The 65,980-nt window shown below is 40.9% G+C and overlaps 2 protein-coding genes across 2 annotated transcripts; both read right to left on the reverse strand.

Moving 5' to 3' along the window:
• Positions 1-1,825: 1,825 nt before the first annotated feature.
• PIWIL4 (piwi like RNA-mediated gene silencing 4) lies at positions 1,826-41,768 on the reverse strand. Its single transcript, XM_045557100.1, has 20 exons — positions 41,682-41,768; positions 40,444-40,522; positions 38,385-38,516; positions 36,011-36,225; positions 33,465-33,586; positions 31,668-31,748; positions 29,913-30,110; positions 27,957-28,068; positions 23,338-23,461; positions 22,156-22,273; positions 19,913-20,024; positions 17,916-18,100; positions 15,763-15,835; positions 14,434-14,634; positions 13,339-13,439; positions 6,751-6,821; positions 5,209-5,362; positions 3,414-3,539; positions 3,155-3,302; positions 1,826-2,424 (listed from the first exon to the last, which is right to left on the reverse strand). The coding sequence occupies exons 1-20, from the start codon at positions 41,766-41,768 to the stop codon at positions 2,308-2,310; spliced, it is 2,556 nt and encodes an 851-aa protein (XP_045413056.1). The 3' UTR covers positions 1,826-2,307.
• Positions 41,769-54,946: 13,178 nt separating this feature from the next.
• Positions 54,947-58,997, reverse strand: FUT4 (fucosyltransferase 4). The gene is given in 3 exon segments (XM_045556931.1): positions 54,947-58,795; positions 58,798-58,907; positions 58,909-58,997. Coding segments are annotated over 3 exon segments (1,575 nt in total). The 3' UTR covers positions 54,947-57,419.
• Positions 58,998-65,980: the final 6,983 nt, after the last annotated feature.

The following is a 65,980-nucleotide window of genomic DNA, read 5'->3' on the forward strand; positions in this document are numbered from 1 at the left end:
TGGTGTCCTCTGGGAGTTATTCTTAAATTGACTCTTTTACCACTATTTGTTGCTCATGGCCAAGGCGAAGGAGTCTGCTCATACAACAGTCCGTCAGTGCCCCCTTGTGGGTTAAAATGGTAAAGAGTCATTCGGTACCTCGGGCTGTACTGGGTAAATAAAAGGGTGGGCAGCTCTACAGACCTTCCCATTGCCTAATCAAAATGCAGCATGTAGGTTTATACAAGCTGTTTGGTTAGGTAGGTACATCACCCTTGTACACTGCTGGAAGAAATCAACAGCAACACAGAAACAAAAACCGCCACCCTGAACTGGAGCCATGCCTTGCCTCCAAAGACTTGCTATATAATGCCGACTGTAAATCATATAAGGCATTTCCTCATATTAGAACTCTGAGAGAAATTTTTAAATCTGAAGAGTCTCTTTCATTAAGGCAGCAAAGTCTTACAGTTCATCTCACAGGTTTTGCAAGTCAAACAAACTCCAGGACAAATTCTAGCTCCAAAATGTATTAATCCTGTAAACTTCGGTGAATCACATGGCATCTTTAATCCTCAGTTTTACCATCTGTGAAAGGGTCATTAAAGCCAAATGCATACAGTTGTTATGGAGATTAAGTGTGGAGTGCTTGCCTGGAGCTTATAAACACCCCTCTCCCCTCATGCCCCATAAATGGCTCTCCTGTTACTGGACAGTACCCATGTTGGCTGCATTCCTACCAGGCCTGGACAAAACTCTCAAATAGGAAAATAATGTTTTCTGTGCACTGTGATGTGACCTCTGCGTTGGCATCCCCCCTGTGGCCTGCTCCCCTCGTCCCCAGAGAGGACCCGCTGCTGTCCCCACCACCCTTTGCCGCAGCCTTCCACATCACCTTTCCTCGGCAAGCAGAATCTGGAGCTCGGATGGTTCCATCATCAAAATGTCTTTTGCATGTTGCCATATTCTCATTCCTGGGGCATTCCAATGTGAGAAGGGAGAGAAGACGAGGAGCCAGAAAAGGAGACTGAGCATGAGTGATCAATGCAGGAGACAAACCAGGAGAATGCGTTATCCTACAGGCCAAGAAAAGAGTGTCTCTGAGGGGGACATGATCGACTGGGTGGGGTAAGACAAGGACTGAGAGCTGACTCCCGGATTTAGCAAAGTGGAGGTCATTGGTGGCCTGGACTAAGGCAGTTTTGATGTAGTGGTTGTGGTGAAATTCAAACTGGAGTAAAGAATTGTATACTTCAAGCATAGACTCTTCTTTTGAGATGTTTTTCTGTAAAGAGGAGCAAAGAAATGGGGTGGTAGCTGGAGGGGGAAATGGTTTCCTTTTTAAGGTGGGAGAAACAACAGCATATTTATAGTGCCAATGGGAGTGATCCCGTGGTGAGAGAAAAACTGGTGATGCAGAAAGGAGGGGGGAGGATTGCTAGAGCAGCATCCTTCATAGGTCAGAGGGAACGGGCTTTAGTGCCGACCCTTACAGGAGCACAGATGTGGTGTATTTACAGTAACGAGGGGAGGGCGGGCAGGGTCTGTGGGCAAGGATGCCCTTAGGGGAAGGAAAATGTAGAGCCTGTGAAAGTTCTCTTTTGACAGCTTCTGTTTTCTCGTGAGTAGAAAACAAGATCATCACTAAGAGTAGTTCCTATGACGTGAAATAAAGTCCCATCAAGAGAGCAAGTGCTAAGTTCAGATTCAGAACAGAACTCAAAGATTGGTGGTGATATGGTCTAACGGGTAAGAGTCTTTGCTGAAAATACTTAAATAATGAAGTTCACATGTAATGTTAACTTAAAATTCAAATAACAACAAACACGTCTGAGATGCTCTGAACTTTTATTTTCTAAGAACTCTTTAAATGACTCTATAAAATGCTCTATAACATTATTTAAGAAAACCTCTGCAAAATTTAGGGTGGGAATTAAGCTCTGTTTATCTAACATCAAAATACCACACGCTTTTCTTTTTTTTTTTTTCCTTTTTTTTTTTTTAGTAGAACCCAACTTACAACATGGTATAAACAATTATTTTCTTAGAAGATATTTAACTCTGCGTAATTCTTTACAGGTGATGGAATGTTTTAATTCCATACACCACAATGAGAATTTACCTCCAGCACGTAACTCTTTAAAATAAAATAACATACAATTCTTTTGAACAGTTTCAGATTAACTTGTTTTGCTTTTTCTCCCCAGAAGTTGAGACTAAGCCCAATCTCCTTTGCCCAGTCACAGCCTTGAGCTCGTGGTACATTTGCCCAAAGTATACCAACTATTCCTTGGATTCTTCATTCATAGATGCCAGTGGTTCACGTCATCACAGGTAGAAGAGAGAATTGGCTAATTGCAAACTTGGTTCTTTATGAATGCTTTGTGACACCAGAAAGGTCAGCTTACGTGCATACAGACATGGTGCTGGGATGCTGACTATGCCCTGAGGAGGAAAAAGTATTGATAATAAGCAAGAGGATAACTTGTTCTTCAAAGTGATACTTTTTCCTGGTTTTTTTGTTTGTTTGTTTTTTTGTTTTGTTTTTATCTGCTGGTTATGTAGACAATAGAATGGGTTTCTGGGTAAACAGTAACTCAGCCAACGAAGGGCAACCTCACTCATTGGGAACTTAAGCTCACTGGGGAAGAGGGAATGGAAGGTCACTCTGGATTTGTGCTGCTGGGACCTGGGAGCCATCCAACTTAGGGCTAATCTGTTTCCCAAGACCCCATGCTCCGAGGGGCTCAGAACCAACCTTGGCCTTAGACTCTGAGAGCAGCTCTTGGCCTAACTCACAGGAACACAGGACAGACCCATGCCTGCTAGCACTTTCCCACCAGGCACAACAGGTGAGTTGGCTTCAACTTCCTCATCTTTAACATGTAAATAACAATACCCTGATTTCCTCTCAGGCTTGCATAAGATAATGTAGATAATAAAGTCCTCTAGAAACTATAAATATTCATCTATTATAATTGTTGCTGCTATTTTATTTCTATGACAAACTGGGTTCCTCCCACTGTGCACGTTAAGTAGCCATTCATTCATTCATTCATGCCTCCTTTGAGAAAGTCAGGTGCTAGTACCCAGGGATACACAGGTGAATTGTATGACAATTCCTAGGTGGGAATCCTGAGTATCACATTTATGTAAGTAAACAGCTTTCACTCACCGGCCAGTTGTAGTACAGGTGGCACAGTTTGAATGTAAGTCTCTGCATGTGGTCGGGTTTCAAGCCATTGTCATCATAGATAACGTTATAGTAGGTGGGATTAACAGTTCCCCGAGAGGCTGCCTGGCTGATCAAGTAAAAGTCATACCTGAGGGGGGAGATGGAATGAATGTGGGAAAGGTGGCAAACAGAGCAAGGACAAACCTAAGCAACACACAATGAATGTTTTGTTAAAAATGGATTTTCCAGTGGCACTTGCCATTCCGGACGTGTTGCTTCTGAATCCACGACAGTGCCAAGCGGGGGGTTCTGTACACTGCGGTTCATTTCTGTAAAGAATCGTGGCATGCACTTCTTCCTGATCACAATCACTGACAGCCTGGAGCTTAGAATCAGAGAGGCAAAAAATAAAAACAAGAGAACAGAAACCAATCCACGCAGCTTTCTATTTTTTTTTTTTAATTTTAAAAATGAAATAGAAAATCATTAGAAAAACACTGCAAAACAAATAAAATAAAAATCATCCACAATCCCTCCTTCCCTGCAGACACATACAATTTTTAAAATTAGGGATGGTCCTCCTTTGTTGCAAAAGTGTGCTATGCCAAGTCATTTGCCTACTTTATATCATCTAAAGGGGGCGGGAAGGAATGGTTAATAGGACTATGAGCTTCAATTAGCAAATTTGCAGAAAGATTTTCTAGAATTATCCATGGAGACCAGATTTATTGTTTTCATTAGCAACAGTCACCCTATTTTCACCTTCACTCTTTCTCTCAATTTTATTTCTGAGTAGCAAAGGGAGAAGCACAAGTTCCTTTTACTCCTAAAATCATCCTTTCTGCATCATGCAAAATTCATGTCTGGGTGGACAAATGGATCAACCAAATATCCATTCTGGCCAAATGCTGAATGGCCAAGTGTTAAGTATTCCATAAAGCCAAGGCCGAATCCAAATATTCGCCACCATGGAAAGAACCTCTGGGATGTAAGGACCACTGTGAAGTTTCATTTTAAGCATTATAATTATTTTTTTGAATTTTATGAATGTTTTCAATATTGAAGCTGATGTTACAGTGCAAGAAAAGTAACTCCTTAGCACTGCCAGCTGTTAAATCCGCTCCTGCATCCCTCAGTTGCATACTTGGGATTCTTAATAAACACATTCCCCTGCGGTCAGTGAGGAGCGAGGAATTTTGGCTCCAACAGTGTGGATGAAGCTGCAGGTGCTACTGCCATGAAGCTAGTAGGCTCCTCCCTCTCTAGCAGTAAATGACTGAGGTCAAGACTCAGCTCCTTTGTGACTTGTGGCCACGACGCTTTGGATGATGGAGGTTACAATGGTGTCACCCTATAGATGGAGCCCTGTGCACAGCTTAGAATAAGATACTTTCCAGATATTTTTAGGAGCCAATTTAGGCTTAGTGTCCTTCCCCATTTACCATTTTTAATATTTTTTTGCACTTGCCACTTCACATAATCACTGAGGCAAATTTTGTACTGACACACCCCAATTTTAAAATGTAACAACAGAGCAAGGTGCTTGGTGTTTAAGATGATCTGATTTCCATCTGCAGCTTAGCTTTCATGGCACTCAGACCCTTTTGAGAACCTTCCATAGACCTTAAGTGCCTATCAGTAACTGCAATTCAGAGGCTTCGGTTCTGTATGTCAACTGGGGCCTCAAATTTGAAACCACAGCTTGTTTTCTTCCATGGCCTGTTAGTATGTAAGAAGCATCTGCACTTGCCAGCAGCCCTGCAGGTCTCCTGCAGAATTTCAGTGTCAGAAGCTCTGACGCATACCTTCCTTCCTCCCTCCAGGTGCCCCCAACAGGGCTCCCAAAGCTTTCACCACCCAGGCTATTTATGTTAGACCATCCCAACTGCCCTCCAATTTAAGGGAAATTTATATAGCTCTACTGGCATAATGCAGAGACAGAGAAAAACTTAATTGCATTAAAAAGAAAAGTTATGCTCCCATACCTCATGTATAATTGTTACACTGAATGTGCTATAATTGGGAGTGTGGAGGAAAGAACAATAATTGAATACCTGGTATTTGAGCTGGCTTCTGTCACACTGCTCAGCAGCTGTGGGACTTCGTATTCAACAAGTGTTTTCAGCTGGCCATCCCCGACACCATCACGGTACACAATTATCCGTGCTGGCAAATCATGATTGTACTTGTACCATTTGTTGAGTGCTCCTGCAGAATTTGGTGTGAGTAAGGAAAGAATGCCTTAGGCAATGCCAAGAAAAAATAGCATTCCCATACACTGCAATGTTTAAGTAGGTTTGCTATTTCAAACCACTGCAAAATAGGGTAATATCTGATTTTGGTTATATTTGCAATAATATTAAAATGGGTAACTTTAGGGAGTATTCCTTTGTCTCTGCTACTTGGGGAACCATAATGGTTTCTATGGCATAATATATTAAACTTTGCATATCTCTTTAGCAAAACTTTAATATTTAAGCAATAAATGAAAATTTAATTCATGCAATAGACATACAAATGCCTAAGACCAAATTAATACTAATTCAGTGTCTTCAAGTCTTTAAACCCTCTCAATAGTTATGAACTAGATAATTTTATGTCACTTTCTTCCCTAATGAGAATAAATATGAAAACATAAGGGAATGACTTGGCCATTCCTCTGAAAATATCTCTTCACACAGACTCACCCAACTGATTCCTGTTCTCACTGAGGATATGAACTCTGAAAACATTTCCACCCACTCTAACTAGAAAGTCTCTAAAGAGCGGAGGGACCAGACTGTAACTTTCACCCACCAGAAATTTTGAATAACAACTGCTAAAAAAAAAAATTACCAAGTTTGGAGGTGAGGGAAAACTGAAAGGATGGAATAATTCTTCTCATGTATATATTGCACAATTATTTTAGAAGAGTTTATTGTCTATGAAATTCATTTTAATTTGATAGAAGATAATCATATATGTAAATTCATTATCAACATGTATCACCAAATTCACTTTTTTTAAGAAAAAAAAATATTTACAACTCCCCAAAGTTTACAGATGGGAAAAGGCAGATCAGAAAAGGGAGGTACTGGCACAAGTCACACTGCTAGGGAATAGCAAAGCCAGACCTGGGCCAGGGCTGGTGAGGAAGCAGAAACCCCAGATCTGTCTTTCCAGAGCCTCGCACTGTGAGTAGGATGCCCTTCCTCGTCTGCTTTCTTCCCCATCTTCTCCTGCTCTGCCACCTTACCTGTTGGCACTCCCAGCCTAGTGCCAAAGGCTTCTCTCCTATGTCTAGATTTAACACTGCTCTGTCATAATCCTAGTTCCTCCAGGGTAAGTTTCTTTTGACCTTCACACTGCTTGCCGGGGACGCCAGCAGCCATAAATTTTCCTTCCCCCTGGCTTTAAGTTTATCACACACAGACAAATGTAAGTGCTACACAGTCTGTTAGCCTGAGTCAGCACACAGCTTCGGGGATCTGGGTGACAGGAGACACAGACAGGCTTTGGGAGTTTGCTTCCACCTATCTGGTCTGCTATAAGCATGGGGACTTTGGGTCTGAAGCAACAGTCCTTGGAGCCCACCCACACTGCTGTATTTTTAGTACCAGTCATGAAAACTTTTAAGCAATCTGCAACATCCGTTATTGTTCTCTGAACAATGCAGCGGGAAAACCACCTAAAGTAAGCAAAGCACAAAGTAAAGTTCAACTTCAAAATTACTATAAATAGTCATTAGTGTTAAATTCAAAATAGACATTATGATTAAAAAATCAGTGTTCATAATTTTGTATATGTTATGTGGTCACAATTTATTGAAAAGAGAAACTAAAGCACTGTGCTAGCATCAGACATATCTAGGTTCAAATCCTGGCCAGTATACTTACCAGCCATGTCACTTTCCTACGTAAATCTAAGTCTCAGTTTCCTCATCTGTACCAAGGAGATTTATAAGATAGTAAGGCAGTTACTACCTTATAGCATTGTGGTAAAAATTAAGTTAGGAATAGATGTAAAATACTTGGCACAGTACTAATAGTAAACACTAACAAACAGAAGCCACTATAATATTTTTATAAAGGAATTTATTAATTTAGCAGATCTTCTAATTTCAAAATATTCAATGATTTCTCAAGCATAAACTTCCATTTCTATAGGTGAGCCTTCTAAATTTGAAATCTTAATTAAGTTATCTAGATTTCAGAAGAAAGTTCTCTTGCTAAAGCCATTATTAAATTAAAAGCACTTAGAAAATGAAGAATAATGACTTAGTCGTGAGTATATGCCAACATTATTATAGTTGTCTGAACACATGCAACAATAGTAACACAGCCAGGTGCATGCCTGTAGTCTCAGCTACTTGGGAGGCTGAGGCAAGAGGATTGCTTGAGCTCAGGAGTTCAAGGTGCTGTGATCCATCCTTGTGACTAAGCACTGCACTCCAGTCTAAGCAACATAATAAGACATTGTCTCTAAAAAAGTAAAACAAATAAAAAACAAAAAGACAGTAACATAATTAGGAATGCTGCTAACAAACTGGAAGTCCTGAGTGATGTCAGCAAGATGGCAGACTAGGAGCTTTCTACCATCATCTCCTCTTCAAAGAATCAGTTTTGACAGCTACCAAGTGGATAAGAGTACCTCTGTGGGAGTCCAGGAGCCCAATGGAGAAGGTCTAATACACCACTGAAGTAAAATAACCAAGAATAAATGCACTAAAGAGGGTCACACAAACAGATTCACTTTACCTGTGTCACCCCTCCCCCAGGGTGGCACAACTCAGTGCCAAGAGAGACCCCCCATCTCAGCCCATGATTTTTGGGTGAAAGTGAGAATATTGGAAGTGAGCACCAAGCTCTCCCAGCCATACAGGCTGCTACCCAAGATGCCCACTGATTTCTTGCCTCACTCACAACACCAAAGTAATCAGCACAGCTAGAGGTTGGAAGAGTCTGGGAGCAGGGAAGAGAGGCTGCAGACCCTACTAACTGCTCCATAAATGCTATCAAGAAGCTCACCCACAGGTGGCTTAGGATGCCTTGCCTATAAGATCCCTCAGTTGATCCACAGGCACCGCAAATGCTCCATGCATCTCACCACCAACCCTGCCCATGCTGGCTGCCCAAACATGCCCCTGCAGACAGAAAGTGCAAGCATCTCACACAAACAGCTAGCTCGGCTCTGCAGGATTGGGAGAAGGCACACAAATTAGCATTTCAGGGCACCACCCTAGGGAAAAAAATGGAACCTTCTCAGCCTCTGGCCTGGCTTTGTGGGACTGAGAGAATACACACAATTTTAAGAATTCCCCTCAAGAGGGAACAAGTGTGGAATGGGCACATCCTTAGAAAAGGTGTGAGAGAACCTCAGAATTCCTGTCTGGGCTGACTGATGAATGCTCTTCTCTCCCAAAGCTAGCTAGTAAAGACTAGAGGAAGTGACATTTTTCAAATGCAAAGACAGCAATGCAAGACTTCAAGTAATATGAAAAAAATCAAGTAAATATGATGCTACCAAAGGAACACAATAATATTCCTGTAAGCAACCCCAAAGAAATGGAGATACATGAACTGCTTGACAAAAAATTCAAAATACTGTTTTAAGGAAGTTCACCAAGCTATACAGCAACACAGACCAGTCAATGATGTTAGAAAAACAATGCATAAGCAAAACAAGAACTTCAATAAAGAGATAGAAATTATAAAAAAGAACCAAACAGAAATTCTGGAGCTGAAGAATAAAATAAATTATATAAGTGCAATAGACAGCATCAACAGCAGACTTGATCAAGTAAAAGAATCTGTGAACTTGAAGACAGGTTATTTGAAAATACACAGTCATAGAAGAAAAGAATCAAAAGAAATGAAAAGAAATCCTATGGAATTTCCAGGACACCATCAAGAGAGCTAACATTCCCATTATAGGAGTTTCAAAAGGAAAAAAGAGAGAGAAAGGGGCAGAAGTCTTATTTAAATAAATCATGGCTTAAAACTTCTTAAAATCTGGGGAGAGATGGAGACATCCAGGTACCTGAAGCTCAAAAGTTCCCAAACAGGTTCAACCTAAAAAAGAATTCACTAAGACACATTACAATCAAACTGTCAAAAATCAAAGACAGAATATTAAAAGCAGCAAGAAGAGAGGCTTATCATATACAAGGGAAGCCCCACAAGCTCTCAGCAGATTTATCATCAGAAATTTTATGGGCCAGGAGAGTGGAATGATACATTTTTTTTAATGTGCTGAAAGAAAAAACTGCTGAGAATACTTTGCTTGGCAAAGCTGTCCTTTAGAAATAAAAAAGGGATAAAAACTTTCCCAGACAAATACAACTTGAGGAAGTTCATCACCACTGGGCCTGCCTTACAAAAAAGAAAAAAAAAAAAAAGTCCTTTAAGCTGAAATGAAAGGATGCTAATTAGTAACATGAAAACATGAAAGTGTAAAACTCACTAGTAAAAGTAAGTACATAGTTAAATTCAGAATACTCTAATACTATAATGGTGGTGTCTAAATTATTTATAATTCTAGCATAAGGTTAAAAGACAAAAGCATTTAAAATAACTACAGCTACAATAATTTCTTAATGGATATACAATATAAGAAGATGTAAATTGTGACATCAAAACCATAAAATGGGGGGGGCGGAATACAAATGAAGTTTTTGTATGTGATGGAAGTTAAATTATTATCAGCTTAAAATAGACTATGATAACTATAAGCTATTTCGTGTAAGCCATATGGTAATGACAAAGCAAAAACCTATAGCAGATACTCAAAAGATAAAGAGAAAAGAATCAAGCATACCATTACAGAAAACCATCAAATCCTAAAGGAAGACAGCAAGAAAAAAAATAGCCAAAAGAGCCAGAAAGCAATGAACAAAATGGCAACAGTAAGTTGTTACCTGTCAATGATTATTTTATATGTAAATAGATTAAATTCTCCAATCACAGGACACAGAGTGGCTACATGGATTAAAAAACAAAGACCCAACTATATGCTGCCTACAAGAGACTCACTTCAAATTTAAAGACACAGATAGAAAAAGTGAAGGGATGAAAAAAATATTCCATGCAAATAGAAAAACCAAAAGAGAGCAGGGGTAACTAAACTTAGACAAAATAGACTTTTGTCAAAAAATTCACAAAGACAAAGAAAGTTACTGTACAACAATAAAGGGGTCAATTCATCAAGATGATATATCAATTCTAAGTATATTTATGTACCCAACATCAAAGCACCTAAATATATAAATCAAATATTAGCATCTGAAGGGAGAAATAGACAGCAATACAAAAATTACAGAGGAGCTCAATATACTACTTTCAACAATGGATAGATTATCTTGACAGAAAATCAGTAAAGAAACACTAGACTTGAATGACACTTTAGATAAAATGAAGATTTAATCCAACAGCAGCAAAATACATACTCGGCTCAAGCAAACACATAACATCCTCCAGGACAAATAATACCAAGTCTTAACAAATTGAAGATGATTGAAATTATATCAAGCATCTTGTCTGACCACAATAGTATGAAACTAGAAATCAGTAACAGGAAAGCTGGAAATTTTGCAAATATGTGGAAATTAAACAACACACCCATGAATAACCAACAGATCAAAGAAGAAATAAAAAAAGAAAGTAAAAAGTACCTTAAGACAAATAAAAATGGAAACACAACATACCAAAACTTATGGGATGTACAAAAGCAGCTCAAAGATCAAAGTTGGTAGTGATAAATGCCTATACAAAGAAAAAAGAAAGCTCTCAAATAAACGATCTAAATTTATACCTCAAAAAAGGCCAGGTGCGGTGGCTCACACCTGTAATCCTAGCACTCTGGGAGGCCGAAGCGGGAGGATCGCTCGAGGTCAGAAGTTCAAGACCAGCCTGAGCAAGAGTGAGACCCCCATCTCTACTAAAAATAGAAAGAAATGATCTGGACAGCTAAAAATATATATAGAAAAAATTAGCCAGGCATGGTGGCACATGCCTGTAGTCCCAGCTACTCGGGAGGCTGAGGCAGAAGTATCACTTGAACCCAGGAGTTTGAGGTTGCTGTGAGCCAGGCTGACACCATGGCACGCTAGCCCGGGCAACAGAGCGAGACTCTGTCTCAAAAAAATAAAATAAAATAAATTTGTACCTCAAAAAAACAAAAAAAGAATAAGCTCAGAGTTATCAAAAGGAAGAAAAAAATAAGATCAGAGCAGAAATAAATAAAATAGAGGTTAGAAAAACAGTAGGAAAAAAAATCAACAGAACTGAGAGATGGTGTTTGGGAATGATAAGTAAAATTGAGAAACCTTTAGCTAGACTAACTGCAGCTGGCCCTCCTTATCCATGGGTTCTATATCCATGGATTCAAACAACAGTATTTTCAACAGTCTTTTTTGATGCATGGTTGCTTGAATCTCCAGATGTGGAACTCATCTGGAAATATGGAGGAGGACTGACAGAAGAACTTGAGCATCTTCAGATTTTGGTATCTACAGAGGGTTCTAGAACCAATCCCCTGTGGCTACTGAGGGACAATTGTAATTTAAAAAAAAGAGAAAGAGATAAGACTCAAACAAAATCATAAATGAAAAAAATAAGACATTAAAATGGATATTACAAAAATACAAAAATCATAAGGACAACTATGAACAGTTATACAGCAACAAATTAGATACTCTAAAAGAAATGGCTAAATTCCTGGAAACATTCAACCTACCAAGATTGAATCATAAAGAAATAGAAAATCAGGACAGACCAATAATGAGCATGGAGATTGCATAAGTAATCAAAAATCTCCAAATGACTAAAAGCCCAGAACCTGATAGCTTCACTGATGAAGTCTACCAAACATTTAAATAAGAATTAGTATGAATCCTTTCCAAACTCCTCTAAAAAATTTAAGAAAAGGGAACACTTCCAAAGTCATCTTATGAGGCCAACATTACATGATACCAAAGCCAGACAAAGATGCTATATGAATACAAAATTATAATATCTGTGATCAACACAGAAGTAAAAATTCTTGACAAAATACTAGCAAACAAAATTCAACAGCACATTAAAAGGATCATACGGCATAATCAAATAGAATTTATACCTGGGATCAAGGATGGTACAACATGTGTAAATTAATAAATATGAAACACCACATTGACAGAATGAAGGAAAAATCATATGATCATCTCAATAGATGCAGAAAGAGCATCTGACAAAATTCAATATCCTTTCATGACAAAGACTTTCAACAAATTAAGTATGGAAGGAATGTACCTAAACACAATAAAGACTATATATGACAAGCCTGTAGCTAACATCATACTCAACAGTGAAAAGCTTAAGGTTTTTCTTCTAAGATCATTAACAAAACAAGGATGTCCATTTTCCCACCTCTATTCAACAGAGTACTGGAAACTCTAGCCAGAGCAATTAGACAAGAAAAAGAAACAAAAGGTATCCAAATTGAAAAGGAAGAAGTAAAATTGTCTCTGTCTGCAGATAATATGATCTTATATATAGAAAACCCTAAAGACCCTACCAAAAAACTCTTAGAATTAATAAACAAATTAAATAAAGTTACAGGATACAAAATCAACATACAAAAATCAATTGTGTTTATATACACTAACAAAAAACTATATGAAAAGAAATTAAGAAAACAATCTCATTTACAATAGCATCAAAAAGAATAAAACATTTAAAAATAAATGGAACCAGGGTGGTGAAAAATCTGTATACTAAAAACTATAAAACATTGATAAAAGAAATCAAAGATGGCACAAATAAATGGAAAGATATCTCATGTTCACTAATTGGAAGAATTACTGTTGTTAATGTGACCATACTGCACAAAGTAATCTAAAATTTCAATGCAATCCTTATCAAAATTCCAATTGCATGTTTCACAGAAATAGAAAAAACAATCCTAATATGTTTATGATACAAAAAACTCAAATAGCTAAAACTGGAATATGAGCAATAGCTTGCCCTACTGAATGAATAAAAAGTTTTTAAATGAGGCTACATATTACCTCAATATTATCAATCACACTTTAATTTAGGACCATTAAGTGTTGGTGTTTAAAATATGAATGCATAAAACAAAAAAATTCCTTGCTGTTATGTTCTTTAGTGAAACCACAGTTAATTGTCTAACTAACTGAAGAACATGTCAAGTAGTTTTAACAGTACCTGGTGATTCTGGGGTTCACACTGGCCACACATCCAACCACCACTTGCTTGCTGAGTGCATCTTTACAGACATCGATACCGACCACCATCAGGGACTTTAACTATAAAATTGAATTTGTCGTGATTTAATGGGGTGAGGGATAATTTCCCCAATGATTTAATATGAAGTTGTTTTAAAAAACTGTCTCCAGTTACTATTTAAATTAAGCTAAGTGTCAGGGAGATCAAGATCCAGATGAGGCAGATTATTAAACCAGAAACCAGAGAGACTGAAAGAAAGAGGGAAAATATGCCACATATTTTGCTTAAGAGACTCACTGTAGTTCAAAATAGCCATCAGCCTTTGTGGGGGTGGGCAAGGGGCTCGGTGGCTAAAGAGATTCTGGAACCTGGTCAGTCCATTCCTCCCTTGCCTCAGGTCTGAGAAATCTGAAGAGGAATTGCGTCTCCCGTCCTTCAGACCTCTAAGGAAGCCTCGCCTGGCCGTGCACCCCCACCTCTGGGACAGCAGGGCAGAGGGGAGGCTCTGGTGCAGCTGGGGTACCATGTTCATCCTGATTATGGACATATAAGGGAATGGGCAACCCTCCCTCGTTTCTCATTTTCCTCAATTCCTCCCATGGTGGCAACTGTCTATTCAGGAAACAGCAGAGGATTTTCTAAGTTCCCACCCAGTTTGGAGGTTCAGATCACAGGTTAGGCCAGTTCCCCAAGCTCTGGGGAGGTTGCCCACCCAGGGCACAAGGCTGCTCTGAGAATCAGCACTCTGCTGAAAGCAGGCAAAGCTGGAGACCATGAGGCACAGAGTTTAAAATAGCAGCTGCGAAGATACAAACCCAGTCCCTCTAAGTCTGCGGCAAACTCAATTCTCTTCCGTGAAATATTCTAAGTTAACTGAAGTTCCCTAAGAAGGGCTGCGCCCTACCTGCTTCTGGGTGTCCACCGGCTTGTGTGACACCAGAACCCAGGGTAGAGGCTCAACAAACAAACCAGATAATTCTGGGATCATGTGATAATATCTCCTACTTTGCTTTAATTTAAAAAAATGGACTGATGGATTGATTGTGAAAAGGAAAAGTGTGACAGGGTCCTCACAGGTATCTCCACGGCCCACAGCTCGCCTCCGAGTTTACAGGTCATCTGCATGGCGATCTTGGTGGCAATACTCATCATCATGCCCTGCTTATTCAAGGTCCGGGTGAGCACGCACTGGCTCGGGACTGGGCAGTCCGAGCTCAAATATTTTTTAATAGAATCATAATAGTTTTTCTGATTAGAAGGCAGAATGCACATCACCTAAAAAGAAAAAACAGAAGAAGATTTTAGAAATTAATTTACTTGGGCTAGAAGTAGCTTTTTGAAAAAATGAACACATAGATTCTGCCAACATCTTTTGCCCTTAAGTGCCCAAGAAGCAAATACTCATATGGCCATTAAACCACTGACGAATAAATCAACGCCATTTGAAATGCCTTTTCACCAGCCATTCGCTCTGCAGAGCCCCACTCCTCTCCTGTCCACGCCTGTCCCGCTCCCTCCTTTTCCTTCCTCCACGTGTCCCTCTGAGCCCTTTCTCCGGCTGTCTCCACTCCCCCACCTCCGCTCTGCAGTGGCTCCTTCTACGGTTCTGTAGCTCTCATTCCCACTAGTCCCTCCCCCTACCCCACTCAAAAATAAGCAAAGTGGAGAATTAGCTTAAAATATGGTGCTTTTCTCATCAGGTACAAGATAACCAAAACAAAGGAAACAAAAAGCACATTTTTTTTAACTGGAAGTTGAGAGTAGAAATATAGGGGGACGAAAAATAAGAATAAAGAAGCCTTGGGTCCCTGGTATTTTTAATTCCACCCATCTGTGTCACTACCCCTACTCTTATCAGGCACTTCCCACACAGAAGGGCCTCTCCTGGCCTTCCTCCACCTCCTCCCCAGCCTTTACTCTACTTGCAAAAGCTCCCAAATTGTCAAAAAGATAGGCATTGGCATGATTAGGAAAAGAAAATCAATTTTTCAACTCATAGAACTATTTTAAGTCATAATGTCAATGGCTAAAATTATTTACACTCAGTTATATAAAGTGGAGACAAACACTTCTTTATTATCATAAAATTATCTCAAGAGCCTTCCTTCCTTCCATCCTATGAGTTTGGCTCCAAGCAAGGAAGATGGCAGAACAAGGCAGTGGCCAGGTGGGGATAACAAGAAGTACTGTATTTTAAAATTAATGGCATAAAAGAGATATAAAAGAGAAAGGAAATATTGATTACATTACTAATATTAATACTTTGTTGGGTGCTTTGGGGAAATGTATGGCAATTTACAAACATATTATGGGAAAGTATGTTCAAATCCCTTATTTTAAGACTGTAGATATAAAGTAAAAATAAAATTATACATCAAAACCAAAAAAGTATCCTACACTTACCAGCTGAACATCAGGATGAACTTGTTGCTGTATAGCTCTAAGAAATGCAGCTGGATTTTCTTGTACTTTTATGCTACATAAAAAGATTAATTTTGAAGCTATGTAATTTCCTTCTTAGTAGCATATAGTCATATGGCATTAGAAATAGTACAAATAAATTTTCATAACAGACTAGTAATTTTGGGAAAAAAATCATTAGAGAAAAATAAAAACCTTTTGAGTCTAAAGTAGTTTCTCTCACTACAAAATATATGCCAAAACATTTCATAATCATTTTTAAAGCCTAAAAACAATTTGGTGGAAAATGAAATGTTCTCAATTGTACAGAACCCCTACAATTAATAATTCTGTTCAAAATGGGGTTGAAAATGAGCTTTTGAAATCACAAGTCTCATAACATCAAGTGTCTGAAACAGGGGTCAAGCTGACCTCGAATTAAGATTTCTCTAATACTGAATCTCCACGGGAATTTTAAAGGAAATGTTTCAGGAAACATCAGGTTAATGAATCATCAAGATATTCAGCTAATCTGCATGATTCGGACAAAAAAATATATATATTTTTCTTAACAGCAGCTTGTTTGGAACCTGGAATATTAATCAATGAGTCAGCAGCTACTTATTAATTATATATTCTGTGCTTACATTATGTTAGGGGTCAGAGGCTACATAAATAATTCCCACACACAGGAATTTATGAATCTAGTTTCTTTATGTAGAATCACCCTCTTTTATGTATATATGATTGAATTGTCCCAATGCCCAGCAGCCTTTTAAAACTTGCCCAGCAGGTGGCAGGACCACTAACCCCTGGCTGCCGATTCTGACGGAGCTACGTGAAAAGCCGGCAGCACCGTCTGAGCAACTAAACGGTTGACTTTTCCAATTCATCTTGCACTCTGACTTAGCTGCTCTTTCTGTCCATTCCTTGTAAAATCATCAGGCAATTGTTTTAGATGAGAGAAGCTATGCATATAAATCTAACAGGTAAATAGATATTTCATGAGAAAGAAAAAGGATGGAATAAAATACAAGCTTTCAAAGAAAACAGGCCAAAGACAGAACCCAACAGTAGGCTTGTTCACACAATGCATGTGAAAAACAGCCTGTGACGCCCGCCCAGGGTCTGCGCACTGTGGCTTCTTTCATAACCTTTTCCTGCTTTATTAGCTCATGGTTAAGAGAAATTAGAGCAAGTGAAACTCGAACCAGGCAATTTGTCAACAGATTCGATAAGAGGAGAATTCTAAACAACCATGTAAAATGAGACTTACAATGGTTTTCAACAACACTTGTGCTGTTGATGTCTTACAATTAATTATAATATTAACAACGTGTTTAAAGAATAACTTTCCGCCTTGCCAATTAGGACACTTGCACCTCCACCATAACAAAGAAAAACAAGTATCTGTTGCTCTTTTCTAAGCATATCAGGTTAAATAAAGTGAGGCATGACCAACTTTATGGCTTTTCTAAAGCAAAACAATATTCAATTTTGAGTGCGACTGTATACGTATCTCTTACTAAAGTGAAAGCAACTTACTTATCTTTCCCATCTCCAGCAACTGGCATAGTATCTAGCACACAGTAGTACTCAATAAATATTCTACAAATAAATGAATGACCTTGGTTTTATCAGAAAACTGACTAATCTTACGCTACAGTAACAGAATCAGAAAAGCTTATTTTACATCTACTTTTATGTTAAATTTTAAAGCACAAATCTATCAAATAAATCAGGGGATGCAACTTTTATTTCTGATATCCTGTTTGCTGTTAAGTACATAACTGATACGATAAACTGATATGATTCATATCAGTAATAAATACTGATATGAAAGAAAAAAAAGTTGACAAGGTGATATGTAGACTTATTAAGGATTTACACCCCAACTAGTACTGAAAAGATTTTCAGGGAATGAGACTGTCTAAAAACTGTGAAAACAAAGTTGTAGAAAGACCAACATAAAATACATTTTAACTTTATAAAAATTTAGTCATTACAAAATCTATTTACTTACAACTGTTTTCTTGGCACTTTATATTAGGAATCTTTACTGAGATAAGGAAGCTTTTGTAGATATATCAGCCATTGTTTCCTACCTTCTGACCAAACCAAATTAATATATGAAAAAAAATGCAGTGTGTTCTCACATTTTGGGGTAGTCCACATTAAATCCCATGGCACTTCCCACTTTCCTCAAGCAGTTCACAAAGCCCTCGGTCACAATTTCCATTCTGTTGCTACATAAAATCAACCATGTAGTCAAAGACTGTGCACTTAAAATCTTGCAAGCTCGAATGTCCTTGGACCAATCAGCAGAAGATACAGGTTGACACTGAGAAAAATGATGATAAACAGATTGAACAAATTTATTCAAAGAGCAACTAAATAAAGACAGGGTGAAAATGGCCAACATTTGTCGTAACAGAACTGTTTAATGTAGTTTGCTGTTCACAGTCTTAAAACACAGATGCAGGTGCCCTGTATGAAGGGTCCTGTCTGATGCCAAAGTTCATTCCTGCCCCTTGCAGCCAGCATGAGGAGGCCACAGCCCTCTCACCCACAACACTTCTACTTGCTGTCGTCTTACGGGGGCCAGGGGGAGTCCCAAGATAATGAGCCCAGGCACACCCTGAAGCCTATGAACCTTTAATTTACTCAGTTCCTAGGACCTAATTTCGGAAAAGCAGAATTGGCCAAGTAGAAGACATGGTCACCCTAGCCATGTGCTACCTCTAGGGGGCGGGTTCTCCTGTTTTAATGTCCTTTCTCCTATGGACGCCAGTTTCCACACCAAAAAAATGCAAATAAATACATAAATAAAAATAAAAGCTCCAGTACATATGATTTTACTTATGCAGATGAGGAGATAGATAATTTTAAGTATTTTTTTTTTTTAAGACAGAGTCTCGCTCTGTTGCCCAGGCTAGAGTGAGTGCCATGGCGTCAGCCTAGCTCACAGCAACCTCAGACTCCTGGGCTCAAGCAATCCTTCTGCCTAAGCCTCCCCAGTAGCTGGGACTACAGGCATGCGCCACCATGCCCGGCTAATTTTTTCTATATATATATTTTAGTTGGCCAGATAATTTCTTTCTATTTTTAGTAGAGATGGGGTCTCGCTGTTGCTGAGGCTGACCTCAAACTCCTGACCTCGAGCAATCCACCCGCTTCGGCCTCCCAGAGTGCTAGGATTACAGGCGTGAGCCACCGCACCCAGCCAAGTTTAAGTATTTTAAGTCCTTCTTCACATGTGGATCTGAAATTGAGCTTCTCTTTACTGGCCCCTGACCGAGATCCTAATGGGGTCCTACATTTTAGTACTTTACAAAGTGTTGTTTTGAAAAATAGTTTTTTCTCAGCTTCTCCAAAAAGGGTGATTTGAATAGATTATTAAAAAGAAATAATAAAAAAATCCCCATTCTGCCAACATGACACATGTGTTGTTCAGTTATATTAGTTTATAATACCAAATAAAGAAGAGGGACTTCAAAAAATAAAATGAAATGTAACTAGTTTTTAAAATGGACAAAATAGAGGGGAAAAGCTGAAAGATAATGCATAATTTTTGCATAAAATAGGTTCATTTCTTCAACTGAAGCCCAGAAGTGACAATGATTTGTGTCTTGAGGTTTCAGAATGCCTCTCTCCCCAGGTACTATGTCTGGGGCTAGGTTCTATGCAAATTTCTTCATTTTTATGCCAACTGAGCAGCATTACTTTGAAAGATTAACAGACACAACTGACGTCGCAACTATAAACCAATTCTGGTCTCAGGAAACATAGCCCATTAGAATTAACATTCACCAGACTTTTCTCGGGTACCTATGGCTTTTTTTTTTAATTTGAAATCACATAAGAGTAGTACAACACCCAGTAAAAGGTGGTTATGTTTTAATTGAAATGGTCTGAAATACTGTTTTCTAACTAACATAAATCGTGTCCGCTGGGTGCCGCTAAGTCCACATGATTAAATTCAGACTGAACAGGAAACCAAAAGGTAATTGAAGTCTTAGGACAAAGTGAGGGCAGGATGTGGCCACAAAGAAACCAAACAAATATTATAAGCTACTAATCACTCTGGCAAATGATCAAACTTACACACATTCAAGTAAATATCTGTAAATGAGGATAAAATCACAGCACTTACTATGTGGTCTTGCAATAATATTTTTTCTGAAGGCACAACCCGGCCAGTCAGAGACATCTGGCTTCCAAAATGCAGTCCCCAGGTCTCTAACTCAAAACGAGCATCTTTGTTTCTGTTGATAGAGTTGTTTTAAATCATTAAAGTGCTTATTTCCTAAAGAATTTTAGTCATCAGAGAGAGAACTATAACTTGCTGAATTATTCAGGGGCTGATGTTCTGTCTTTAGGATTCCTCGCTTCTATTTCTACTCACTATTTCCTTCCCCTGCTCAAAAGAATTATGGGACAATTGTGCCCACGTGGGATGTGCAGGGGAAAGGCTTCCGGTGGGGGCACATTGGTTAGAAAAATGAGGCTTCAAGCCAGACAGACCTTGGTTTAACTCCTAGTTCTACCATTTAATAATATGTGACCTTGAACAAACTATTACATCTTTTTATTGCCCTGGTTTCCTTATTGGAAAAGTGCAGGGATAATAAAAGTAGCTACTTTATAGGGTTGATGTAAAGATTAAATATGACAATACACAGAAAGCGCTTCCCACAGTGTCCGGCACATGCTATGTGCTAAAAACATGTGAGATATTATCATTCCTGACAACAAACTTGTTAATAAGGAAATATTTTGGAGCTGCTGGATGTGAAGATATCTTCTGGGAATATCTGAACTTGTTGGCTTGGGAGTAGATGGAGGGTGATAAAGGAAGGGAACATAAGGAATTAAACTCCAGAAGACTCATAGGATACACATAGCAAAAAAAGAAAGAAAAAGAAAAGCTCCACCTCATTCTTTAGGGGATCTCAAACTCAAACCTCTTTACCACTGTCTCTGTGCAACAGCTCATTGTTCCCAACTATTAAGGTAATGTCTTGTCTGGTCACTAAATCCTTTGAATTAGCTATTGTGCTTCAGATACTGTCTGTGCAAGATGAGATGGGTGAGGCCATCACCGGTCACGGAACGGGATGAGGTCAGTGGCGATACTGAAAGGTAGCAGGTAGATGCATAAGGAAGACTAATCCACAGCCCTGTATCAGGGAAATGAACCAGGAAACTCTTCTCACGTAAGGATAAGTCTGGGCGTGGTCCAGAATAAACCACAGAAAGTGTATCCATGAAATGGAAACTCAGAAGCCACTAGCATGATAATAGAGATGCACCTTCATCATATGGAAACGTTTAAGAAAAACCTTTGAGTGAAAAATGCAAGTTATAAAACACGATGTATGGTACTATGCCATTTTCCTAAAAAGAACAGGATTATATGCATTTGCAAATATCTGAAAGAATATACACCATTCTTCCATTGTAATTTTTTCATTTATCAAATATTTACTGACACACACACACTCTCTCTTTCTTTTTGCTTATGTAAATTTCCAAATTCCTCCTATGAGCTCATATTACTTTAAAAAAAAAGTTTTAAAGAAAGATGACCATTCCACAACAATATAATTCAATAGAAATATAAAACAAGCCACATAAGTAATTTTAAATTTTCTAGTAGCTGCCTTAAAAAAAGTAAAAAGTAATAAGTGAAGTTATTTTAAAAATATATATTATTTAACCCAATAAACCTAAAAAGTTATCATTTCAAGATGTGTCATGAGACACATTTTGAGTGCCCAGCAGCCACGTGGGGCTGCACTAGACAGTGCTGTTTTAGGAGGTCACAGGGGAGAAACTCAATTTTCCCACCACAGGTTCCAGCAAACTGTCATAAATATGGGCAGGAACATAGTCTGAGAATCAGATGACTGAACCAAAGGGCACAAAGGTTTCTCTGGTTTAAAGAATACATAGTGGGGTTTTCCCAACATTCAGTCTGCGGAGGCCACTATATTAAGATCTGAACATTCTTGACCCTGAATATTAGGGGCCCCGGGGCGTTTGTTTGTTCATTTGTTTGGCGGTTTTTATTGTTCTTTTTAGATTATAACCCTTTTCTTCCTTCAAAATTTTATCCAGGCCTCAATTTATGAAAGGGATGAACGCAGGGCTGTCTAGGTGGGGGGAGGTGGTGTTCCTACCAGCACGGCCCTCGACACTTCCCCTCAACTCACTAGTCTTCAGGCCTCTCAGACGAAGCTCTGGGCTATGGACAGCACAATTCAAAAGCTCTTTGCTCTGAATCAGGAAGAATGAGACATTTCCATCAAGGAATGAAGTGTTACATAGATTATCCCATTCTACAAGCTCGGCCATGGGACGGGTGCAGGTGGTCTCAGCACGGTGACCCAGTACCTCTGGATGTTGTCAACAAGCCTGGCCAGGCGCTGCTGCCGGCCCAAGGGACCCAGACGCGTCTCTTCAGCCACAGCCTTCATCAGCTGAAAATCAGAGGCTGCCTGGTCAGTCATCCCTACGAAATGCAAAAGAAAACAAAGTGAAAAAATGAACATATGCAACCCCAGCTCATCTCAGGTACCGTTTAAATAAATGTTTCCACTTGAACTGAATCAGATTCACCGTGTCTGTATAGCACTGTGCAACAGAAATTAAAACCACAGATAGTATTAGAAATTTTCTAGTAGCCACATCAAGAAAAGCCAAAAAGAAACAGATGAAATTATTTAAGTAGTATACATTATTTAACCCAATATATCTAACATATATTATCATTTCAACATGTAATCAACATTAAAAAATTGATGAGATAGTTTTTTTTTTTTTTTCGTATTAACGCTTTGAAATTTGGTCTGTTTTCTGTGCTCACAGCACATCTCCTCCCAGTCTTTCAGTCGAGCTAGTCACATTTCAAGTGTTCAACACACTCACATGGCTAGTGGCTGCCATATTTGGCTGTGGGTATCTATGGTATCTAAACACCACTAAGAATGATCACTCCTTCCTTCAAGGATTATATCCTTATTAATTTTTCTAATTGCAAAATAAGCAGATACACATCATACCTGATTCAAGAAGTACAGAAATGTAAAAAGTAGAAAGTCCTCCCTTCCTAGACCCACCCTGTTAGTCAAATGAACATTATTAAAAGTGCTCAAGCCAGTTATGCACATTCTACTGTATGGTGAGGATTACCTTCCGGGAGCTCATGCAAAAAAAAAATAATAAGGATCATGCCGGCACCACTTAACAACATAACCAAAGAAAATCAAAGTCATATCACTTCCTGTATTAGTGAAGTTCAAATAATGGCAAAGAGCAGCTCAATATTAAGAAAATTTCAGGGGGCATATTTTACATCAAAGTAACAAAAGGAACATCTGAGTCAAAGAAAACAGATCCCAAAGGGCACTCTATTCCCTGCACTTGTCTCTACTACTGAACAATTACTTAAAAGGCCCATACTCCATGGGTTAAATTAATGCTCTGGCCTTCATCTAACTCAAGGAGCTTCTGCCCGCTGCCTCGTATCCTCAGCCTGTGCCCAGGAGCCTGACAGTTACAACTCGCAAACGTTACCTGTTAGAAAGCAGAGCTCGGGTACCAGGTGCACAAGCTGAGCCTCAGTGTTGTTATTTCTCTTGCTCTTCCACAGATTAACAAGCATTGGCTGATTTAGGTCAGATAAAGTAATATCATATTGCTATAAAATGCAAGATTAATGAGGGAAAAGTTAATGTGGAAACACTGCAAGATGAGCATCTTTGCTTATAAGCAACAAGGCGATCCCAAAACGAATATATAAGCAAATCTTTTCAGTGGAGAAAAAAAAATCCATGGTTACCTACTCATTTGTACTTTCTTCCCAGTACCTATCTTTTATATGAGAGCCAGTTTAATTATTTTAATTATTTTCTTTCATAATGTAACACCATTAAAAAAAATATATCATTTCCGTGCTCTCTGGGTTTCAGCCAGATTCAGAATAGTCTCCAGCTGGTTCCATGCAAAGTTCAGTGACCCCACTGGGGCCGATTCAAGCCAGCATTTCCACTCCTGATGACGAAGGCAGACTGCCCATGCTTAACTCACTGGTCTAAACATCTGTGTTCATTTTGAAAATGTCTATATGCAAGTTGGAGGCAAGGGTTTTATTGAGTCAACCTCAGATTCCCCCAAACAGCATGACTGTCCTTAACTTCCAGGATAATAGGATGCCACAGGCAAGCAGCTCTGAAGTCTGACAAATGTGAATTTGGTCCCCAGCTCTTGCACTTGCTTGGGCTGTGACACTAGGCAAGTTACTTGCCTTTCCTCATCTATGAAACAAGGATAACAGCAGCTCACAGATACACTGTGTAAACCACTAGCCCGGTGTCCAGTTTATAGTGAGTCCTCGGCAGTTGTTAGTTCATACCCTGCTCCCTTTCCCTTCCTAGACTCAAATTCCAATGTTCTCACCTTGCCAAAAGTTCTCTTACCTTCCAACAGCAAAGGTTACAATTCACACTCATTTCCAGTATAATTTACTCAACACTAACGACAACACAACTGGGATTATCATTTATAAAAGGCCTGGGCACTATGTGATGCTGACATCAATAATTATTAATATAACTAAGGAAGTAAGATGTGAGCATTTTCTATTTCAAAAGACTTTTAGTCATTCAAATAAAAAACATTTCAGGAATCTCATTTTAAAGTGGCGAGTGCAAGTAACCCTATGGCTAAAAAGCTTGGAGAAGCATTCTATCAAAAGAGAGCTTTCATACATGACTTCATTAATTCAGTACACATGGCATGCCTACTGTATTCCAGGAAGTACAGCGGACATGAGGATGAAAGAGGCACAGTCTCTGCCTTTACACATAAATACATTAATTACAAAGGGAGGCAGATGAGAAGCACGAACAATGATATGTTAAGCATTTATATTTTTCTTCATTTAATCTTAACAAACCTATGAAACAGATACTATTATCATCCCCTTCATAGATGAAGAAACACTGTGAGAAATTAAACAACTTTCCCAAGGCCCCATAACTGGAAATTAGCTGGCTCAGGATTTGTCTCTTCAGACTCTGCTTGTTACACAATTTAGTACTGGATCCCTGGGCTGGCGAGGTGGAGAGGAACAGAAGGGGCTGGTAGTGAAACAGTTTATGGCTGGTAAATCAGGGAAGGCTTCACAGAGGCAGAGGCCAAGAGAAAACCTTGCAGAACATGCAGGAGCATGGAGAGTCTCAGGCAATAGCACAAGCAAAACTGGGGCTTGCTCCAGGATGAGGGTGTTCTATTTAGCTGGAGCATGGCCAAGAGCTCTACCCACTAAGCCACTAAGCCGCTGTCATAAGGTGATTTTTGACTCTCTCCCTTGCCCCACTTTTCTTAGCATTTAAAAATATGTTTCATGATAAGATAAAATAGAGAAATACAAAAGGTCAAAAGCAGGATGTCTTCCACTTTGAAGACTGACAACATAATAATTCAGTCTTCCTTTCACGGGACAGCGAGGAGGACATACTAGACGTTACACAATTTTCTTTCTTTTTCTCCCTAATGACGATATATATGCAGTGAACCACAACTCATTACAAAAAAGTGAGTGGGATTTTTACCATGATTCTCTTTTCAGAATGCCACAGGCCCTAAAATACATCTGTTCAAATAAGAACAAATTTAATCATGCAGGAAAGAAACCCAAATGTTTAACACATTGTGGGTTTCATAAACACACACAGAGCACATTTTATGCACAACATGCTTCACCAGGTACTATGCATCAAAGATTAGCCAAATGCCCTCCCTGTTCTACAAGGAAGAGGTGTTCTCGAAGCAATGTGATCCAGGGCCCAGGTGCTTGGAGAAGAGAACAGGTAGGTCTTCTGTGTGTGTGACAGAAAGCAGAGTCAGAGAAGACTTCACACGTGACCCTGAAGCTAGGATTTGACCTAGTGTGAAGGAGAGAGGCACAGCGTGGCTTCATGCAGATGACGAGTGAACACGCACAAATGCTGAGGAGCGTGTAGTGACCAGTGAGTGGATGCAGGTGGTGACAGCATGGAGTCCACGGGTGGGGGGGCATGGGGGGAAGATGCCGAGGGAGATGAGGCTGAAAGGGGGATGGGGTCAAACGGTGCGATGCTAGAGTGAAAGAAGGGGAGGATGGGAAGGAGGGGAAGGGTCTCCACTATTCGCCCGGTGCTCACAATATGCCAGCACCTAAGAAACGCTCCGCATGCACTATTATCTTGTCCAGTGCTCACACTGCACCACGAAAGTAGAGAGAGAACTTCCCTTTACAGACGACCCTCCAGGTTTAGTGATTTACCCAAGGTTATTTCAGAGCTTGTGCTCTTAGCCACATTTCTGGGCAGCACTTCAGAAAGATCTCTCTGGTGGCCATGAGGATGATGGATCACCGTGAGGAGAGAACTGGGCAAGGCGACCACGAGGAGTGACTGCAGAACCTGCCCCAGAGGGGACCCGTGAGAGGTCCTGCAGTAATGCAGTGGGAACACGGCTGGGGAGGAGGGATGGGTCCCAGAAATAATTTGAGGACAAAGGACACAGTGAAGAAGAGGAAGAAAACAAAATGATTCCTAACTGCGCTGCAACATTCCCAAGGAGAAACAGAAAGGGGAAAGAGAATGAACTCAGTTTGAACTATGTTAGTTTGAGACGCCTGCAGGATACGCATGCAAACATGTTCTGAAAATGGAGATGAACATATCACTTGGGAACGAGGGCAATGCAAAAACACTCTGTGAGCCATCTCAAAATACAAAGAATAGGTTTTACATGAGGGAACCATTCGTTAATGGTAACTTGTGGGGCAAAGTAGAAAGGAAACCATCAAAGGAGACTAGAGCTAGAGCAATCTGAAACTGAGCAGAGAACCACAGGGGTGTGTCCGAGGAGTCAAGGAAGGAAGTTGTCAATTCCTTCAGGTGGGAGGGGTCACAGTATCAAGTGCCACCAAAAGCCCCTTAAGGAAAAGAACAGCAACTCAACCTCAGTTCAAAATTTAACTGAAAATATAAAACCCAAATGATTTCTATATAGTAAATTGAACTGTAAAGGTAACTTGTGTGTAATTCTGAATACATAGATAAAATGTTTTTATTCCTCCAAAAAAAACAAAAGAACAGTAACTGAATCTGACCTTTATAGAGCTATTTCTATAGCAGCAGAGCCACGTGCCAGAGTGCTGAGATTTCAGGAAAGAAGAACTGAAAATGTGTTTGAAGCTAGTGTGGGTGACTTTCTAAAAATCAAGGAAGGGTTTTGGGTTTTGTTTGTTGTTTTTTAAAACATCCATGAGATTCGGGGACCTGCATATGACTGTACATTAGAGAAGGCGCCTCTGAAAGGCACCGAGCACGACAGCGGGGGCAGGCATAGCTGTGATAAATGTGAACGGCGCATCCAGAGGCAGCAGGAGATTCCATCCATAAACGCCTCTTGAGTATCTGCTCTGCACAAAGCACTGTGGTAGCCCTGGGTGTCCGGAAATAAAGAGCTCAAGCCCCCAAGAGCCCAAGGTCCCAGGAGGCAGGTCAGACCATTCGTGTGGTGCCTGTGATGACCGGATGCAGCTAAGTGTAGGGAGCGGCCTGGGAGGAGCACCGTGGGGCTCCCTTGAGAGCTGACTGGTGTGGGGGAGCTGAGCGTGGAAGTGTTTGTTTCACTGGGAAACAGTATGCAGGAAGTTTAGTGTTTGTCTGGCTGGGACAGGGTATGCAGGAAGAGGAAGCAATGTGTGTGAAAATTCACGGGGGAGAAACTGAGTCACAGAACCCCAAAAGGCGAGTCCAGCCAAGCACAGGGAGGGAAGAGGGGAGTGGCAAGAGATGAGGCTGGAGAGGCAGGGTGTGGACACATCATAAAGGGTCATAGCGACTCTGCCAAGGAGCTTATATGTGGCTCCTGCGGAGGTAGGAGACATGGAAATGCTTTAACCTTGGAAGCGACATGATCAGATATACTTTTAAGGGAGATGACTGAGTTTATAGGAGGAAGGAGGCAGGATGAGGGTCACCAGGAGACGACAGGAGTGGTGGGGACAGAGGAGAAGGGACAGTGCAAGAATCAAGTAGGAGGCAGCCTCGGCCTGACCACCTGGGCACTTGTTGGGCGTAGAAGAGAACAGGAGCTAAGAGGAAAGGAGCTGAGGACGAAGGAAGAAAACGTCCTACCTGCTTGTAGTAATCCACATAGGTGATCTCAGTGCCATTCCGCTTCTGAAAGGTGTGCGTGGGCCTCACCGACCAGTCAATGTCATCAATGCGATAGGTTTTGTTATTGTATCTAGTAAATGCAAGAAGTCTCTTAAAGAAAAAAACTTTCCAAATCATCTAAGATGAGCAGCTATTATACTTAAACACACTTTTAATTCAAAGGATAAGATAGATTCCAGAATGTCAAAAATTGCAAAATGTTGTAAGACAAGAGTATTCCCTTTTTTTGGTAATGATCAGCTCTTATCAGAGTGTGACTTAATTCTTCAGTATGTAGGAGGACCTCTGTCAGTATTCCAACAAAACCTATGGGAAAGTCATTAGCCCACAGTTTATTTTTGTCACTGACAGACACTCTAACTTCAGGTAAATCATTTTTTTTTTTTTTTGAGACAGTCTCGCTTTATTGCCCGGGCTAGAGTGAGTGCCGTGGCGTCAGCCTAGCTCACAGCAACCTCAGACTCCTGGACTCAAGCAATCCTTCTGCCTCAGCCTCCCCAGTAGCTGGGACTACAGGCATGTGCCACCATGCACGGCTAATTTTTTCTGTATATATTTTTAGTTGGCCAGATAATTTCTTTCTATTTTTAGTAGAGACGGGGGTCTCGCTCTTGCTCAGGCTGGTCTCGAACTCCTGACCTCGAGAGATCCACCCGCCTCGGCCTTCCAGAGTGCTAGGATTACAGGCGTGAGCCACTGCGCCCGGCCTTAAATCATTCTTAAATGTGCAAAGGCCAAAGCATTGCTCAAAACTTTCCCATCAGCTTCTGGTGTCACAGAGAGTTCCTGAGCCCCCAGGTGGTCTTTCTCAGAAAAAGCACCAAAAGGGGCTGATCAGCCAACCACAGCTGCTTAACATCCTAGCTAGGGCTGGCCCTTGGCAAAACTACAAAACAAGTCAGCTAAGATTATTCTAAGCTCCGTCCCCCTCCAGCACCATGTGGCCTGGAATGTCCTTACAGGCTGCCCAGCTTTGGGACAGAAACCTCCACAGCAGGCTTCTCCAGAGTTCTTGGTCCTTGCAAGGTGCCTTTGAAATGTGACAAGCTAATCCGTCAAGATCATGACAGGCGCATAAGAGGGTGGCCTTCTCCCAGGTAGTGGGAACTCAGCCAGTCCCACCTCTCTGCTATATAACCCAGAAAAACTACTTTAAGTGGAAATTCTAACCCAGACCAGAATGCTAACACATCCCCTCAAAGAAGTAGTCTTGGATTAGCAGCAGTATAGGGTGGGCGTCTTATTAATAGCACTTGGGAAGTCACCTAATCTGCCTGTGTTTAATTCAGTTCAATGTTCACTGAAGGCAAATTTCATATAGACAAACCTAGAGGTTTGCAAAGAAGTAAAATCAGTCTCAGACTAAAAGACCTCAGACTCTTACAGAGGAGGTGAGACGAGGACCTGAAGTTCTGCCCCGTGAGATAACAACGTGAAATAAAATGGCCATACCGAGGTGGCTATGAGCCAAGTGCTATGGGAGCAGTCCGGGGAGGGAAATGAATAATTCCAACTGGGTGGGCAAGTGGAGGCTTTGGAAAGGGGTGACATTAGAGCTGAGCTTTGTGGAAGTCAAAATTTAAAAGGCAGAATTGGGGGTGGGGAATCCAGGCAACTGAATTGAACTGAATTGAAGCAGCAGAGTGCAGGCTGTTGGTGGGCAGACTAGACAGTGGGGTAGTGGAGGCAAGGGTACCCCAAGAGGGAATCTGGGACCACGGCAGTTGATGGACCGTCCAGAATGTCACACAAACACGTCTGGACTCCAGACAACTGAGAACAGGCAGACCTTCTAAACAGATGAGTAAATGGATCAGATCTGTGGTCAGGCCTATGCTCCAACCTATCCCTGTTCCCAAATACCATAAATAATTGATTGTCTGGAGAAAAGTTTATTCAGATGCAGGCTTTTACCTTGTGAGGACAATGAGCCCTATCAGTTGTTTCTCACACGTCTGGATGAAGCAGGACGGGCCAGTTTTGCAGCAGAGAGCAGTCATGAATTCCAGAACCGTCTCATTCCGGAGGACTTTATAACACACGTCAGCACTGAACAGGAGCCTACTTTCAAACTGGGATACAGAAATGGCAAAACCAGGCCAAACGGATAATCTTCAAAACAAAAAAATAAAATTAAAAAACAAAAAAATGAATATTTTAAATGTTATACCAGAAAAACAATAAAGATTTTAAACAGTGATTTTTCATTCTATTCTCTAGATCTTATAATTTTTTTCTTTAGTCTGATTTCTTCCAGTTACTGACTAAAAACTTTATTTTCACCTGGAGTGTCTTTAAACATTCATTTAGGATAAAATATATTACTACAAATCAGAGTTTCTCATTCTTAACACTACTGACCTTTGGACTGGGCTACATAAAATTCTTTGCCAGGGGCTGTTCTGTGCATTGTAGGATGTTTAGCAGCAACCCTGGCTTCTACCCACTAGATGCCAGTAGCAGCCCCCCGCTGTGACAACCAAAAATGTCTCCAGACAATACCAAATGTCGGAGGAGGGGGGCAAAAATGCCCCTGGTTGGAAACAACAGCTGTAGGAATAATACACGTATGGAGTGAGCTGACTCAGCATAAAAACATCTAGGTTCAGAAAAGCACCCAGACTCAAAGGGTGGGGGCAGTGAACTGACTTAATAATGAGATGAAGAAATACAGAAGTGACACCATCAACAGATATACAATAGGAACCTGAGCATAGTTCCTTCCCACACAGACTAAAAAAGTCTTGAATAGGAAGTTATAGTAATGGCATGAAAGAATAGGCATACATTTTTTAAAAAATCACTCCAGCATGTCTTTTGTGGACCTAATTCACTGTGACACTAAGCCAGCCTTCAGGACAAGCATGTGCATTGAGCACTGACTGCAGTTTAGCACAACCCCAGACTACGAGAATTTCTAATCCAGGTGGAGAAATAAGTGGCAGGGACAGATAATAGAATGCTTTGGAGAGACAACTCTCGCACTTTGAATGAACATATGGAAAACCCATCATTCTTCCTCCACCTGACAGAAGGCCAAACACCCCATCTCCACTTCCCATCTTTTATGCACTTCTCCCTTTATGTATCTGTCTTTGGGCTACCAGTTGCTTCTCCATCTTTAACATGACCACAGTATTTTAAGAGTTAAGTAACAACCAGTTCAAGATATGGTTGACCACTTTGTCTGCAGCATCGAATTCCCAGTTTAGGGTGGAAATTCTGCAAGTGTTCATAACAGCTCTATCTCTCACCAGGGTAGTTTGGTTGGCTTCTCGGTCTGACCTCTGTTTACCCAATGATTTCATGTCAACCACCCTGCCTCTGCTGACTTCCTTTCAACAAGAAAACGGAGCATCAACTATGTGTTATAACATAATACAGCCTATTCTGCTTTCATTATTATGTGTTATACACAGAAAATTCAGTTTCTCTATCCCTTCTAGGATTTATGATAATGATCTAGCACACTAATATAAGAAAGCAGGCTGCTAGCTTCACATTCACATTCACCATTCTATAAAAAAAGAAACTTTAAAATTAAAAAAATCCATTACATTTCATAACGCAGAGTCTCTCATAGGAGGCATATGGTATAATACTGCATCATAAATTACGTTGCACACATCATAACAATTTCAGAGTAACAGAAAATAGAAATAAACCTACTTGTGCTGGGGAATTTCCACTGGCTCTGAGGGATTATAGAAGTTCCGTCCAATTTGGTACATGGACAACTTTTTTAAGATCCTGCAAGGATATTTTTTTGAATTTTTGGTAAGTATCAGTCAACAATAGTGTAATTCTAAGTTTGTACCCTTGCTGAACATAATGATAAGAATATATAGCAAGTATAGAACTCTCATTCTCATAGCACTGGAAGGTTTAGGTACTAAATATACATGTGAGTGTATACATAAGAACTACCACTTCTTCATAGTTGAGAATGATACAGCTGAAACTATTTCTATCTGTCTGAGCTTAACTGCAATATAAATATGTGGTCAATTACCAATGCATATGACCGTGGCTGTAATGTTCTGGTGAGCCCGGATGGGGTGAGACAAGCCAGGTCTGAAGCCTCTTCTGGACTCTTCCCTATTTTGGGACAAGGAGGCTTTTCCCAGCGAAGCTGCTCAGACTCCCCAGTGCTGCCAAGTAGCCAGGACTTCAGCAACTGATCTCAGCCACCTTAGGAATCTGAGACAGCACTAATGTGAGGATGCCCAGTGCAAGGGGGAAACATGGGGACTTTTGAGTCAGAAAACAGGGGTCCTTCCAACCCATAGAGCAGCAGGCAAAAGAAAAAAGATAAAAAAAGAAAAGAAATAAGTTATTAAATGAAAAAAGAAAATAAATTAAAAAAAAAAAAGAAAAGAAAACAGGGGTCTGAACTGTGGTTTTGGCTACCAAATGTTACTGAGCCTCAGCCTCCTTATCTGTAAAATGGGGATTTGGATAGTACCTGCCTCAGGGTGCCCTAGTGAGGATCGAGTAAGATCAAACACAAGTGAAAGAGCTTTGTCACTGAAAAGCATCTTCTGAATGTCAGCTGGTTTAACAGTCTCCTCTCAGGAGGACACAGGCCAGAGTGTCTTCTGAAGAGCTGTTACGCAGAACCTGAACCAGACATCTGACGAAACGGTGCGTCTGTGTGGGGGAAGTTCCTTTATGTGCCCCAACTACTCAGCAAATCCCCAAACTTCCCCAGTCTCATCCTCTCCAGTGGCCACTGTTGAGCAAAGGGCTGGCCTCGAAGGTTCCTGGCCAGATCATCCTAATGATGCCACTAGCAGCATGCAATATGGGGGTTCTCAAGCTTTAGTGTATCCCAAAACTATGGATTTTCCAACCCTGCCTGTGCAATTCTGTTTACTAACTAGGTTCAGTGAGGGGCCAGGGAATCTGCGTTTTATGGAACTCTGCTCCACCCCCGAGATGACTTTGGAGCACGTCATCTTTGGACCAGTCTGAAGAACACTGACAGGCCAGGTTACAACCGTGTGCCTAAGGGGAAGGGAAAGGACCGAGGGCAGAGCCAGGGCCATATGCAGATGGCGATGGTCTTTTCCATCCCAAATCAATCAGCCAGGAAAAAAAACAAATCCTTCGGCTTGCTTAGTCAAACACAGTGACCTTTTTATAGTCCCGGGGTGAAGGGTGGGAGGGAGTATAGAAAAAGAAGAAAAGGAAAAGGAAAAAGGCACCCTCCCTGCTACAGTGAGACATGAAAAATATGTCCTTCCTCAACTTGGATAATACTGGACAGTAACGGTTTGTGCCACCAAGAGGCTGTGATGGATTGTGTTGCACCTTATCACTCAAGTGAAAGTACGTGAAAAACGCCCTGAAGATGACATTGTTCCTGGCATGTTGCTTACAAAATGGTTGATATTTTAATGCCCAGGCTCTACGCTGAAAGGTGGTATCATTAGCTCCTATTAATTCACGTTTCCAGGGCCTTACTTTCTGAAGATGATATTGAAGACCTGGATGCACACGGGGGAGCTCGACGGCAGCTCACTGGTCAGAGTGATAGTCATCTTCACAGTCTCACCTCTTTTAGTTTCACTTGACAGCTCTGTGACCTGGGAAAAGAGGTACTTAATGCGCACGCCACAAATTATCCCCAAGTGTGCAAAATGTAGACATTATAAAGCCATCACAATTTATACGCATTAATAAAAACATAACTGCAGGTGTTAGTATATGAGTAATAATCTAATCATTACATTATGTTTGGAGAGTTTTTTCCTCTGTATCTTCTTAATCCTAAAAAAGCAACACAGCTTTCGCCATCTGTAAAGCCTGGGAGGTCCCAGCCTGGCCAAAGACATTGGATCTCATTGTTCTACACTCTTCTTTGCTCCCTGTCCCCAGGTCCCCTCAATAAAGTGGTCTGATCCCCCCAAAATTTTAAAATAAATAAGTAAGCAACATAACTCTCTAACTTCTTAAGGGAGAACCAAAGCCATCAAAGATTTGATTCAAAGAAAATTACAGAGCAAGTGGTTCTTGACTTTTTTGGGGGTAGGAGGGAGATGGGTCCTGAATTACTCTGAGAGTCTGATGAAAGTTACAGACATTCTCCTTAAGGAAGTTTTACACATGTATATACCACAACAGTGTACATAATGTACCCATTTTCAGGGGGGTCAGGGATGCCCAGAAGCCTATTAATGGGCTACCCTGCCCATCCCAAGTTCATGGATTCCAGAGGAGAGTCTCTCAAAAGTTTCTAGAAAAGCAGAGAGGAGAAAAGCAACAGAGTGGTGACAGACAAGAGGGACAGTAAACATGGGGAGAGAAAGGAGAAAGTGGTAGAAGTTAGAATAGACAGAAAATCTGATTTCATAAATTTTTGAAAGGTCTAGAGAAATCCCAGTGTTCTTATAACAGAACAATTGTCTAGTAATATAATGAATGCATAAGAAGGTTTCTATAAGAGCTCCCCAACTAAAAAGCTTCTTGAACCAGACAGGATTTAGTATACGCTTTTGAAATAAAAGAATGCACAAATCAGTCAATAAATATCAAACAGTGATCAGAGATTTTTCAAAAGGATAAGGAATTATAAGGAGTCAGTTAATTAACAAGCATTTACGTATTTTGCCCCTACCACATTTTTAACAGTCTGTCTCCTCACCTGCCTCATTAGACTCCATCTCCAGCACCAAGAAGGTGTTTGACATATATCACACGCTCATTTTAGATGAGAATGAGTAGTATGAACTTACTCCTAGCATCAGTAGAGTAAAATTTCTCCATTCTGGATAGGCACAATTGAAGTAAGCTAGACTGTTCAAGGTTGGTATATAATAATTTTAACATGTCTAAATTTCTAAACTATTGCTATGAATGTATCCACAAAACACGATGATCTTTAATGATAACAACACATGTAAAATATATCAGTTAAGTATGAGAAGCCAATATTAACATGCTATCCACATCTGGTCCAAGGACAAAATACTGAAGGATTAATAAGGACTTATGGTGAATAAAAGTGTTTCTAAAATTACAGATTTTCTCAGCCATTAAATTTATAGCCATATGGTATGATTTTACAGTTCCATATCCAGATGAAATCATCGCTCAAGTAGCTCCTACAAATCTCAGGGTCTCCTGAAAGAGTAAAGGCCCCAAGAGTGCTCAGAAACACATTTCCTGAGGAAATTCACAAAAACTTGCCTGGAGTCTAAATCTATGCTATTCGTATCATACCATTCAAAATGTTGAATGAGAGGACTATGTTTCCCAAGGGATAGAAGCATAAAGTTTTAATCCAATGCTTTGTTTTAATTTTTCATAAAGAAAATGGGTTTTTTTCTTATAGTAATTTTAATATTATTTTAGAACAAAGCATATGATAAAAACATCAATACCAGCATCTTTAATACTGAAAACACTGAAAGTGTAAAAACAATGGATAAAGGAATATGAAACATCCAATTGCCATTTCCAATGGTCACATTTAAAAAATACTTTTAAAATGGTTATAAAGAACTCGTATTTCATATGATGGAGCAAGTCCTGAAATAAATGAGGTCTTGAAGCAGAGATTGGTGGAAAATCCTTTGGCTACACAGGCACAAGTGTGTAGGAGCAACAAAAGCAGAATTTAAAGCTTTGAAGCCACAGGCTAAATGGTGTTTCTTAAAGTCTTGCCTATTTGAGGAGAAGGTTTTAAATGATGGCTATTTCAAGGACACTTATGGCTCTTATTTTTAAAATACCAGACCATCAGCTCTTTAATTAGGAAAGCAATTACTGGTGAAGTCTTAATTAGGAAGTCTTGTAGCTCCCAGGCAAGGGAACAGGGAACAGGAAACGAGTGAGCCAAACACTTGTTCCAACTGTCAGAAAAATCAACTAATCTTTTAAATACTAATATATATGTATATATATTCACAAGCACATAGTGAGAAAATTAACCATACTATACCTTTTCTTTTTTTTTAATTTCAGCTTATTATGGGGGTACAAAAGCTCAGGTTATATATATACTATACCTTTTCTTTTAGCTTTTGTGAGAGAAAAAGGATGGCACCATCGAATGCTTTTGCTTTGTTGGAAAGCTCACTGTGACTATAAAGCAAAGCAATTCTCAGCCTTCTAGATGCTAAATCTGGAACATACGTCACATGGTACTGGTATAGCTGCCAGTTCTGGGGCAAATCTAAACTAAAGAGGTTTGTAACCAGTTTCACAGGTATTCCACTGGAACCTGAGGAAGACAAATAAAAAACAATTTTTTTACCAAAAAAAACCCTCACACATGTTAATTAATCACATCATTTTAAAAAAACTTATTGGCATATGTATAGCAGTTGCTGTAAAGCAAAGATTTTTGCTCAGTGACATAAGAGAAACTCTAAAACTTGCAGCCTGATAACATTGTTGGGAGTTAAGACAGGATCATGTGTAAAGCAGGCCTCATAAGAACATAGGAGCAGACACTGACATTCTTGTCCTTGGGAGAAGAGATGCATCCAAACTCAACTACCCTGGGACTCCTTCCAAAGCTTGCCTTCTAGATCTCATTCTCTGCAATTCAAATCAGCTAGCTGCAATAATATTTTCAGATGCTGCTCTGAAATTATGCTACCCTCATATTATAAGAAACTGTCCAGGCCGGGCGTAGTGGCTCACGCCTATAATCCTAGCACTCTGGGAGGCCAAGGCAAGAGGATTGCTTGAGCTCAGAAGTTCGAGACCAACCTGAGTAAGAGCGAGACCCTGTCTCTACAAAAAGTAGAAAACTTAGCCAGGTATAGTGGCGAGTGTCTATAATCCCAGCTACTTGGGAGGCTGAGGCAGGAGGATCGCTTGAGCCCAGGAATTGGAGGTTGCAGTGAGGTGTGATGACGCCACTGCACTTTAGCTGGGGTGACAGAGCGAGACTCTCTCTCTCTCTCAAAAAAAAAGAAACCATCCAGTTTTTACCAGGAATACAACCCCTAGCCTCTGGGAAATCCAGATAATCAAAAGTTAATCATACTTCTAAAAATTCTGAAAAAGTTGAGTCAGTGGTTACACCACTGTACGACCCCAGAGAAGACCCTCAGAGATTGAGGAGAGAGCTGGGGAGAGAGGAAGGAATTGCATCTTTCCTGTATGAAAACAGACTGGGCCTCTGGGCTTCTATTTCCTGTAGGCACTTGGAGGCCATGTGTGCTTCTGGGAACTCCAGCCCCTACAGAAATTTTTATTCCCATCTTAAATATTGTCATCTACACAACAAAATCAGAGATGGCCACAATGTACTCGGATAGTGCTCAGTACTTCTCACTTCTCCTTACAGGGAATCACCCAGTTTTTATCTTACAGAAAAGAGTGACATCCAATCGGCACTATTTAGCTTTTCTCATGGAGGAAGTGGAAACATGAGCCCCTGAGGTGGTGAGGAAGAAGAGGTATCATGTGTGTCTTACTATTTCCTCAGCTTCAACCTGGGGTGTACATCTGGTAGGAACAAGATATCATTGTGCTATTTTAGTTAAGAAAAAGCTGTCTTTTGTTCTCCCAAATACCAAGGAAATGGCAACATATTTTAGCTGCTCATAAAAATGGACAAAAAGAAGTCAGCCTAGAACGTCAGAGCTAGACAGACCCTTCAAGATCATCTACATTAGTGTTTTCAAATTGCAGCTGCGCCCCATTTGTGCGGCAATTATGAAACTAAGTGAGGTCAATCGCATGTTTAATGAAAAGAGCAGAATACAACAGAAAGGAACAGAGTGCCTGGCATGTAGTAAGGGCAAGCACTGTTTCATGAAACGTTTGCTCTGACCGTGTGTGTGCAGTGTGTGTATGCTGGATAATAATATATTGATTTCTTATTCTGCTGTCTGGTTTTTAAAAAGTTTGAAAGACACAGATTTCCATCAGTGAGTCTTAACTTTTGAGAGGGAACCACAAAGCCTTTTGAGAATCCAATGAAAACAAGAGACCTACTTCCCAGAAAATAAATATACCTACAATCGTGCAAGCAATTTTAGGTATTTGGAATTTGGGTGAAGAATTCCCCAAATAGCTCATGTCTTTCTCTTTACAGCTCAAGTCCAGAAGGGGTATTATTCCCCACACAGGGTAAAGTTTGGGAAAGAGAAGAAGCATCTTTTTAATTCCCACCCCAGGTATAAGGAGAAAATCTTTTCCAAATGTGACATGCAGTTTTGGGGAAGATGCTATTATTTCTATTAATAAAAGAGAAGATCAATGCTAAAAAGCAGAAAGTGTCTAACAATGTCTTGAACATAGTGGATGTTCAATAAATATTTGTTAAGTAAATATATGAACTTGTTTATTTTACATCTAGAAATTGAAATTCCTTACGCAAGATTTAGTAACATTAAAAAAGTAGTTAACATGAAGACTAAATACCTGTTTTACAGTCTCTCACATGTGCCAATTTCTGCCTGGTACAGATATCCAAATCCATGAAGTTCCGACTGATTGTCACACCTCTTTCTGTGAAGGTACTTCCAACAGTACCAGAAGATATACCATCTTTACCTAAAACATAAGGAGAACACAGTAATACCTCATATTTAATTCTGGGGATATTGTTAACAACTACCATATCAAAAATGCATCTGCAATCAATACTTGGGATTTTCAATAAAACATGCCCACACTGTGAAAATATTCGTGACTATACAGAAGTCTTTGGCCTAAAGATTGGAAATTGTAAAGGAAGCATGAAATGTTTTGTTAGAAATAGCAGATCTTGAGTTAGTCCTCACTTTTTTTTTTTTTTTTTTCTTTTCTTGAGGCAGAGTCCTGCTCTGTCACCCAGGCTAGAGTGCCGTGGTGTCAGCCTTGCTCACAGAAACCTCAAACTCCTGGGCTCAAACGATCCTCCTGCCTCAACCTCCCAAGTAGCTGGGACTACAGGCATGTGCCACCATGCCCGACTAATTTTTTCTACATATATATTTTAGTTGTCCAGCTAATTTCTTTCTATTTTTTTAGTAGAGACGGGGTCTCACTCTTGCTCAGGCTGGTTTCGAACTCCTGAGCTCAAACAATCCACCCGCCTCTCACTCTTATACTATTGTAGATTTTCTCTTCTTGGCTAAGGAGAAAGCCCTCTCCCTATCTCCCCATGCCCCACTCCACACCTATTTACAGAGGGCAGCTCTCCCTCCATTAGCTCTTGTGTAACACTCTGAAAAGTCACAGACTAACTTCAGTCTGCACTAACTTCTGCACAGAAAGAGGCTGAATCTTTCACCTTTCCCAATGAAAAACAAAAAAACAAAAAAAAACAGAAATTGCCCAGAACATTGCCATTAGTTTTTATTCTAGATCATTCTCCATGAGAATGAAAGCCAATGTTTTATCTTGGAGCATATTACTTACTGTCAGTTTCTAGAAAATATGAAACTAAAATCAGTTTCCAAATGAGTACAGAGATGCTGACTTTTTGGCACTTAAGCAGGGCTGGAAAACCCCCAGTGAGGAACAGGAGAGTCAGGCATGAGATGGGTGAAGGGTCCAGACACTCAGAGTCTGGGAGAACTGAAGTGCTCACACACTTACTAGAAATCAATCACTTAACCTATGATCAGAACATGGGAGATGGCTAACAGGTTTCATCGGGGTTACTGGCTAAGTTGTGTTCCCCCTGCCCAAATTCATATGTTGAAGTCCTAACGCCCAATACCTGAGAATGCAACCTTATTTAGAGAGAAAGTTTTTAAAGAGGTGATTAAGTTGAAGTAAGGGTCATTAAGGTGGTCCCTAACCCAGTATGACTGATGTCATAAGAAGAAGAATTAGGACACAGAGATGCACAGAGGAAAGATTATGTGAACACAGGAGGAAGATGGAAAAACCCAACCCTGCTGACACCTTAGCTCAGACTTTAAGCCTTCAGGATTGTGAGGAAATAAATTTCTCTTATTTAAGCCAATTAGTATGTGCTATATTGATATGGCAGCCCAGCAAACTAATACACTGGGCATGACAACTTGCACTGTGTGACAGTGGCTACTTGGAGCAGCATGTTGACAAGTATCCTGAAACCAAATCTAGCTTTGCAGATTTGAGAGCTACCACCGAATGTTGATGTCTACCACACATGGGAAAGAAGAACAGAGCATGCACGACAGGTTTCTACCATCCCTTCAAGGTGATGGCATTGGTATTTATACATTATAAAGATTTTAAAAATATTTTCTCAAAATTCTTCAGTGAACAGAAAGAATCAGAAAACTGTCTTCCTAATGTCTGTGAATTTCCACTCCTACCAAGCACTATCAGGAAATGTAGCAGCTGACTCTGGGTTAGAGAGTCCCAAAGGAATATGACAAACGGCGATTCTTCCAGAAAAGGAAATTCAGATGCACAAGAAATGAGCCGGTTGCTGTTAGGATGTGTCCCTCCTGTTTCATTCACATTGAACCGAACTAAATGGGACAGATTCGGTTGCACTTACAGTTTGGTGAAATCTTGCTGGTTTCCACGGAGTCACTGCTAGAGGATGCTTCATTGTCGCTAAGAGTGACAGATGTAGGCTATATTGGGCAAAAAAAATTTTTGTTCAAATTTAAGATGGTAATTCACAAACCTAAAAGTTATCACAAGAACAGTACCATATCATTAGATTATCATGAATTAGAAAAACAAAATGTTAACAGATAAAACCCTTGAGCAATGAGAAGAAAGTACCCATTCTGGAAGAAAGGATAAGGACAAGCTATAGTTTTCCCCACTCATCAAACTTTGACTTTAGTACCAGCTGTAAGCCAGATACAGCGTTAGGGCCTGGGGGTGGAAAGAGATGTGATTCTTGTGCTCAGGGAGGTCATCAGACGGAACATGGCACCAATGCACAGGGACCTCATGCTTCCATGGCTCATGGACATGACAGTAAATTGAGCCCAGAGGACCTGGGTCACCAGCTCAGATGATGACTCTCGCTGAATAAACCAGGCCAAAATTAGTTCATAACATAGGCAGAGAGAACCATTAGCATTTTCTCTTTTCACAATAACTACTTCTCTTCATTCAAGAAGTTACCGTATCTTGGCCTGCTAAAAAATGAACAATGTCAAGGGAAGACCACTTCACAAGCATTAAGGCCTAATGTCCACAAACTACTCATTTGAATGCTGTTTGGTCTAAGCGAGATTGCTCCAAATTCCAAAATTCCTAAAATATGTAATTGTAACTTCACTCCCAAGTTGTTTATTTGCAGGTCAAGTCTATAGTTGCCTAAGTTCAGCAAGGAGCCTAGGGGTTGCTCATGAAACAGTAGTTGACTCTAAACCAGATCTGTGTTTGAAATTGCTTATTTTTATATACTAATTATCGAGACAAATCACATTTGATTACTTGCCATATAATGGTATGAAGGTATCTCACTTTTTACCAGGCAATTTAAAACTAAATCAAGTAATTAAAACTCTGAAAGTAGAAGAGAATGACACTTGCCTGCAATCCTCAGTCCTCTTTACTGGCTAATATACCTACATGAACATCTTATCTTACTCAGATAAGATCCCTAGAAGGAAAAAATAGGAGAAACCTCGAAAAGACTCAAAGATGAGAGAAAAGTTAATGCACTACACTTCCCAAAACAGAGAGGAGGATACACATGCAGAGGAAGGCCCTGTCCAGGCGGGAGAAAGAGGTAGGAGGGAATGAAACCATGGCTGCTAAGCCGCTACACACCGACGGCGAGACCTGGGTGCGCCCCACTTCCGTGGCACTGGGGCTGCGGGCGATGCCTCGTGCCCTCACGCGGGCCCGTCCACTCATGTTCCCCCGTGAGCCCGGCATGGTTGCAAGAGCTACAAAGTCTCAAGTAGGGTATTTTTATCTTTGGCTACAGATGGCGAGGCTGTGACGGGGAAGCGGAGGGTTTCCAGCCTCCCCCCTTTCTGTGCAAGGGCTGGAAACACCACCCAGAGTCGCGTAGGCGGAGGGGGCGCGTGGGCGGAGGGGGCGCGTGGGTGGAGGGGCGCACTGCAGCGGTGGGCGTGGGGGGGGAGGGAGCACGTGGCCCAGGCACGTGACCCTTTTCTTCCAACCACCCCTCCACCCCCAAATTTGCCATTATCCAACTTTCTAGGTTTTGTCAATCTTCTGTGTCAGGTGGCATCACATTTAATTTTTTCAGCTTGTATTTTCTGCTCACTAGTGTGGGTAAGCACTTCTTCATGCGTTCAGACACACACACACACACACACACACACATACAATAGTTTTGTAGTTTTCCATTCCGTGAATTGCCTGTTCACATCCATTGCCCATTTTAAAAGATGAGGTTCTTATCTTTTTCTTTGTGATTTGGAAGAACCTTTTTTTTTTTCTTAAATATTGCAAATATTCATTTCCAGTCTATCACCTGTTAATTTAACTATGAAGTGCTTTATCTAACCAAAATCCTAAATTTTGATGTCCTCAGTCCAGCAATTTTTTTAATTTTATGATTTTTACTTTTTGGGTCTTTTTAAAAGAAAATTTTCCCTGCCCTAAGTTTACAAGGACAAGGACATTATATGACATTTTCTCTTATTAACTTTGTAAGTTTACTGTTCACATTAAATATCTTCTATACTTCAGGAGTTTGCACACATAAAATACATATGTATTTATGTATATAGGAGATTGGGGAACCAACTTTATCTCCATATAGTGAGCCATTTTTCCTTAGCATCATCTGTTAAATGGTATACACTTTCTCTAATGGTTTGTGAAGCCACCCCCAACAAATGATAGGTTCCCATATATACACATATCTGGTCTGTGCCTTCCATTCTAACCTCCTTATATATGTCTTTTCTACAATAAGACTTTACCACTTTTTATTATTATTTCTTTGTATTATTCATAAAATCTGATGGGATGAGTCTTTACTCTTTTATTTTTTTCCCAACTGATATATATATTCACAAACTTTATTCTTCCATATAAATTTTAAAATCAGTCTTTCAAGTTTCTTTAAAAATTCTCCTTAAATTTCAATAGCATTGTATTGAATATATAAGTCAATTTAGGAAGAACTTTCATCTTCACAATATTAGATTTTTCCATTTATCCAAGTTTCTCTTTGTATCCTTTAGCAGGGTATTAATTTTTTTAACAAAAGTCTCATGTGTTGTTTAATTTTAAAAATTTTATAGTTTTTGTTACTAAAATTTTTCCATTTATTCAAGTTTCTCTTTGTATCCTTTAAGAGAGTATTGATTTTTTTTTATAAAAGTCTCATGTGCTGTTTAATTTTTGAAAATTTTATAGTTTTTGTTACTATTGTGAACTGTATCTTGTTTTCATTATATTTCATAATTGGTAGTTACTAGTAATTGGTAATTATTAGTGTAGACACAGGATATTAGTTTTTGTAAAGTTGCTATTGTTTATCAAGCTTGCTGAACTCCTTGGTTCTTATAGGTTGTCTTTTTATTTCATTGAATTTGTATGTAGATAATCATGTCATCTACAAACAATGACAGTTTTGTCTCATTCCTTATTATTATTCTTATTATTTGTTTTTCTTACCATGTTGGTCAAATTTTTCAAAACAATGTTGAAGGTGACTATGATAGTTGGAATTTTTGTTTTCTTCCTGATTTTAAAGTGTCTATCTCTAAAATGTCTCCATTTTGTTTGATGTTTGCTGTCAATATCAGGTTTATAGTCCTTATCATTTTAAGGAAGCTTCCTTCTATTCCTAGTTTTCAAAGATTATTATAATCATAAATGTGTGGAGAACCTTATTAAATACTACTCTGGAGCTATTGAAAAGCTTGTGCCGAGGTTATGAGGACACACCTACAGGCTGTTTATCAAAGGGTTATTTGGGGTGGCAGGGAGTTAGAGGCAGCCTATGTGTCTACCAGAAGGGGCAATGGGTAGGTAAAATGTCATAGAATTCCACATGGAGTGGAATACTAGGCTAACATTCAGGAATAATGACTATAGATACATTCACCAACATGAATAGATCTTAAGCACGTTGTGTTAAATGAAAAAGTAAAAACAAAAAGAGATCTTTGGTATGACAAAGTATCACATGTTAATTTTCAAAACATTAGAGACACTCATATATGGATATGTACTAATTTTTCAAGTAAACATATACTCATATATCCAAGAATATACAACAGACGCAATAGATTGAACACCTATGTAAGGGAAGAGAACAGGAATGTGAGTGGGGACACAAAATGAAAGCAAAAAAACGATACGATACAATATAGAATTTGCACAGATCCATGAAAATCACATACAATGAATGGAAGAATATGATTAATTCAATTTTCTGTACTTGAGGTCCTAAAATTAAAAAAATATAATAGCTAATGCTTACTGAATACCTACAGTATGCCAGGCTTTGTGAAAGACATTATCACCTCGGTTTTATAAATAAGGAAATTGAAGCTTAGAAAAACCGACTTGCTCAGGTTTTGTGGCAGAGCTGGGATTCCAGTCCAAGTCTGTCTTGTAAAGCCCACACTAGATCCATTCATCTACTCTCCTCCCTCCAAGCAGGTGATCTTCCTTACTTTAGATACAGCCCCTTAGTGGAGGAAAAAAGCCCAAATCCTGTGTATTAGGCCATGCTCTGCCTTCTGTTTATTCTGCATCAGAATACCCTTTTATCAGGTTCTCTTGGGAAACCATTAACCCTGACTGCTGGCAAGTGCAAGAGGTAATGATAGCCTTGGGCAGGGATGGCTAGCCTTGAACTTGGTTCAGCAAAGCCACTCTGATGATTAATAATACATTTCTTTGAAAATGAATGAGTCTGCAAGTTGCAGGTGATCATAAACTGCTATGTTAAAAAGGAGGGACAAGTGGTAGGCAAAATCTGAACAAGGAATCTAGTTTTGAAAATCTGGGCTTTTTTTTCTGAATATAAGAAGAATTTTTATCCCATGTTTTCTAAATCTACCATCTCCTGGTCCTATTATACATTCTTTTCTATGTAACTTGCTTTCATGTGATAGCATGATAGAGTGACAAGAAAGGCTGAGAAAACATGTAAGTGACTTCAAACAGTCAAAACCTTTCAATTTTCCAAATACTGACATAAAATCAAAAATATCAATGATTTCCAATAATTATCTTCATTTTTCAACTCTCTGCCATGACTATTATAATAACTGATGTACAAACAATCAGTAACATTGTGCCCTCCACATATGACTTTTTAAATGCACTTCTCTCTTCCTTGTAGTGGAGAGGCAGTACAGTGTGGTTGCAATACACAAGGGCTTTAGTGTCAGGCAGGCCAGAGTTTGCATCCCAACTCCATTGCTTACTGGCTTTCTGACCCAGGAAATTTACTTAATCTCATTTAGCCTCAGTTTCTTTAACTACAAAATGGAGACGAAGACAGGCCAGGATTTCTCAACCTCAGCACTATCCACATTTTGGGCTGGATAATTCTCTATTGTGGGGGACTGCCCTATGCATTATAGGAGGTTTAGCAGCATCTCTGACCTGTACTCACTAGATGCCAGTAATACCTCCTCTAACTGTGACAGCTAAAAATGCCTCTAGATGTGGCCAAATGTCCCCTGGAGGGCAATCACCCCTGGTTGAAAACCATTTATGTATGGCTATCCCCCAGGGCTATTATGAGAATTAAGTGAAATACCAACAAGAGTGCTTAGTGCAGTGTTTGCCATACAATAAAAATTGCATAATTAATTATTATTATAAAAATATGTGATGGACAAATTTTATAAAAAACAAATTTGATACAATTTTTGCAATATGTCATACTTTTGAACTTGTGTCAGATCATTTCGTGTGTATGTACTGACTCATGATACTGTTATTCGTGGATGCATCTTGCTTTGCACTACCCTTCACATTTTCTTTGGTCCACCTTTTAACTCCAGCCGTTGCTATGGCAATCAACTGTGCACAGGGTAACCTGATAGCACCTCACCTCAACTGAACCCTACATCTCTCACTTCTGTCCCAGGCCTTCTCTGCTGCCAAAGGGTACCCACTGGACCATTCTGACACAGAAGCAAACATCAAAGTGTGAGAGTTAACACCTCATGGGGCAACCCTTGGGCAAAGGAGTGGGAGATTGTGGATAAATACTCCCTCTTCCATCCCCTGGGAAGGCAATTCTGTGGTGCATTCTATGGCTGCATAAAAGTTCCCTGATGGGATCAAGTACTAGACACCACAGTGGCGATGGGCTTAATTATACATCCTTAGGTTGACTTTCATCCTTCCCTATTTCACTCTTCCCAGTGCTTCTCTCCTGTTCCTTGCAATCACCTCCCAAAATAAACTACCTGCATGCAAGCCCTTATCTCAGGTTCTGTTTTGGAGGAAACCTAGGCTAGCATAGTTCAGTAAGAGAATACAATATTCACTAGAAAACATATTTCGTGCGCACTGTAGAATAATGCCCAAGCATTAATATCAATGAATTATCAATGAATTTTATCAACGAGAATAAGCACAACTCAAGGATTTGTACACACCCAGGCTACAAGTCAGCTGTAAAAATCAGTTTTTCAGTTTTTCAGTCCTGTGGCTGTAACTCAACTTTTTTGATGATTTTTATTAGGCAAACCCTGTACATAATGATAACTACAAGTGCAGACATGTTCACATCAGCTAACTTGTTTATTCAATATCCATGGTTCCTACTAATACAAAATTAATTCCCTTGGCACAGGTGTAGATGGTTGAACATCTGTAGAATTTGTGCATAAGTGATGTTATCTTCATTGGGACTTATTTCAGTAATACTTACTGAATTAATCTTCAACAGTCTCATTTTTTTAATTTTTTATTTTGAATTACATCACATTTACAGAAAAGTTGCAAGAATAGCTTAAAGAATGCCCATCAGCCTTTTACTAAGATTCATCAGTTAACATTTTGCCATACTTACCTTATTATTTTCTCTTTATATTCATTTACATACATTTTCTGATCCATTTACAAAGAAGTTGTGGACATCATGCCCTTTGACCCCTAAATATTTTAGTGTGAACAGCAGATCCTCAAATAATGTCATTTCATTATGATGTTGACGAGAAAACAAATCAATTCTTGGGCTGGGCCACTGGAGTTTGCACATCCTCCCCATGTCTGCATGGGTTTTCTCGGGTACTCCGGTTTCCTCCCACATCCCAAAACTGTGCGTGTTAAGTTCATTGGTATGTCTAAATGGTCCCAGTCTGGGCGACTGTGGGTATTTGTGTGCGTGTGTCCTGAGATGGAGTGGCGTCCTGTACAGGATGGGTTCCCATCTTGGCCCTGAGCTGCAGGGATAGGTTCTGGCCTTGACCCTGAACTGTAATGATTGGGTAAATAATTATCATGCTTGTTTTTATTAATATTTCTTAAATATATGCATAGTTCACATTTCAATGTTTAATATTAGAAGTGTTTGGGGTCTTTATTCAGAAGTTTGGTGATGTTTTTGTGACCAGAAATATGGCATAGGAACTCAATTCTTGTTTGTATTAATTAGCGTATAGTAAAATTGGTTTCATTATACATAATTTTGCTTAAAGTCCCAGTTTTCAAGAACCTATCAGGGTGTTAATGAAGACTTATTGTATTTTTTAAGAACAAGAATATTTTTCCATTCCCTTATACAACCATGGCACAATTATCCAAATTAGGAGATTTAATGTGGATAAAATACTACTGTCTAATAGTTAAATTTTACCAATTGTCCTCAAATGTCCTATCAAGCAAATTTTTTTTCTAGTCCAGAATATGAGTAGATCAGGATAATGCATTGCATTTAGTTGTCATGCCCTCTTTATCTTCTTTAATCTGTAACAAGAACAGTCTTTTTTTCCCCAACAAATTGTGAGAAATACATTACTGAGATGTCCAGAGAAATCAAAATTCCCATTAAATATTAGATGTTAACTGCTTATTAACCACTGTGATGAAAATCTTTCCAAAATGCATCAACCATTCCCTTGACCCACTGTGTTCCAGAAAGTATTCAAGATGCTACATATGTATAAGATAAAATAAAGGGAAAATGATTACAATGGAGAGCTTTTCTATTCCCTAGTTCCTCTCCTGGTTCCCTAGCCAGTAAGTTTGCACTTTCCTCACACAAGCACCCTCTTTCCCTGAGAAACTGTTATCCACCCCCAGCAGGAAGCCCCATTCCACTAACCCTAAGGTGGCATTTTTTTTTTTTTTTTTGAGACAGAGTCTCGCTCTGTTGCCTGGGCTAGAGTGAGTGCTGTGGCATCAGCCTAGCTCACAGCAACCTCAAACTCCTGGGCTTAAGCGATCCTCCTGCCTCAGCCTCCCTAGTAGCTGGGACTACAGGCATGCGCCACTACACCCGGCTAATTTTTTCTATATATATTTTTAGTTGGCCAGATAATTTGTTTCTATTTTTTAGTAGAGACGGGGTCTCGCTCTTGCTCAGGCTGGTCTCGAGCTCCTGACCTTGAGCGATCCACCCGCCTCAGCCTCCCAGAGTGCTAGGATTACAGGCGTGAGCCACCACGCCTGGCCCCTTAGGGTGGCATTTTGATTCTCCTCAGACATAAGCATTTTCCTTTGCCAGCTCCTTCTTCAATTAAAAGAAAAAATTGTAGTCATATCTTACAACTTATGTAACAGGCACTAGGAACAAATTTCAATGACCCCTATATTTTTTTTAACCCTCTCCCTCTCATGTTTTAGATTCTCAGGCCAGTAGGGCTTAATGACCTTTCTCAGTTGTTTCTCAGAAATGACAGAATTTCTGGAAGACAAAGGAGTAGAGAGATTCTGAAAATCCCTAGGCAGACTTCCTGAGGCCATAACTCACCATCCTGCAAAACCTGCCCCCAATGCAGTGGCCACTAGTTAGTTTCACCATGACCTGCTGCAGTGCACAGTGGCCCCTCCTTAAAAAGCCCATGACCTATCTCCATTAGTTGGGGAAGACAGATTTGAGACCCGATTCCAAGTTCTCCTAACAGATATCTTTGGTAACAAAAAAATCCCTTTCTTCCTTGGTGTCCTCATTGTCTCAATAATTGGATCTTTGTATGGTGAGCAACTGGACCTAGACCAAACCCCCCCTGCAGTTTTGAGAACACTTAGATGGTGCAAAGATGAATATATTAATATTATATACTAAAACATTTTCTTCTATCTAAATTTTTTTTTCTCTTTTGATTTTAAAAGAAATTAAAACATTTTCATGGACCCCGAAATCATTGTGGGCCCTATGCATTCTGCCTAACGGGTATGTTGGTCCTTCTCTCACCCCCATACACATTGCTCCCGCGTGCAGAAGGTGGGGTGAGGGAGGATCCCTGGCCCTGTAACATCAGTGATCAAGGGTAGACATGGGTCCTTTGCAGTAGTCCCTTATGTGTGAGCTGCAGACATATCCACTTATTCTATTTAATTATGGAACTTGTTAGAGTAGTACATGTACCTCTCCCAAGGACAAGCAACATATAAAGGAGGGGTAGGGATTGGTACTGCCTAAACTCACCCTGGGAAAGGAAATACCTCGTTAATGAGCAAGGTTCCTCCCCCTTCCCTCTGAGTCAGCACTTCCCTCATCGTGTAGAGTTGCCTTGGTGTCTTTCCAGCTCTACCTGGGGGCCTATCAAAATAAAAAACAAAGTTATATTCTCTCAACATTCCCTGCTTGCTTTGTTACCCCAAGGAAATGATCTAAATTTATGACTACAGTAAGGACCTGATTAAAGCTTTTGATTTTCTGAGTCCTGGTGGTTGGGCTGGAGGGCTATCTTTCATTAGCAACCATATAACATAAGGGAGTATTACCAGGAGTCTATAACAAACTGGCCTAAGATCTCCAAATTTAAAAGCTAGGGACCTCAATCTGAAAAATTGGGAACAGTATTCTTGCTGTGTGTCCACTGGACTCAGCCCTACTAATTCCCTGTTGAGCTCCTGCCTCAAATAACTAGGCCCCCAATATGCCCCATTGTCAGACTTGATGACCAAAGTGAAGTCTTCCCAAATGGAGTTATGATAGCTGAGATTTCTCAAGGTGATAGAATTTAAATTTAGTAAGATCCTGAGTAACTGGTTCTGACCTTGTTTTTAGCTGAACAGTGTGGTAATACATGTGGCTTAATCATTGAAGGGGAAATTCCTGAGAGGGGTGGGTGAGGGGGGTCAGTGAGTGACTCAGCTCCAACAGGACTGCTCTGTTCCACTCTGTTTCACATATTGGGGGTTCTACATAAACTTTCATTTGAAAATTAGGTTCTTTCCTAAAAAAAAAAAAAAAAAATCAGAGGTTTGAAAGCTACCAATGTAGTCTTTTTTCTTACTTTTAGGCAAGAACCTACTTAAACAATTCTAAACAGAAGCACAAAGACTTAGGATGGCAGTCTTCCATCCACCTGAACTCAAGGCAGTGTACAGTGGGGAACAGTAGCCTCGGAGTCCAAGAGACGCAGTATCAACCTTAGTTCCGCAGCAATGATCTTAGCTCTGAAATGGGGATAATTCCTGCCTTATCTATGGCTGCATAACATAACCCCAAACTCCACAACGATAAACGTTTATTATCTCACAGATTCTGTGAGTCAGGAATCCAGGTGTGGCTCAGCTAGGGGCCTCTGGCTCAAGGTCTGTCATGAGTTTGCAGTTAAGATGTCAGCCAGGCCTAGGGTCTCGCCTAAAGGCTCAAACTGGGGAGAATCGTTTCCAAGCTCACTTGTATGGTTGGCAAGGACTCAGTTCTCAGCATGCTGTTGGACTGAGGGCCTCAGAGGCCTCCCTCAGTTTCCTCCCACAGGGCAGTTCACATCACATCAGTTGGCTTCTTTCAGAGTGAGAAAACTAGAGAGCGAGAAAGGATCCGCCAAGACAAAAAGCCAGTCTTTCTATAACCTAATCTCAGGAGCTTCAGCCTTTCACTTCTCCCATATTCTATTAATTACAAGTGAGTCCCTAAATGAAAACCAAACTTGAGGGGAGATTACAGGAGGGGCATGGATTCTAGGAGGCAGGGACCATTGGCTGCCTACCACAATGCCTTTAATCGCAGGGTAAAAAACAGAAAACATATATGTAAAGCATCCCGCATATAGCAGGTGCTTAATAAATAACACATATTAGTGAACTAAAACTTCTGGCAAAGAATCCTAATTTAAAAGCCACAAATCTGTATCTCCCTAAGAAGATCTGATAAAGTATCTAAAGGTGGTTGTGCTTAATTAATATTTCAGAATAAGTTTCAGCTAATGGAACAGAGATTTCTAAAATGTTTACTTAACATATGAGACCAAGAAAATCATAGGGTAAGGGCAGGTTTTCCTAGTTGCTAGGAGAGCAAAATCCCTATAGAGATTAGTCATTTTGAAGGTGATGCTTAATAATGACATTTATTTTTAACTATAGCATTAGTGAAAACAGGTAAAGTGTTGAGATCAGAATCTGTAGCACTTGTATATTTCAGAAACGAAGAACATTAAGAAGACTTAGTTTTTGATAAAGACTTAGTTTGTGATGTTCATTCCTAAAATGTAATCCTCTCACTACTCTGAAGCTCCTAATTAGAGTTTAAATTCTGGATTCTACGTATGATCTAATACATTTATCAAGTGTTGAGATTATTTCTCCACAAGTCTGTTTCCCCAACAAGGGAAGCACATGTCCAACAAAATATAAACTTTTGAGTGCAGAGTCCTTGCCTTAGTTCTATTTTCATCCCCAAGTCCCAGCAAAGTGCTTGCAAATAGAAGCTACTCAAGAAATGTTTTGTTAAATGTTGATGAATAGTCCCATTTCTCCCCCTCCTAAAAATAATTCAGATTAAGATGCTTAGTACTCATGATCTAATGAGGCATTCTTTTAGTATATTAGTTGTGATTCAGTAATTTTTAAAAACATTAATTCAAAGATCTCAAAATGGATCCATCATAAAAATTTAAATCTTTAAAATTGACTGAAATAGTTTGATAATAAAGTTCTACAGGAAACTAATAAGGGTATTGTTACTTAGTCCTGTACATTTTTTCCTCTGTTGTCCTTTCTTTAAAAGAGTAAGTTGGTGATTATTGCTATATGACAATAGATTTCTTTAGAAGTAGATACTGAATACAGATGAAATATGCTGACCAGGAATGAAAAAAACAGCAGTAAGTGTGATTTTTTCAAGATGAAAAAAGAAGTATTCATAAGAGCTCAAGAATCTTTTGTAATGAATCAATAGATGGTTTTAGATTTCTTCTGAAATGTTAGTTTATTCCTTAAGTTCCTGACTTTCCTTGTTAGTGAGTTCAGACTTCCTGATTTCACTCCCTGTTTGCCAACAGATGCTGCATTTCAAGCTGGAACAAAGGTTTCTTTTCTGCAATGCGGCAGAGAACGGTGAATTGTAACCTATTCCCTCATTCTCCGTGCATATGTTCCTCATTTATCCTACCTGTTTTGTTTTCCGTTAACCCTTATCTTCCCTCTGTTTTCTTTGGTCTCCTTCCCTCCCCCTTTCTGCTCTATCTGATCTTCTTACTTTCTCTTCAAACACTTTATACTCATTGACTCCCATGTCTTTCTTTTTTCTCTTCAGTCCCCATCTATATTCACCACCTGCTCCATTTTATAATGCACTTTTCTTCTCACTCATTCATTATTGAATCCTCTTTTCTTGCCAGCCCTGCTCCTATCCTGAGCTGGCCATCATCATTTTTCAGTCTATACTAAAATGGGCATGTCACTCTGTGCGTGTGTGTGTTGGAGGAAGGTAGGAAGGAAAGAAGAGAAAATAGTGTTTATTACAACTTTATATTTTCCCCTTTCAATAATTGGAGCATCAGCTGTTAAGAACACCTGCCTCTTCTGCCGTCTGCCCACCGTCATGTTCCCAGTCTTGATTCTGTCTTTTGAAAATGGCATTATTTGATTTAGTGAAGAGGAGCTAGAGACAGTACATAGAGGGCATCAGAGCACTTGGTAAAATAAGCCAGACTGAGAGAAAGGAGCATACACCATAATACTTACGCCCTTGGAGATGAATCACCAGGGGAAGGTGAAGAATCCAGACACAAAAGAGCAAAAGGACAAGCTGAGCTAGACCTGGTGCAACACAGAAGAGGCAAAACCATCACATTGCAATTCCCAATCTAGAACTAGTGAACGTACAGAAACTGCTGCCAGCAAGGAAATATCCTGTGTCATGGGTTATGGTTGAATACACATCAGTGCATGGAGGGTATAAATTATAAACAAGGAGTCATTTTCCATCTCATTACTTTAATCAGTTTGTTAAAAAATCGGAACACATGTACATAAATACTTGATTTGTTAAAAGAATGTGTAGCATAAAAGCCCCTGAGACATAGCCAAGAATGACTTGAAATGTATAATGCAATTATTTACCAAACTAATTACTAAAGATTTGGCTCCTCCCCCTGATATCTGAGGCATGTGATGCGTTAAGAAAATATATATGTATACTGTATATGTGTATATATATATTTTTAAAGCTAAATCAGATTCTTTCTCTGGTGCCTAATTTACTGCTCTTGTACATTAAGTCGGTTCCAGATGGTAAGGAAGGCACACTGGGAAGTGAATTAGCTCTTTAAGCCCTAGGGTGCCAGTTAGTAGAATGACAGCAAGTGGAACAAGAAGGTCCCAAGAGATGATTTTGTCCAACCCTTTCATTTTGCAGTATAAGTCACAGAGACTCCAAGGTGTTGTGGTTTGCACAAGCATGGCTGGTTCTGCCACTACATCTGTAACCTCAGGCAAGTCCTTCAGTGAGTCGGGACCTTGGCTCCTTCCTGTGTAAAATGGACTGGAAGAAATCACAGCTAACATTCTCCAGGTGCTTCCTAGGTGCCAGGCAATATACTGAGTACTTTCAGTGTCTTGTCTAACCCTCTCAACACCTCCATAAATTATATATGATTACCTTTAATTAGAGATGAGACTATTAAAACACAAAAAGCTAAAATAATTTTCCCAAGATCAAACAATTAGGAAATGTTGCAAAGCTGGTCTAGGAACCCAAGAATATCTGCCTCTAGAATTCTTAAATTCCAATTCTTTAATCCCTTCTAAGAAACCCCCACCAGGTAATTTCCCAAATTCCTTACATCTCCAAAAGTCTAGAGCAGAGTAGGCAAACTATGGCCCATGGGCCAAATCCAGCCACCCCATCTGTTTATCTGTGGTCTCTGTGTGCTTTTGCTCTCCAGCAGCGGAGCTGAGTTGGGGGCGACAGACTGAAAAGCCTGAAAAGCCTGAAATATTTAGTCTCTCTGGCCCCACACAGAAAAAGTTTGCTAACTTTTGGCCTAGGGCCCTGAAAATTTAGAGCATCCTGTAAGCGTATAGCAATTTACAATGTACAAAGTACCTTGCCATACATCATCACATTTAATCCTAGTTTTGCAGGGGCATTCACACATTATAAAGGAGGAAGCTAAAACTCAAGAGAGTTTAAGTAACTTGCCTAATCAAGGCCATGGAGGCAGAAAGTTGAAGAGCCACATGCCTAAGTTCTGACTCCAAACTGCATGCTCTTTCCATGAAGCTACCCTGTCTCCCCTAAATTACTACCAGGGAAGAATTTGGAAAGTGGAAAGAACCTGTGAATACTGACAGCAAGTCAGACTGTCTTCTGATGCAAATATCATTCCAGGTACACTCATGTAATTAGAGTTATCAAGTGCTAAAAATTAAATTAAATTTGTAATAAATTTGAAAGAAAAGCTTATGCCTTAAAAGACAGCATGACAGTCACAGGAAATACATTTTGAAATATACACAATGCATTCATATGCATTTTTGTATTATGTTAAATTTGAACCTACTCAATTTAGAATATGAGAAATAACATAAATGAGTAATTGCCACATTTCTCTTGCTCTTTGATGAGATTAACCTAAAAATTTTCCCATACTAAAAACTTGCACATGAATAAAAATGCAATTACACTTTCTCATGCTAACCATTTAATAGATATATGGTTAGTTTTAAATGTACTTAATAATAGATACTAATTTAACTATATAGCTTTACCAAAACAAAATTCTTTTCAAGGAAAGTATAGTTGCTTCTTCCTACTCTGCAAATTCAAGCTTAATCTAAATGGTAATGATGATTCTTGAAATATGGCTTAGCTTTAGGGATTCATTTGAAATACACAGTATGAGGCACCTTCCTTTTTATTTCAGATTTATTGTATAATATTCCTTGAGATTTAATTTTAGGCATATAAATGGATATGAGGATATTCTGAAATCGCTGCAAAGAAGGAAAAAATATGTATGTACATCTCATCAATTGGGTGCCTGCTAGGTGTTAGTCACCTTCACTTCTTTCCTGAAACGCTCACAATGAACTGTGAAGTATTTTCCTCCCTCATTTTACAGATGAGGAAGCAGAGGCTCAGGGTTATTATTAATTTGCCAGTCATGTAGCTGGAATTCAAATCTAAACTAGATTACCTTCACAACCTAAACTGTCTCTCACTGCCCCATGCAGATTCCCAGTAAGACCAAGATCACTGGCAAATATCTCATAAAAAATCATTCTAAGAACAGAACTTTTCTTTTATCTTAATTGGATGGCTGGGACTTTGTAATTCTAATTCTGCCCACACTGTAACACTTTAATGAGGAAATTTTATCCACAGCTTTTGTTTATAATTTCTCCTTTTAAGGAAAAGAGAAAATTGAAGCACCTAGATTTAAGTAAGTTTTTCAAGTGTGTCTGCAACAATGCACATAGAGTTAAAACTTGCTTTATGACTTAGCTAATTGTACTGATCAAATGCAAAATTACTGTTTACAGCAGAATCCTGCATAAAACTAATCTCGGACCCTACCCACAATAACTAGTCACTGTGGATTCCTATAATAAATTGAGGAGAAAACTCTTATTATTTCAGGCTTTAAATCAACTGGCTTATCATTGATTTGTGGCATCACTAAGAATTGTCACTTTAATCAAATTGCCAATTGTTTATCGGTCACTATTTACTTTTTGGCAGTGGTGGATTGTAAGAACCCTAAAGACAAGGACCTTGCCTTATGCATTTTTCTATTTTCCCCAGGGTTCCAAGCCACATGTTTGGCACAGAGGAGGCACTCAGTGACACCTGTTGAATATGCTGCTCATTCAACAACTTGTCAAGTCAATGCATGTATCTTTAAGATCAGTCCCACAGCCCGTCTCAGGCACTAGAAATGTGAGGATATGCTGGACTACTATGTGGGAGGGGAGCCTGCTGGCACCAGACAGAACTGCAGATTTAGCTTTTAACAAGAGACGAGTAAGTTAATTGTAGGCACTAATTTAGTTTTATTCCCTAAGATCTAAACATTTAACTAAAAAGTGACAGAGAGAAACAAATACTGCCACTAACAGACACCACAAAACTTTTTTTCCTCTGACATGATTCCACAATGCAGTATAACCTATTTCACTGTTCTGCAGACAGGTAATGCCAGCAGCCCTGAAGGACTGACATTCCAGTCTAAATTTTGGGTCCAGTAAAGACATGTAATAGATAATTTTGTGGAAGTGACATTGTGGCTTCCTTCTTCTGTTTGCAAACACAGGTTGGTTTTCTGGCAAGAGGGGAGAAGCTTGCTTCTGCTTTATTTTCATCTCTGTAAGTCTTAATGTGCTTTAAAAAAAAATCCAGGTTACAGAAAAACATAAAGACAGAAGAAATAAATTAGGAGATGAGTATTCACATTGTAAAGGGAGTCTCCATAGGGTTCCATTAAATACTAAACTTCCTAGGTCACGGAATTTGGGATTTGATTTAAATGCAGTTTTGCAGGGACACATTTATGTGTAAGTGAGGTAAACCCATAAGTTCATCTTAACTCTCCTCCAACGACAATCCAGCATCTTGTTTCCATTCATAGGGCAGGGGCACAAATTGTACTTGTTAAGGAAGTCAATGGCTTTTTGGACCACCCTCCTCACCTTTCTCCGGACCCAAGGCTTTGAGAAATCCAAACAACAGAAAAAGACCCATTTGTGGGCACAGTCCTTCAACTACTGGCAGGCAACAAGGCTCTTTCTAAAACCACGGTTTGCTTCACCTTGGTCCAGGGAAATGTGAGTCAAGGAGCAGTGTGTTTGAGATTTGGAGGCTGCGCAGGCCACAAATACTACCTGTGGCGGACAAGGAAATTCAAAGAAACCGCCTCAATGGCTTTTTGTAGCTAAGCTAGTTCTTCATCTCCGCACTGGGCACAAGGTGCGGAAGGGCCCGGTTCTTCACCCCTGAATGATGGCCATCAACAGCAGAGGGAACCCAACTGCTTGTCGTGCAAAACTGAATAATATTAATTGGTAAATCACCTTTTTCCTATAGAGCAAAAACGGGTGTTTGGAGAACTTAGTCCCATTATTTGGCAGTCAAGGAGATGCACAGTAAAAAAAAAAAAAAAAAAAGGCCACATCTTGGCCTCCCTGGGTCGCTGCCGGAGAAGGGCAGCTTCACCGTTCAAACCAGCTGGCCAGGTTGCGTATGCTCTTGGGCCGGTCCCCAGCCATCTGCACGGCCTGGCAGGCCCGGCACCAAGGCTCGTCCCAGAAGGAGGTGATGTGCACGGCGTAGCTCCGGCGCCAGCTGAAGTAGCGGCGATAGACCGCCGGGTTGCGGTCCAGGAAGAGCAGATAGGCGGCCAGGGAAGCGGCACTAGGGAAGTCGTCCACGTGGATGAAGGCGCTGCGGGGCACGAAGCGCTCGTAGTTGGCACGGTCTGGGCCCAACACCACCGGCACCGCCCCGGCGAGCAACGAGTTGCGCCAGAGCTTCTCCGTGATGTAATCCAGGTGCTGCGAGTTCTCAAACGCCAGGTAGAATTTGTAGCGGGCCACTGTGTGCAGGAGCCCGCTGTCGGGCACCGGCTGCCCTGGCCCGCCCCGGCCGAACACGTCCACGGATATGTGCTGGCTCAGCTGGTGGTAGTAGCGGACCCGGGCCTGGCGCTCGTCCCAGTGGCTCACCACCCAGGCCACCAGCCCGCGTTTCCGGGCCAGCGGTGGGACCAGGCCTAAGGGCTGGTCGCCGGGGTGGCTCCTGGTGTAGAGGTAGCCATAAGGCACGAAGACATCCGAGTCGGCCCGGTAGGAGAGCGTCCAGTTGAAGAGGTCACCGGCCAGGCTGTGCAGTCCCGGGGAGTGGGAGGGCGACTCAAAGTTCATCCACACCCAGCGTTGGCCCGGGGGTCTGGGGCCCGCCGTCGCCACAGCTTTCGCCGCCGCCACCGCTTCCTCCTCGTCGTCTAAAACGCGCAGCTCCAGCTCCTCTGCGATGCGCACCTGGGCACCCCAGGGCGGGGGCCAGTCGGGGGGTCCCTTCACGAGGTCACGGTGGTGGAAAAGCACAGCCTGAGCCTCTCCGTAGGCCGCGCGGTCGGTGAGCAGGCGGCAGCCACTGATGTTGAAGCGCAGCCGGCAGTCGGGGGGCTGCCTCGTGGCACCGCCGTGCCCCCCAAAGGGCTCCCACCACAGCAGCACGCCCACCGGCCGCGACGGGGCGGGGGATCCCCAGGGCAGCGGCGGCAGCTGCTCCCAGCAGGCGTAGGCGAACAGCGCGGTACACAGCAGGCCGGCGGCCGCCAGCGCCCAGGCGGTCCACGGCAGCCCCCGGCCTCTGCGCCGCCCGCCCGCCACCGAGCCCCACGGCGCCCCCATGGCGCGCGCAGGCAGAGCCGCCGCCGCCGCCGCCCGCCGCGCGTCCGCGGGCGTGGAAGGACGGCACCGGCTTTCATACTGCCGCTGCGGCTCCAGCCGTCTCTGCCACTCGCCGCAGGCCCGGGAGCGGGAGGGGGCGGTCTGGGAATCCCAAGGCCGCGGGCCGGCTCCCCTCCTCCTGAGTCCCGGGCAGGGCGCGCCGCCAGAGCGAGGGGAGCCGGCCAGGCAGCCCAGCCGGGCGCCGCCCGCCCCTCCCTTCCGCGATGCCCCGGGCCAGCTCGGCCCGGCCCCGGGCGTCTCTTGCTGCGTCCCCACCCGCGCCCCACCCCCGCCGGTGCTCCCGGGCTCCCCGGCCGCGCCCCACAAGCGCCTCATCCGCTACTCAGGATCCCGTCTCAACGGGTCCGAGGCATCTCCGCGCGCGCCCCGCGCCCGGCTGTAGCTCACGGTGGCCCGATCCTTCTCCTTCCAGAACGAAGGCCCAGTTCATCCCTGGGCGCGCGCAGGGTACTCGGGACCCTCCAAAAGCCGCTGCCGCGCGAGAGCAGGCGCGGGCACGGACGGAGGGCGGACCCGAGGCCTGGCAGAGCCGCCCCGCAGGACCGAGGATCCGAGTCCGCTTCCGGCCGCACCGCCCTGCTACCCGCCAGCGACGCCCGCCGGGGGGAGGCAGGCCGAGAGGCCGCGGGAACGTGCGAGCAGGGGCGCGGCCACCGCGTCGCTGCCCAGGACCCCGTGGCCCGCCGAGACCCGGGAATCATCCCACCGCGGCGTGGCCGACGGAGGTTGTGCATTGTGTGAAACTAAGTTTTCAAGAACATTCCCTTTGCCTACAGCCCCAGCAGAGGGTAAAGAGGAACAAAATGTTTTCTGAGCAATGGTAATTAACACGTTCTTTCCTTTGCTCCCTGCGGAATATTTCTGACTACTGCCTGGTAGCATTCCTTGTACTAAGCGCCTAGGACTCATAAACCAAAGATAAAGATGTGGTGCCTGAGGCCCTTGTCTTCAAGGAATTTACTGCCTATTTAGTGAGATGAATGAACATCGCTATTAATTTTACTAAGCACTTAAGAAACAATTTCTCCACTCATGAAGGCTATGCAAAATACCCTGAGCTAGAAAATGATGGCTAAGATAAATGTAGCACCCAAGATTAGGGTATAGAGACTGAGTATCACACTGGCTTCTTCAGGTTTATTAATGAGACAACACTCGAAGCATCCACGTATACAGTCACTTGAGAAATTTTTCACCTACAGCTTGATTTTGAATTTCGGGGTTTGCTGTTCATTTATGATATTCAACTTTTTTTTTTCAGCAGAGTTATAGATAGGCTGAGGAGTGGGGGGCTGCTGACCTAAGGAGAGGAGGCAGTTTTGAGAGAATTTTTAGTAGATCTCAGCTGTGCGTGGATGAGGTCCCAGGCTAGTGTGATATAAGTTACAGGATGTTAGGGGAGATACAGACATTGCTGGGAAGGAGACCAACCTGCCAGGTGTTTTATATGTTATACTTATGAGAAATAAACTTGGGTGTGCCATTTGGATTTATTGTTAAGAATGTTTTCATTAAAATCAAGTACAGGGTGTAAAAGCTTCTATAAAAGTGGTTTCAGGTAGCACTGCCTGCTGGCCCACGGCCTCAGCCTGAGAGCTGATGGAGAGCGTTAGGTGCTGTGGTTAGGTTCATCAACCTGGTGACATTTCCTCCTACACACTAAAGCCTTTTATAATGTTTCTGGGTTTTTTTTAATTTTAAAAATAGAAATTTAAATGTTTTATTTTAAAAATTTGAAATGTCAGTGATTTTCCACTGTTATTTTCAATTAAAGGAAAAAGCTATAAATGCACAAATAACTTGTTTCAACCAAATAAAGGGAAAAAATGTATTGGCTTTTCTTTTTATGCAACTGAAAAATCTATACCTTTATACACATTCCTCTTCCACTTCAGTTAAATAAGGCATCGTAGTGAGAACTAAAAATAAAATCATAAGCCCCCAACCAACTGAATGGACCCTTTTTTGGCTAAGGAAATGCCAGAAAAACCTTAAAAACTGAGTTTCTGGCCTTGATGGTGCAGGAGGTCAGAGGCATTATACTCCTTCCCTTTGTGGTTTAGACACAGCCACTGACCAGCATTTGTGTTAAAACAGAGGTCATAAGACTGATGGAATGGACTCTTGTGACAATAAGATACCAAATTATAAACAGGACCTAAAGCCATGCCAGGCAAGGATTAAGTCATGCATCCCAACACTTAAAGACTAAACTCTGTTCTAACTGCCACAGGGCTTTTTTTCTCTAACAGCTAAACGTGCACTGGTCTTGAAATGAGCAATATTAAAACAATTGCACCCACTGATCACCAGAGGCTGACTGACCGACCTACCTGTTCCACAAGCCGTAACTACAGCTTTGGACAAGAGACTAATTTCAGTAACCTATTGATAAGAGCACCGACTGGTTCTGGCCGGTTTACAGAGGCTGCACACTTGAGTGCCTTAGTGTCTCTGCATCACCTTTTGACTTATAGGGCCTAATTGTGGTACATTTAAATGTTAAGTCTCCACCTCAAAGTGAACATGGTCTGTATATAACATGCATGTTTATTCAATACACGTGCCTTAGGAACCTCTTCCTGAGTATTCATAGCTCCTCCTGTAACCTGTTGAATATGTATACTTGGCAGACTCCTTCAGCATTAATTCCTGTTCTACCCCCCTCTTCCTCAAAGTGTCTGTCCTTCAGTCTCTGCCACAAGCTGTGCTTCCCAGCCTGTCAGGATGGCCACCTTGCAGGCTGTAACCCTTTGTAGTCTTCTTTCCAAATTTGTAAAGTGTGTGATTTTTAAATTGACAATAGATAGAGCCTAACATTGTGTCTAGCACATGGTAAGTAGGCATTTGGTGTTCACTGGCCTATTTACTTTCTTTCCCCACTCCCAATTTTCCCTTAAGCCTCTACATGTTCCAATTAAACCAACTTTTTGCGTGAAGAACGGCTCAGCTCTTGTGAATATAAATTTCCATTTTGTCCACTTAACCTTGGTAGGGTTCAGGGCCACAAGCTGCTCCTACATTAGTCTTATCTTGAAGTCGGGGGAGAGGACACTAGGCAGGAGGGTGTGGCTGGATCAGTGGAAACCAATCATGACTTCTCCACAAACTGCTGATTGAAGGTCATACATACTGATTGATTCACAGGATAATGGATTGTTCTTGTTTAAAAAGAGCCAAGGTGGGGACAAGGAAGGGGCAGGAAAGAAGTTATGGGAAAATAATAAAGCCAAGTTTTCTCATTTATTCATTTAACAAATTGGGAAACAGATGAAAAACGCCGTTTCTACCTTCAAAAATCTATGAGAGAAACAGATAGTGGGGAGGGGGCAGGAATCATGGAAGGCTTTGAGAAAGTGGCTCCTTGAACAATTAGGAATCATTCAAATGGAGAGGAAGAGAGCTGAGATGCTAGTGCAAACAGAGGGAGCAGCACCGAAAAGGCCAGGCAGGGAGGACAGGAATGGCAGGGTAAGAATTATTAGGGTTTAGTTTGGCGAAGGAGATGGGGTTTTATCCTGACGGCTGTAGAGAGTCCTTGGGAGGTTTTAGCAAAGCAAGGGATCAATATAATGAGATTCATATTTAAAATTCATTTTTAAAATGAGTTATTTTTACCATATATAGGGTGAGGATATGGATGGGGCATGAGGAGGGCTTCTGGTATGCTGGCCATGTTTATTGTAGGTGCTGGTTAATGGGTGTGTTTGGTTGAGGAAATTCATCAAGCTATATGTTTACATATGTACTTTTATGTGTGTGTATTTATAAGACCAACCCTTTTTTCCAGGAAACCTTTCTGGATACCCACAAACATACATCCAGGGTAGTTTACACAGCCCTCCTGTGTGCTCCCATATATGCATCTTTCAGAATATCATGGGGCATCCAGGGATCATGACTGTTTTATTCACAACTCCATCCTGAGCACCTAGCACAGAACCAGGCATCTAGTAGTGTTCATCCTCTCAATGAATGCTCATTGAATGAATGAATGCTCTTAATGTATTACCAAAATTATCTGTCTGTATTTCTGTTCTCCATTAGAAAGTGGGAAGGTATCAAGAGATCTTGGCTATGTGACCTTGAGATGCCTTTTAAGCTTTCAGTTGCAATTGTATTAATCAGAACACTGGTGCCAAGTGTCAGAAATGCCGTCAAATTACACTGCTCCCATTGGCCCATCCTGGACCAAGTGCTCATTCTTGAAGCAATCTTGAAGATATGGACTCTCAGACCCTCCTCTGAAGCTAGAATCAGGCCCATCTAAACCTTCTGGGATAAAAATGGGGTGGGTGGGTAGTTTTCCAAAGAAAAAAATGAGGTATTGTTACCCAAAGAGGAGGGAAGGGATGCGGGGCAGGGAAAATCATATCTACTACCCATATGTAAGGAATTATTACTGTACTCAAGTTGAAAAGGTTGGACTAAATGAACTCCAAATCACCTTAGAACTTTAAACATTCTATGATTCTTTTTAATTTGGTGATAATAAGTGATTGATTCTTTATGCATTTAAAGGCCTCTCAGTTTTCACAAAATACTGCACAGGAAGAACGGGCTTTCAGTTGCAAGCATGAAACAACAAGGTCATGTATAGAGGAGGGTCTTTGGACCCTTGAGGGTTGCTAAAGTAGGGTAGAAGAAAGCTCCATAATTCAAGGCTCAATTTATCAAGCTGAATGAGCAATCAACTCAAAACGTGCCACAAGTGACCTATTTGGTTCCAAAATTTTATATGGGACAGAATTCTGTGGGAGCAAAAACCCAGCCAACTGTGGTTCCTAACATCCTAACTCTATTCTTTCCCAGGGAAATAGTTCATTTGATAGTAAGACCACCGCAGTTTATTTTAAGCCTCCCCTAGTGCTACTCACCAGAGAGAGCTTTGATATTTCCTATGGAAGTCCTAGAATACATTCTGATGGTCTAGGTTTCCAGGCAGAATCAACCTCTGTCAGTGTGAGCTCCATGAGAACCAGGCTATCCTCAAATGAGTTGTTACTTTTGGTTGGAACTGAGATTTTTGTGACTGAACATTGATCTGCCAAGTATGCTTTAAACTTTTTTCCTTGAAGAGAGAAAAAGGCAGTTCACAGTCCCTCTCAGTATTATATGTACTTACTGGGAAATGGAAAAGGGTCAGCGAGCAGGTGTGGTTGGAATGGCTAATCCATGTGCAAATAGGTGGAGATTGTTTCCTTTGTCAGGCACAAATTTTTAACAGTGTATAATTGGACAGATGTGTGTGGAAAGGACCGTTGGTTAAAAATTAAGAATTGTGTAAGATCAGCAACAATCCTCAATTTGTTGTTCATTGTCCTACTAAATCCTTGATAGAAAAATAAAACCTAACACAAATTTATAAGCATTTTTTATCCAAGTGCAAAAATTTACTGGCTCTGAAAAAAATTGTTATAGAAAGTCAATATGGGAAATTATTATATTTAGCATTTTATTATGCACTTAGGTTCTTCCTGGACAATATTTACTTGACTGAACAGGTAATGCAAGAATTTTGGATGTTCAGAAAAATGCATATAGTGAAACTTTCTGGTTAAAGTCAGAAGTACAGTCATCCTTCCATATCTGTGGGGTTCCAGGACTCCCCATAGATATCAAAATCCACAGACGCTCAAGTCTCTTACATAAAATGGTATAGTATTTGCATATAACCTATGTACAACCTCCAGTACACTTTAAATCATCAGTAGATTACTTGTAATAATACAATATAAATGCTGTGTAAATGGTTGTTATACTGCATTGTTTAGAGCAGTGGTCCCCAACTTTTTTGGCACCAGGGACCAGTTTCATGGAAGACAGTTTTTCCATGGACTGAGGGTGGGGGCAGGGTGTTGTGGGGAGCGCGGAGGTGGTATGGAGCTCAGGCGGTGGGCCTGTTTCCTAACAGGCCATGGACCTGTACTAGGCCATGGCCCGGGGATTGGGGACCACAGGTTTAGCGGATAATGACAAGAAAAGAAAGTCTGTACATGTTCAGTACAGATGCAACCATCCATTTTTTCTAATATTTTTGATCTGTGGTTGGTTGAATCTAGGGTTACAGAACCCACAGATACAGAGGACTGACTGTATTTGCACAATATTTTAAATATATTTTTTTTTTTTTTTTTGAGACAGAGTCTCACTTTGTTGCCCGGGCTAGAGTGAGTGCTGTGGCGTCAGCCTAGCTCACAGCAACCTCAAACTCCTGGGCTTAAGCGATCCTACTGCCTCAGCCTCCCGAGTAGCTGGGACTACAGGCATGTGCCACCATGCCCGGCTAATTTTTACTATATATATTTTTAGTTGTCCAGATAGTTTATTTCTATTTTTAGTAGAGACGGGGTCTCGCTCAGGCTGGTCTCAAACTCCTGACCTCGAGCAATCCACCTGCCTCGGCCTCCCAGAGGGCTAGGATTACAGGCGTGAGCCACCACGCCCGGCCAATATTTTAAATATTTTAAGGGTTTACCTCTGCAGTCTTCTTACTAACGTACTCTTTCCTAAAATAGAGATTATTTTCAGTCACATGTAAAAGTTATGGGATATAGGGCTTACAAAAAAGAAAATTATTTTGACACTGAGATAAGCATGTTAATATCACTTAGTGGAATGCCAGGCACATGCCTGACGAATATTTAATAAACACTTATAAAATAAATTAGTAGGTGAATGAATGAATGAACATCATGTTAGTGTTACATTTCATGAGGCACTAATGAAACAATTCAATTTCTGCACTCACAAAGATTATGCAAAAGACTTTGAACTATATAATAATGACTAAGATAAATATTATAAAATCCAAGTGTCAGGTAAAAATGATAAATATCACATTGGCCTCCCCAAATCTAATTCAGGTTCCCCAGCACTATCCCACCACCCCAAGTCTACTTGAGTTTTCAGTCAAATGAGGTAGCACAAATCCTGTACAGTTTCAGAAACTCAAACATATCTGTTCTAGGCTTACCATGGTAGCTGCCCCGCATCAGCACTTCTGTGCAGCTACACCCCGACTCAAGGCAACCAGACCCTCACTGGGAGAGGAAGCCCAACTCTCTGCCACTGGAGGAAGGGATCCTGACTACCCTCCTTCTCCACCTGTCTAACCCCATTTCTCACACAGACCCAGGGCACGCTTCAGGAAAGAGGATGGAGAGAAGGTGTGTTTTCCCCACAGGCCAAGTAATTCTGCCTTGACAGATCAGCAGCTGATCAGCACAGAACTGTGAGTCTAACCGGGCTCCTTCGCACTCATTCCTGGGATTCTTGCTCTAAAAGGGGCTTGGGGC

This window comes from Lemur catta, chromosome 7, assembly GCF_020740605.2.
Source record: "Lemur catta isolate mLemCat1 chromosome 7, mLemCat1.pri, whole genome shotgun sequence".
Taxonomy (NCBI): Eukaryota; Metazoa; Chordata; class Mammalia; order Primates; family Lemuridae; genus Lemur; species Lemur catta.

Bases quoted from the DNA above. Each gene is read 5' to 3' on its own strand.
- PIWIL4 (XM_045557100.1), bottom strand. From the start codon at position 41,768: ATGAGTGGACGGGCCCGCGTGAGGGCACGAGGCATCGCCCGCAGCCCC. The intron at 20,025-22,155 runs GTACTGGGTCAC...CTCTATCAACAG, and splicing joins CTTGTTGACAACATCCAGAG to AAACAAAGATGCTCGTTTTG. The intron at 15,836-17,915 runs GTGAGAACACAC...CTTTTTATGTAG, and splicing joins AATGTGGACTACCCCAAAAT to CATAAAAGTACAAGAAAATC.